The sequence below is a fragment of the Salvia miltiorrhiza genome, chromosome 1 (assembly GCF_028751815.1).
Source record: "Salvia miltiorrhiza cultivar Shanhuang (shh) chromosome 1, IMPLAD_Smil_shh, whole genome shotgun sequence".
In the NCBI taxonomy this organism is placed as follows: Eukaryota; Viridiplantae; Streptophyta; class Magnoliopsida; order Lamiales; family Lamiaceae; genus Salvia; species Salvia miltiorrhiza.
This window is the reverse complement of record NC_080387.1, coordinates 25,564,705-25,635,232: the sequence shown is the minus strand read 5'-3', so window position 1 is coordinate 25,635,232 and position 70,528 is coordinate 25,564,705. Positions and strand designations below refer to the sequence as shown.

The 70,528-nt window shown below is 38.8% G+C and overlaps 7 protein-coding genes, 1 long non-coding RNA gene and 1 other non-coding gene across 9 annotated transcripts; 2 read left to right on the top strand and 7 right to left on the bottom strand.

The window, feature by feature from the left end:
• Positions 1-642: 642 nt before the first annotated feature.
• Positions 643-1,671, bottom strand: LOC131016740 (uncharacterized). Its single transcript, XM_057945456.1, has 2 exons — positions 1,453-1,671; positions 643-1,354 (listed from the first exon to the last, which is right to left on the bottom strand). Exons 1-2 carry the CDS (start codon positions 1,503-1,505, stop codon positions 730-732), a joined length of 678 nt encoding a protein of 225 aa, XP_057801439.1. The 5' UTR covers positions 1,506-1,671; the 3' UTR covers positions 643-729.
• Positions 1,672-7,769: 6,098 nt separating this feature from the next.
• On the bottom strand, positions 7,770-8,414 carry LOC131005137 (uncharacterized mitochondrial protein AtMg00810-like). The gene has a single exon (XM_057931956.1). It carries the CDS (start codon positions 8,412-8,414, stop codon positions 7,770-7,772), a length of 645 nt encoding a protein of 214 aa, XP_057787939.1.
• A 4,604-nt stretch (positions 8,415-13,018) lies between these two features.
• Positions 13,019-13,125, bottom strand: LOC131007381 (small nucleolar RNA R71). The gene has a single exon (XR_009096083.1). It is a non-coding gene; the product is annotated as a small nucleolar RNA R71 (small nucleolar RNA).
• A 17,082-nt stretch (positions 13,126-30,207) lies between these two features.
• LOC131016732 (uncharacterized) lies at positions 30,208-31,383 on the bottom strand. The gene is made up of 2 exons (XM_057945443.1): positions 31,106-31,383; positions 30,208-30,957 (listed from the first exon to the last, which is right to left on the bottom strand). The coding sequence occupies exons 1-2, from the start codon at positions 31,159-31,161 to the stop codon at positions 30,354-30,356; spliced, it is 660 nt and encodes a 219-aa protein (XP_057801426.1). The 5' UTR covers positions 31,162-31,383; the 3' UTR covers positions 30,208-30,353.
• A 1,407-nt stretch (positions 31,384-32,790) lies between these two features.
• Positions 32,791-35,081, top strand: LOC131005117 (uncharacterized). Its single transcript, XM_057931935.1, has 5 exons — positions 32,791-32,930; positions 33,014-33,323; positions 33,417-33,642; positions 33,764-34,224; positions 34,764-35,081. The coding sequence occupies exons 1-4, from the start codon at positions 32,791-32,793 to the stop codon at positions 33,868-33,870; spliced, it is 783 nt and encodes a 260-aa protein (XP_057787918.1). The 3' UTR covers positions 33,871-34,224; positions 34,764-35,081.
• Positions 35,082-36,584: 1,503 nt separating this feature from the next.
• LOC131016726 (uncharacterized) lies at positions 36,585-38,452 on the bottom strand. The gene is made up of 3 exons (XM_057945433.1): positions 38,347-38,452; positions 37,481-37,809; positions 36,585-37,396 (listed from the first exon to the last, which is right to left on the bottom strand). The coding sequence occupies exons 1-3, from the start codon at positions 38,444-38,446 to the stop codon at positions 37,124-37,126; spliced, it is 702 nt and encodes a 233-aa protein (XP_057801416.1). The 5' UTR covers positions 38,447-38,452; the 3' UTR covers positions 36,585-37,123.
• Positions 38,453-42,098: 3,646 nt separating this feature from the next.
• LOC131016719 (uncharacterized) lies at positions 42,099-43,402 on the bottom strand. The gene is made up of 2 exons (XM_057945423.1): positions 43,182-43,402; positions 42,099-42,829 (listed from the first exon to the last, which is right to left on the bottom strand). Exons 1-2 carry the CDS (start codon positions 43,235-43,237, stop codon positions 42,232-42,234), a joined length of 654 nt encoding a protein of 217 aa, XP_057801406.1. The 5' UTR covers positions 43,238-43,402; the 3' UTR covers positions 42,099-42,231.
• A 5,241-nt stretch (positions 43,403-48,643) lies between these two features.
• LOC131016708 (origin of replication complex subunit 6-like) lies at positions 48,644-52,591 on the bottom strand. The gene is made up of 11 exons (XM_057945411.1): positions 52,228-52,591; positions 51,952-52,079; positions 50,147-50,269; positions 50,019-50,065; positions 49,844-49,948; positions 49,686-49,766; positions 49,478-49,589; positions 49,248-49,398; positions 49,099-49,169; positions 48,916-49,012; positions 48,644-48,809 (listed from the first exon to the last, which is right to left on the bottom strand). Exons 3-11 carry the CDS (start codon positions 50,264-50,266, stop codon positions 48,727-48,729), a joined length of 867 nt encoding a protein of 288 aa, XP_057801394.1. The 5' UTR covers positions 50,267-50,269; positions 51,952-52,079; positions 52,228-52,591; the 3' UTR covers positions 48,644-48,726.
• A 4,849-nt stretch (positions 52,592-57,440) lies between these two features.
• On the top strand, positions 57,441-58,115 carry LOC131016701 (uncharacterized). Its single transcript, XR_009099189.1, has 2 exons — positions 57,441-57,765; positions 57,885-58,115. It is a non-coding gene; the product is annotated as an uncharacterized LOC131016701 (long non-coding RNA).
• Positions 58,116-70,528: the final 12,413 nt, after the last annotated feature.

The window sequence follows — 70,528 nt, the reverse complement described above, 5'->3', positions numbered from 1 at the left end:
ACCAAAATAAATTATGATTGTGAATTAAATTCTGATTGTAAATTCGACTGGTTGTGAATTCACAACCAAAAAATTCTGGTTGTGAATTAAATTTTGGTTGTGACTTCCAACTTTAAAATTCAAATTCACAACTACTTTAATTCACAAGCAAAATAAATTCTGGTTGTGAATTAAATTATGATTGTGAATTCGATTGGTTGTGAATTCACAAACAAAAAATTCTGATTGTGAATTAAATTTTGGTTGTGAATTTGGCTGGTTGTAAATTCACAACCAAAAAATTCTAGTTGTGAATTAAATTTTTGGTTGTGAATTTGACTGGCTGTGAATTCACAACAAAAAAATTCTGATTGTGAATTAAATTCTATGTGTGAATTCGACTGGTTGTGAATTCAAAATAAAAAATTTCTGGTTGTGAATTCGATTGGTTGTGACAAATTCACAACCAATGTGAATTGCGGGATTTTTTAAAGGGGTGATGTTTAAATGGTAAAATGAAGTGGACATTTTTTTAATTTTTAATGTGAAGGATATTTTGGTAACACTGGCCATTTTTTAATATTTTTATCTTGATAGACAATTTTTAATTTTACATTATAAAAGTGGCCATTTTAAAAATCCACTAAAAAAAAATCCCCCAAATTAATAAAAGAGAAACGTCAATTTAATTTAATACCAATATACCATAAAAACTAAATATTATACTTAATTAATTAATACACATGGAAACTAGCTCTGCAAATTCTCTTCAACAGCAGCAGGAGGGGGGCCTTTTTGCACAACGAAAGCAGCACGAGCAGCAGTAATCACATAAACCAGCAGCCCCGAACCCACGAACACCAGCAGCGTCACCACCGCGTATACCGGCTCGCCGCCGCAAGACAGCGACCCCAATTTCACCCTAATGAAATCCACGATCGACAGCATCAGGAAGGTGCAGCCCAGGACCGATCCCACGGCGGAGCCCAAGAGGCAGTATTTGAGGTGGTCGATGCTGATGTCGGCCTTGTGAGGATCGCCGGCGTCCATGTTGTTGCGCAGGTTTATTTGAAGCTTTAAGCTCTGAGCCACGAGGGATGAGAATAGGAAGAAGCTGAAGGAGATGACTTCGAACACGATCAGTCGCCTCACCGTCTCCGCGCTGGTGGTGCACGCCGCGCTCGCCCCCGCGGTGGCGTTTTCCGGGACGGTCATGGAAAACCCTATGAATAACGACATCGTGAAGAGGGAGTTCACGTTCACTATGCCGTCAAGGGCCGTCACGTGGATGCTCGTCTGCCCGGCAGCGGGGGCGGCGGTTGCTGTCGGAGCTGCGGCGGCAGGGGCGGTACTTGTGTTGTCTTGCATTTCCAATCTGCATAAAGTTTAGGGTTAGGTTACTAATTTGCATAGAGATTTATTTATATAACATAGTCAGTATATATTTTTGGGAGCGAGAGGAGTTATAATTACCCGTTTAAAGTTGGAGAGGAAATGGGGAAGATGCTTGGACGCCTTCTGCTCATTATTTTGTTTGTTGAAATATGTATGTGATTTACTTTGCTGTTGTTGATGTAAATATCGTTAAAATTTGAAGTGTGTGTGTGTGTGAGTATTTATAGAAGGTTTGGTATTATGGACAAACATGCCACTTTCCTTTATAAATATACATTGTTAAGAGGAATCATTTGGGATTAATGACTTAGTCTTCCAAAGAAAAGTTAGAAATTCAACGTTAGTATTTGGCAGTCTACTGGTTTAATTAAATTTTTTTTTTTGATCGGTAAAATTAAAATTTTATTAAGATAAAAAGCAAGGCACCAGGGATGCCAATCAAACAAGAAGGAAAGATTGAAACCCTTTGAGCACCACATGGTGAAAGGGATTCTCAACTCCAAAACTTTATAGACCTCATTCCAACTCCAAAGTCTACCCTTGATCTGTAAAACAAGTCTCTCAATATCCCAAATCTTTCCTTGAAAACGACTCTCGTTTCTTTTTTCCCATAGATACTGGTTTAATTAAATAAATAATTTGTTAAGGTATGTGTAAACCCCTTTTCTCTATAAACCCGAGAAAAGTTAGGTACAGTATGTATATTGTTCACTGCATAATTAAACAGCTAGCATGTATATATATACATATCCCTGGATTTTAAAGTATAGTAGTATTTCAATGGAACTTTGTTCAAATTATGATTTTTACACATAGTATATTTTTAAGGTGTGTTTGCTTTGAGGTATAAGGGAGGGATACGCTATATTTATCACCTTATACTTCGTTTGCTTTGATGTATAAAAAAATTCGGGCAAGTTGTATAATTTTTCGGGCAGCCCCTTATTCCTTTTGGAAATGGATAATTTTATACCTAAGAGAGGGTGGTATAATTTTATACCACCTTATAAGGAGTGGATAAATATATTATCCTTCAAACTAAATAAGATAGTATAATAAATGTGGTCCCCATTTTAAATGATAAATTTATACCTCATTATATTATCCCTCTATTTAGAGAGATAAAAAGCAAACACACTCTTAGCTTATTTTGATTTTGCAATCGAAATCAATTTACCCCAAATAAACTAGGCTAGGGTTCATATATTTTAGGTCTTTTAGTGGGAAAATCTTCTAGCAAGGTTATTTAAATTTCAATTTTTGCCACATTTGTGTGTCTCGTTTACACATAACTATGCCACTATAATTAAGTCAATTCTAATTTGGTGATAAACAGATCTTAGTCACAAAATTAAAAGTGTAGGACCCAATTTATATGCAGAATATAGCTATTAGTGCTTCAAAAAAATTTATTTATAAGCTAATTATTATCCATATTCTTCTCTCTCTCTCTCTATGTTTAGAACGAATACACATCTTCTCAACTTAACTTAGAAGGTGTTTAGCTGAGCTTGTAAGCTCTTTAAAACAGCCTATAACATGTTTAGGAGCATATAAGTTCTTCAAAGTGTTTGGCAAAACAAGTTTCTGAAGAGTTTATAAGCTGTAAAAATAAGCTCTAAAAGCTTATATGCTCCCAAAAAATAAGTTCCTCTATCAAATTTATTTTTTTATTATTTTATAAACAACACTCATTCTCTAAAAATAACTCAACTATGATTTTTTTATTTCGATCCTATATCATTATAATTTCACCTCTTTTCGTTTTTTTTTTCTCTCTCTAACTTATAAGCTCAATTATCCAAACATTTTGACAACTTATAAATTTTTAAAAATTTACTACATATAAGCTCTTTAAAATAAGCTTAGCCAAACACCCTCTTGATTTGTGTTATAATTAGTTATTAGTATTCTTCTTATCTAATATATATTGATTTTAATATGTATACAAAAGACATCCGTACCAATTTTATTAGAGCTTGTGGAATATCTCAATGTGAAGTTCTCAAACCGGTCACCAACTGATCACATAATAAGCAAGTCCAAACCTGTTCCCTCCCTTTAATTTCCTTTTTTTTTTTTTTTTCTTCTTTCTTTCTTTCTTTTAAAAATTATTTTCAACTTTAAATTATTGAAAGGCATAAGTCAAATTTTCGTTTTGTACTTTTATGAAACAAAGGTGTGAAGCATCCTGAAGGAAAATAATGAGCATGTTGCAGTTAAGAAATAATTAAATGGGTACTAAAGATAAACTTATGGAACATATACATAGTAGGCACGTGTGTACATATAATTATGAATTTAAATGAACTTTCGTACAAAAATGACTAGAAATTGTTTTGATATTGCAGAATATAATATATGCCCGAATTTCAACTCTTCACTTATAATTAGGTAGATGTTAGTGGATTAGGTACGTTCAATTTTATGAACTAAATTTGTAAAAAATTCCAAGTTGAGGGTAATTTTAAGAGCAGCCAAGTCTGACGACGCGCACATATTATAGTTGTTAGACAATATTACTAAATTACAGTATTAATTAGAATTGATGTTAAAATCTTGTGTCTCTTAGAATATTATAATCATAGTTATTCTTAGAATAAATTGACACATCGGGCTAGTTTCATCATTTACCAATAATGGCTGGATTAAATAATTTGACGCATATGTCTTATTAGCTAGTTTAAAGAGTGGTGAATTATCTATTATTTGAACATGAAGTCGAGGTTCGTAACACATGCTCTCCTTGTCCATAAAAAAATTAGGGTTAAGTACCAAATACTCCCCCAACGTTGGGGCCCCTATCGCGTATCGGACCCTATAGTCAGGGTAAGCGCTGTTTACTACCTCAACGTGGCTAAACCTAAGCAAATCCCCCTACCCCCCCCTCCCCCCATTTTTTACAGTGTTTAACACCGTTAATTTTTTAATTTTTTTAAAATCTAATTAGAGTGAGCCCCTCTTCCCTCCCTCGTCGGCACCGACCGCCCCGCCTGCTCCCTTCTCATCTCCTCCGCTGCCTACTCCTCCCTCTCTGCCGCCTCCTCCGGCTCCGCCAACGTCTCCATCTGCCAGTGGCTCTACGACACCTAGATTCACGTCGGCGATGACGTCGTTTCCTGGCCTCCGCCAACGTCTCCCCCCGTCTTCCACGTCACCAAGATTCACGTCGGCGACGACGTCATTTCCCCGCCGTGTAAATCTTCTGCGAGAATCTCCCTCTCTCTCCTCAAACTGCCCTACCTCCGAACTCTCTTTCTCATCAAGTGCTTCACCGATTCACCCGTTTCTCTGAACAGACTCCTCTTCCAATCTCTCTCCTCATTGGAGCACTTGACTCTCGACTCCAATCCCGCCCTAATCGTAGAGATTGCTTCCACAATCTCGAACCTCGCATCTCTGATAACGTTGTGCCTGTCGCAGAACAATCTCAGCGGCCAAATCCCTAAGTAAATTGGGGATCTCGTTAACCTGCAGTAGCTTGTTCTCAGCCACAACAACTTCACCGGTCCGATTCCTCGAGAAATCGGAGCCATGGAGAAGCTCACGATCCTCTATCTCAGCTTGAATTCCTTGCAGGAAACGCTGTCGAGCTCGATCGGAGGACGGCCTCGAAGTCGGAGAGGTAGGTGTCGTAGAGTCACTGGCAGAGGGAGACGTTGGTGGAGCCGGAGGAAGCGACAGAGAGGCCGCAGAGAGGGAGGAGTAGGCGGCGGAGGAGATGAGAAGGGAGCAGGCGGTGCGGTCGGTGTCGACGAGGGAGAGAATTTGCTTAGGAAGGAGTAGGCGGCAGAGAGGCCGCAAAGAGGGAATTTTTAAAAAAAAAATTAAAAAACTAACGGTATTAAGTGCCGTTAAAACGCGGGGGGAGGGGGGGATTTGCTTAGGTTTAGCCATGTTGAGGTAGTAAACAACGCTTACCCTGACTATAGGGTCCTATACGCGATAGGGGCCCCAACGTTGGGGGGGTATTTGGTACTTAACCCAAAAAATTATCACAATTTTGTGATAATTTTTTTATGGTCTACTTACAAAAAATTTATCACTTTAATTTATAATAGTAGAGTCCATACAAACTCTATTCATATTTAAAGTGAAATTTTTACTCCACTAACAACTTCACTCGCATTTTATTAAAATTCGTGTTTTTCATAATATGATATAATATGATAATTTTTTATGGACAAGGGAGTAATATAATATCATAAAATAAAGAGCTAATTGCATGTAAATCCATAACATATTTTGATATTTAATTTTTGCACCAATTTTCAAAAACTGACTTTATAATTCATAACCCTTTTTTGTCTCAAATTTGTCCCCCGTGATTGGTCTTTTCTTACGCCAATGTCGAAAACGACACGGTGACCGCCGGAATTAACACTTGGACACATTTATAACATGTGAAAAAAAGAACAAAAAAATAAAAACCCCACTCATCGTCTTCCCCCTTCACCCACCCCCAAACCCTAATTTCACCCCCCCTCCCACCTGTCTCCGCCTGTCGCCATCACCGTCGGCGCCTGCAGCCAGCGTGGCTTCTACACCCACCCATCGACGCACACCAAAATCGAAACACACCAAAATCAAAATCGGTACAAACACACCAAAAATAGAGGCGCCTTGTCTTTGCCTGAATTTGGCGTGACTGCTTCGCGAAATCGCAGCCCATCGTCTGAAATCAGCGAGGGGTCGCCATTCCTGTATCCACCTCGTCCTTGTCTGCCTCTCTTCTCAATTTCTCTGAACCACGCATAATTGAGGTAAAAGGGCAAGGTAAGGGGCGGTGGCGGGTGGGGGAAGAAAAAAATTAAAGTTTGAGGGTGGGGATGGGGGAAAACGATGGGGTGCTCCAGCTCGAGCCTTGACTTGACTAAGACGACGAGGGATCAGGATTAGGGGGTGAGGGCATTGAGGTGGCGGTGGTAAGATGAGGAGAAGGCGCCGTCGTGGGTGTAGAAGTCGCGCTGACGTGTGGTGGTAGCAGGAGGCGGCGACGACAGTGTGGGAGGATGGGAAATTAGGGTTTGGGGGTGGGGGGGAAAGGGGAAGAAGATGATGGGTATGGAGGGGGAGGGTTTATATATATATATATATATATTCCACATGTTATAAATATGTCCATATTTCATTTCTAGCGGCCACCGTGTCATTTCTGATATCGGCATAAGAAAAAATCAATCACCGAATAAATTTGAGACGAAAAAAAAGGTTATGGATTTTAAAGTCAGTTTTTAAAAATTGGTGCAAAAATCAAATACCGAAATACGTTATGGATTTACGGGTAATTAGCCCTAAAATAAATGAAAATGTTTTGTTGCATTATTAAGCTTACTAAGTATAAATATTAAAAATCCGATACACTTTAGATAAATTAAAATAAAAAATCTTTATTGCTCTATTCTGGTTACATAAATTGTATGTCTGATGTACTTGGACTTTCACTACAAGGAATTGCATCAGATACCAATGGAATCGCCAACGATGACTATTCTGTCAATTATTTTCAACAAAATTTTGGTGGACAACCAACGTCTTGTTTGTGTTATGTGTTGTAAATTAAGCAATTATATATGGAGAAATAATTTATTGGAGGAAAATATTTGTGAATGCACAATTATTTGAAGTAGCAAAGTGCGCGTGTACTGTTTATAATATGGGGAAAGGCTTTGATTTTGATGATTCAAATAATTCTACTACTCATTAATCTCAATAGAGTTCAGTACATATTTATAGTTATACTATGTAGGTAATTTCTAAACATCCGACTTAAATTTGTGGTTCTAACTAATTCTTCTAGATTAATTTTCTACTTTTTTACTTTGCAATTACTCACGTGAGTTTAGCTAGGAGATTCTAGGATGTTCCAACTATTTTTGCTTATTACATATTCTATTTCTTTCGTTTATAATTTTTTACAAAAAATATCTCCTTCTAAATCAAGTTTATTATTTTGTATTCCAACACTCCCCCTTAAACTTAATTTTTCATTCTGAGCAAACTCCGAAGCTCGATAAAATCTTCGTATTTGAGTGGCTTTGTGAAAATATCGGCAACTTGATCTTGTGATTTCACGTACTCCACTTGAACCTCCTTCTTTGCGATGCATTCTCTAAATACTGGAAGCGGGTGTCAATGAGCTTGCTCCGATTATAGAACACTAGATTTTTCGAGAGCGCGATTGCCGACTTGTTATCCACGCAAATAGTTGTTGGCTTCTTTTGTGGCCGCCCAAGCTCTTCTAATAAATTTCCTAGCCAAACTTCATGGCAAACACTGGATGTGGTAGCCACATATACAGCTTCACACGTTGACAGTGTGACTATGGGTTGCTTTTTCGACATCCAGGTAAAAGTGGTGTTTCCCATGAAGAACACGAACCCACACGTACTCTTTCAATCATCATTATCTCCAGCCCAATCGTTATCACTATAGCCAACAAGCTTATAATCATCAGTATTTGAATAGAATAGGCCATAGCCGATCGTACCTTTTAGATATCGTAGTATTCTCTTTGCTGCCTTGAAATGGATACTGGTTGGATTCTCCATATATCGACTTACGAGCCCTGTGGCATAAAGTATGTATGGCTTTGTACAAGTTAAATATCGTAGACTTTCAACCAAGCTCTTGAATAATGTCGGATCCACTTTCTCTTTTCCATCGTTCTTGGATAATTTGATCCCGCATTCTACTAGCGTGTTGATTGCTTTGCAGTCCTCCATCTTGAACTTCTTGAGAATTTCCTTGACATAACCTTCTTGTGTGATGAAGATCCCATTTTTGAGTTGTTTGACTTCCACACCTAGGTAATATGTCATCAGCCCAATGTCTGTCATTTCGAATTCCTTTGTCATTACCTTCTTGAATTCCTCGAACATACTTAGATTATTTCCTGTGAAGATGAGATCATCCACATACAAGCACACTATTAAAATATTTCCTCCCTTACTTTTAACGTAGAGCGCATGTTCATGTGGACATTTGATGAAGCCATTATCTTCTAAATAGTACTTGCCAATCCTGCTATTCCACGCCATTGGTACTTGCTTTAGTCTGTATATGGCCTTCTTTAACTTCAAGACTTTATCTTCTTGCCCTTTCACCTAGTAGCCAATTGGTTGCTTTATATAGACTTCTTTATCTATATATACATTCAAGAAGGCTGACTTGACATCCATTTGATAAATCTTCCATCTATTTTGGGCTACAAGATAGAGTATTAGTCTAATAGTCTCTAAGCAAGCGACAAAAGCATATGTCCTATCGTAATCAATTCCAGCTCTCTGCTATATCCTTTCACGACGAGCCTTGCTTTATATCTTTCAACTTCACCCTTGGAAATTTTCTTAACTTTATACATCCACTTGACTCCAATGAATTTATGCCCTTTCGGTAGTGTTACGAGCTCCCACGTATAATTCTTCCTTGCGGCTTTAATCTCTTCGTCCATCGCGGCTCGCCAATATTCACTATTTGCTGCTTCTTCAAAGCTAATAGGTTCACAATCAACAAATAGGCAGAATAAGGTAAGATCTTCTAACCTTTCAGTTTCTTCATATATCTCGTTCAAACTCCTTGGTCGTGGTGTGGCTCTTTCATTTAAGAAAGATGGTGGCGAGTCTTCAGTAACTGATACAGGTGAAGCTGGTGGAGTCAATGTTTTAAAAAACAAAAAAAAACGGCGCTTAAACGGAGTTTTGAAGCGGTGTGGTAATATACCGCATGTAACTTGCCGTTTATAGCCCTCCCCCTAGACCGTGCACCTCCACCTCGCCGATGCGGAGCGAGGCGGTATTTCATAGCGAAAGACAATTTCTTCAAACACTTCAGGAAATTTATGGATTTTTAAAGAAATTTCATAAATATGATATCCGAAAATTTATGGGCTTCATTAGTAATAGCCCTAATTTGCATGGGCTTGTTTAATTTGTGAGTAATTAGTGTTTTAATTAGAGTAGGAGACTAATTTCTAAGAGATTATAAATATTAAAAAAAAACCTAGAATTGTGTACACTCAAGCACGCAGTCAGCAAAGCCTCATCTCTCTCGTCTCGTCTCCATTGTTGGCAGCAGCACATACTCGTCAGTCGTCTCCTTAATCTCTTGGCAGCAGACTATTATCAAGTTTGAAGAGTTTACATGTAAGTAGTTTATGATTGTTGCGGCTGTTGCTTTACTTTATAGTCTTTGGTATTAAATTATTAATTCATGGCCACTACATTACTTTAAGTCTAGCAAAAGTAGCAAGATCATGGCATCTATATGCTAAAGCTTATTTAATAATTTATGAAAGAATGCATGCTGTTAACAAGTCACAAAGTGGCGCACTCACTGACTCATGTTTATTTTATTATTTAAGATCAGCGTTCAACAATATTATGTTTATTTTATTTTAAAATTGAGATAGTTCTTTTTTTTTGTTATGAAATTAAAATTGAAAAGTTGTGTTAATTTATTCTATTATTTTTTTAACATCGCAGATAGACAATGACTGACAATAACAACATAACAGACCCCGCTTGGAAATACGCTGATGAAATCGATGCACCTGCTAATAAACCAGTGAAGTACAAATACTTTAGATGCCGATTTTGCAGCAAGGAAATATCGGGAGTTGTAAAACGGGTGCAGGATCACCTTGCATGCAATCATCAAGATGTGGTGATATGTCAGAAGGTACCTCATGATGTGAAGAAAGAGATACAACTGTACTTGAGGGCCTTCACTGACAGCAAGAACAAGAAGCAAAGAAATCATAAAGAGATGACCACCGTGGAGCATATAACCAAGGTGGCAATGCTCCTATTATAGGTGGTGGGCCTGGTTGCAGTGGCACTGGCACTGACAATGCTCGGTAAGCGGTACTATTTCTACTAGAGGAGTAAGAGGTCCCATGGATCGGTATATGGCGAGCGACAAAGATGGACAAATACCTCCAGCAAAGCCCAAAGAGCACCAAAATCAAGTTTGCTTAGACATTGTAAGATTCTTTTATGAGAATGCCATCCCATTCCATGCTGCAACAAGTGCATCATTCGTGAGTATGGTACAATCAATTGGAAATTATGGTCGAGGACTAAAGCCTCCATCTATGCATGAGCTCAGGAATTGGATACTAGATGAAGAGAAGAAGACGACCGAGAAAACAGTGGATGAGATTAAAGAAACTTGGAAGAAGACTGGTGTTTCCATATTATCTGATGGTTGGTCGGATATGAGAAATAGAAGTCTAATCAACTTCTTGGTGAACAATCAATATGGCACTGTTTTTCTCAGAACAGTTGATGCATTAGAATGTGTGAAGGATGCTCAAAAACATTTTGAGTTGCTTGATGCTGTTGTGGAGGAAGTTGGTCAAGAGCATGTCATCCAACTTGTGACTGACAATGCAGCCAATTATAAAGCAGCTGGAAAGAAGTTGATGGAGAAGCGGACTGACAAACATGGTTTTCGTACCTCAATTCCACATGTTTTGTTGTCATTTCCCTTCATGTTTTGCTTGTGAATGCTTGTTTGTGCCCGAATATTTAGTATTTATGAAGTTTTGATTGCTTGGTATAGTTTTTGAGTATTTTCAGGGCAAATAAAGAGTTGATTGGAGAATTGTGAGAGCATAGGATTGAAGTACGTCTCGAGAGGAATCCATGAGCGTGAACGGCGCCCGAATCGGAGCTCGGACGAGGGAGAACGGGGCCGACAAAGTCAGCCGCGCACAGAGGCCGCGGCCGCGGGCACGCGTCGTGGGGAAGGTATCGCCCGCGGTCACCACCCGCGGCCGCGGGGTGGGACCGCGGGCTAAGTGCTCAATTCCAGGGATGTCCCGCGGTCACCACCCGCGGCCGCGGGGCGGGACCGCGGGTCCCCCCACGGTCACCACCCGCGGCCGCGGGGCGGGACCGCGGGTTTCCTGAGTTTCGCCCACGTTTGAGCACCACGGGCGCGGGCCGTGACCGCGGGAAAAGAGCGGAGTCGCGTTTTCCAGCCCTTAAACCCCATTTTCCCCCTTTTTCTCTCATTATTCTTCTTCCTCTCCATCACTCATCTTCCCCAACACTCCACACACTAAACCCTAGCCTCCAACAACACACCCATCTACCATTGAAGACCATTGAAGAGAAGAGAAGGAAGAAGAAGCTCATAAATAGGATTTGTCATTTCTTACTCTCTCTTTCATTATGTACACCTTTAACTTTGATTTATTGTGTTTGAACATGTTAGGCTAAATTTCTCTTTGATTTGGGGATTAGGCTAGATGATTATTGTAATGGATTGATTATTTATGCTCAATATAAATCTTGTTTGTTCATTTGCACATTATCTTTTCAAACCCTTGATTTATTTCTTGTATGGATTGTTGGCCACATTCTATGCATTTCTAATTTGCACTTTGAATCGGGAGAGGATAATTGCAATAGATAAGGTGTTTGAAACATATCAATTCGATAACCGGGAGGTTGAGAGTTGGGTGAGAGTATGTCGATCTTTGCGTGCTTTTGGGAGTTATAGGTTAGAAGTTGACCGGGGACGGCAACTATGACCCGTAATCTACCGTTTTAGTCGTCCGGGAGGGGGCTAAAACCAGTTGGGAGATCACTCTAGATAATTAGGTTCGTCAAGATTAGTATTGAGTTATAATTGAAGTCCTTTTCTTAATCATCGATGCCTAGTCCCTAAATCGCCTTAATCATCTTATTAATCCACTTGCTTATTTGGTTTTATTTGTCTTTGCACTTGTTAAGTAATTAGTAGATAATCAAACCAATCACTCCATCGTTTAGTCTAAATAGCTATAGCATAATGACTTAAGGTAATCACTAGAATTTGACTACTAATCCTTGTGGAATACGACCTTGCTTCCCTATGTTGCAACTACACCGTATACTTGCGGCGTGGTGAAAATAATAGCGAACAAGTTTTTGGCGCCGTTGCCGGGGATTAGTTTAGTTTCTTTGCTTGTGATATTTTGCTTCATTGTGCTTAACTACTTTAGACATTTTACTTGCTTTAATTTTTATTTTCTATTTTAAGATTGTGTTTTGACTTCTTGTTCTTGTTGGTTGATAGGTAGTGTATGAACACAAGATCTAAGGGTGCACCTCTTATACCTATAAACCTTGAGGTTGAAGCTTTTTGTCGACACAACAAAGCAAGAACAAGAAGAGATAGAGAGTTGGAGGAAGCTATGGCGGAAAATCACGACTTAATCCGTCAACTTCAAATGCAATTAGAAGCCATGCAAGGGAAAATCAATGAGCAAGAAGCTCTAAGAAATACACCTCCACCACCACCTATTAGCAATATGTTCCAACCCATTGTCCAACAAGGAGGAGTGAATGCCCCGAGAATCAACGCCACAAATTTTGAGCTCAAGCCGGCACTCATAAATATGGTACAACAAAACCAATTCGCCGGTCTTTCCCAAGATGACCCGAATGGACATCTTGGAAACTTCTTGGAGATATGCGGCACCATCAAGATGAATGGAGTCCCGGAGGATGCCATTCGACTTCGACTCTTCCCCTTTTCGCTAAGGGGCATGGCCAAGACATGGTACCAATCTTTAGAGGGTGGTTCTATCACTACATGGGAGAACATGGCTCAAAAGTTTCTCAACAAGTTCTACCCTCCGGGTAGAACCATGAAGATGAAGAAGGACATAGTCCAATTTCACCAATTTGATGGAGAATCCTTCTACGAAGCTTGGGAGAGATTCAAAGAGATGCTAAGGAAGTGCCCTAACCATGGTTTAGATCAAAACACAATCATTTGTGTATTCTACACCGGGTGTAGTGGTGAGATGCAAAGAGACATGAATGCATCGGCCAATGGAGCATTGTTGGAGAAAAGCCACGCGGAGGCCGCTCACATCATAGAGAACTTGGCCACCAATTGCCATCAATTCCCAACGGAGAGGATCATCTTGAAGAAGGTGGCGGCTACAACAAGCTCGGATCCAATAGCTCTTTTGACGGCTCAATTGAACGCCATGAATAGCAAGATTGATGCTATATCAATGTCAAGGGTAGAGCCCGTGGTTGAAGAACAAACTAGCTTCGAGGATGTGAACTACATCAACAACAACAACAACCGAGGCTATGCGAACTTCCGGCCCCAACAACAAGGTGGCTACCAAGGGCAAGGGCAATACACTCAAGGATTCCAACCTAACCGCCACCCTAACCTCTCCTATAGCAATCCAAACAATTTCTTGCAACCACCGCCCGGATTTGCGGTGAGCCATGGCATGATCAAGGAAGAGAAGAAGCTCAACCTTGAAGAAATATTGATGAAGTTCATGACCACGACTCAAGCTCACATGACAAGAACGGATGAGAAGTTAGAGGCTCAAGCCAAGCAATTGAAAATGCTTGAGATACAAGTGGGACAAATTGCCGAGTCTATAAACAATCAACACCAACAAGGGCAATTCCCAAGCAACACAATCGTGAATCCCAAGGAGCATTGCAAGGCCATTGCTCTAAGGAGTGGGACAACATATGAAGAACCCAAGATGCCCGACGAAGAAGATAGAAGTGGTGTTGTGGTTGAAGTTGGAGATGGCAACCCTTCAAAGGAACAAGGAGATAGAGGAAAGAAGAAGGAGGTGTACGTGGCTCCACCACCTTATTGCCCACCAATCCCTTTTCCTCAAAGACATCAAAAGAAGAATGTGGAGAATGAATTCTCCAAGTTTCTTGAGATTTTTCGAAAGGTGCACATCAACATTCCACTTATTGAAGCTTTGAAACAAATGCCCTCCTATGCAAAGTTCCTAAAGGAGGTCATATCAAACAAGAGGAAGATGGGAGAGAATGAGACGGTCAATCTAACCGAAGAATGTAGTGCCGTTCTCCAAAGAAAAATCCCCACCAAAATCAAGGACCCCGGGAGCTTCACAATCCCTTGTGATATTGGGAATGATCGTTTTGGGAAAGCTTTGTGTGATTTGGGAGCAAGTATAAATTTGATGCCGCTCTCAATCTTCAACAAGCTAGAGATTGGCACCATCAAGCCAACCACAATTGCCCTTCAAATGGCGGATCGTTCCGTTTCTTATCCAAAGGGGATAGTAGAAGATGTCCTCGTGAAAGTCAACAATTTCATCTTCCCGGTGGACTTTGTTGTTTTGGACATGGTGGAAGACAAAGATGTACCTTTAATTCTTGGGCGCCCCTTCTTGGCAACGGGGAGAGCCCTCATTGATGTTGCTAAGGGCGAACTCACCCTTAGAGTGAATGACGAGAGCTTCACATTTTCAATCCACAAAGCTCTCAAGTACAAGGAGGAAGAAGAAAAGAGGGTTGGTGAATGCAAGATGATGCAAGTGATAGAGTCTTGCATCAACATGGAGGAGTACCACATCTACAACAATCCAATGGACACTTGCCTCCTAAACCCTCTATTCTCTTTTGTTGATAATGATGAGTTTAATGCTTCTAACTTATTTATTGAGGCTAATGAAATGAACTTTGTGCAGAAAATTTCACAAGGAGAGGCATGTTTCTTGGACTTGAGAAATGGAGAGCCGAAAGATGAAGGAGTGGAGAAGAAGACTCCAAGCTTGGAGTTAAAACCTCTCCCCGAACACTTGAAATACGCCTTCCTTGGTGAGGATGAGGCGTATCCGGTAATTGTATCATCCTACCTTTCTCCTCATGAGCTTGATCAATTGCTAAATGTTTTGAGGAAGTATAGGTCCGCTATAGGATGGTCAATTTCCGATTTAAAAGGGATTAGCCCATCCATTTGCATGCATAGGATTTTGATGGAAGATGATTTTAAACCTAGGAGGCAAGGCCAAAGACGGTTGAACCCTATTATGCAAGAAGTAGTAAGAAAAGAAGTTCTCAAATTACTAGATGCGGGAATTATTTTTGCTATTTCGGATAGTGAGTGGGTTAGTCCCACTCAAGTTGTTGCTAAAAAGGGGGGGATAACCGTCATAAAAGATGAGCATAATGAGCTAATTGCAACTAGGTTAGTAAATGGATGGAGGATGTGTATTGACTATAGGATGTTGAACACAGCTACTCGAAAAGATCACTTTCCTCTTCCTTTTATTGACCAAATGCTTGATAGGTTGGCAGGGTATGAATTTTATTGTTTTCTTGATGGGTACTCCGGGTATAATCAAATCATGATTGCCCCGGAGGACCAAGAAAAAACCGCTTTCACTTGTCCTTATGGCATTTTTGCTTATAGACGCATTCCATTTGGTCTTTGCAATGCCCCCGCTACTTTTCAACGATGCATGATGGCCATTTTCCATGATTTAATTGAAAATGTAATGGAAGTTTTTATGGATGACTTTTCTATCTTTGGCAATTCTTTTGATCATTGTCTCCATAATCTATCTATTGTGTTGCAAAGGTGTGAGGAAACTAACCTTGTATTGAATTGGGAAAAATGTCATTTTATGGTTAGGGATGGAATTGTGCTTGGACACAAGGTCTCCAAAGCCGGATTGGAGGTGGATCGAGCAAAGATAGTGGCCATTGAGAAGCTTCCACCACCATCCAATGAGAAAGCCGTGAGAAGTTTCCTTGGACATGCCGGGTTTTATCGAAGATTCATCCAAAATTTCTCAAAGATCACCAAACCCTTATGTCACCTTCTTGAAAAAGATGCAAAGTTCAACTTTGATGAAGATTGTTTGGTGGCCTTTGAGAAACTCAAAAAGGCTTTAGTGAGTGCTCCCATCTTGATCACACCGGATTGGTCACAACCGTTTGAGCTCATGTGTGACGCAAGCGACATCGCCGTCGGGGCCGTGTTGGGGCAAAAGAAAGACAAGCTATTTAGAGTCATCTACTACGCTAGTAGGACTCTAGATAAGGCTCAATCAAACTACACCGTCACTGAAAAGGAACTTTTGGCGGTTGTGTATGCCTTCGACAAATTCCGCTCCTACCTCATTGGCACAAAATCTATTGTTCACACCGACCATGCGGCCATCCGGTATTTATTTGAGAAGAAAGATGCCAAGCCGAGGTTGATAAGGTGGATCCTCCTCCTTCAAGAGTTTAATATTGAAATCCGAGATAGGAGAGGATGTGAAAATGTTGTGGCGGATCACCTTTCAAGACTTGAGAATCCCGTGGAAGGGGAAAATGCCGATGTGCCCATCAATGAGAATTTTCCCGATGAGCAAATCTTGCAAGTCAAGACCCACACCCCATGGTATGCGGACTACGTCAACTATCTTGCATCCGGCATTCATCCACCACCCGAGTTGAATCGTTACCAAAGAAAAAAATTCTTTCATGATGTGAAATTCTTCTTATGGGATGAGCCGTTCTTGTATCGACGATGTGCCGACACCATCATCCGGCGGTGTGTACCCGAAGAGGAATGGGGAGCTATTATGAGGGAGTGTCATTCTTCCCCTAGTGGAGGGCACTTTGGCACCAACCGAACCGCTTTTAAGGTGCTTCAAAGTGGCTTCTATTGGCCAACTATTTTCAAGGATTGCCACTCATTTATTTTGAGTTGTGATCAATGCCAAAGAATGGGAGGAATATCAAAGAAGCACGAGATGCCCCTTAACAATGTGATTGAAGTTGAGCTCTTTGACGTATGGGGCATAGATTTTATGGGCCCATTCCCAATGTCTTTCGGTTTCCAATACATTTTGTTGGCCGTGGAGTATGTTTCAAGATGGGTGGAAGCAATTCCTACTCAAACCAATGACTCCAAAGTGGTGATCAAGTTCCTTCAAAAGAATATTTTGACAAGGCATGGAATTCCAAGGGCCTTGATAAGCGATGGAGGATCCCACTTTTGCAACAAGTGGATGGAAGGACTTCTCAAAAAGTACGGGGTGAAGCATAGAGTGACAACGGCTTATCATCCCCAAGCCAATGGTCAAACCGAGTTGGCAAACCGGGAGATTAAACAAGTGCTAGAGAAGACGGTGAATGGGAGCCGGAAGGATTGGTCTCTCTTGCTTGATGACGCACTTTGGGCATATCGAACGGCGTACAAGACACCACTTGGCATGTCACCATACCAACTTGTATACGGGAAGTCATGTCATCTCCCCGTAGAGTTAGAGCACAGGGCATATTGGGCGGTCAAGAAGCTCAATTTTGATTTCAAGAAGGCCGGCCAAGCTAGAGTCTTTCAACTCAATGAGTTGGATGAATTTCGAAGTGAGGCATTTGCAAGCTCAAGCCTCTACAAAGAGAGGACCAAGAGGTTTCATGATAGGATGATCCACAAACGGGAATTTGCACCCGGGGATGAGGTCCTTCTCTTCAATTCCCGCCTTTCACTCTTTCCGGGAAAGCTCAAGTCCAAATGGTCGGGCCCATTCCTCATCAACAAGGTCTCCCCCAATGGAGCTATTGAATTGAAGGGCAACGATGGACGCACTTTTGTGGTGAATGGCCAACGCATTAAGGCATACTTTCGAGCCGAGCCACGAGAGAAAGTGTCCGTCATCATTCTCGCCGAACCAAAGACATGACACCATCATGAAGACGTCGAGCTCACGACGTTAAACTAAGCGCTAGTTGGGAGGCACCCCAACAAGGTATCTTTAATTTTTGCAAGTTCAATAAACACATATACATAGGTATTATATATTCATCTATGTATATTTTTTTATATGTGTGTGATTTCTTTTGTTTTTGAGTTTAATTCCCTTTATCTAAAAAAAAAAAAAAAAAAAAAAAAAAAAAAAAAACGCCAAAAATTGAATTTTTCAAAGGTGAAGACTCCCAGGGTGCCCGCGGTCACCACCCGCGGCCGCGGGGTGGGACCGCGGGCGAAACGCGCATTCCAGGGATGTCCCGCGGGCGGGACCGCGGGCCTCCTGGGCACGCGTTGACTTGCGTTGACTCGGGTTTTTAACCCATTTTTTTCACCCTTCTTCCTCACTTTTCACTCTCATTTCACACACCCACGAAAATTGCTTCATTCTCCTCTCATTTTGCACTTCCAAATCCAACTACAAGGTATGTTTACTTGCTCTCATTCCTTCATTTTTACATTCTAAGCATGATTTAGAAGATTTTTACCGATTATTTTGTGATGTTTTGCATTCTACATGTTTATATGCAATTAGGGCTCAAAAATTAGGATTTTTCCTACATTGTGCTACATTGTTGAATTGATGCATTTAATTGCTTCTATACATGTCTAGGATGATGGGTCTTTCATTTAATTGCAATTTAATCGGTGAATTTATGCTTAATTGACATTATTGCTTAAGAATTTGCTTGTGTTGGGTGTAGATAAATGTCTAAGTTTGGGGGGGAGATTTTGGTGATTGTGGGCTTAATATTGATGCTATGTGTTGTTGTGAGATGCATTGTGATAGTGTGATTAATTTATGTGCTTTTAGAATAAGAATTCGCCCGTTTCCCGGGCTAATTTGCTTAGTTAAGTTGTTTTCTAGTATCTTGTTGTTGTCATTGTTGTGTCAAATAAAGACTCACACTTGGTTTTGTAGGCACATTTTGCTATGGCACCACGTGTAACAAAGGGCAAAGGAAAGGGGAAGGCCAGTACCTCCCGTGCCGATGAGGTGACTATCACTCGGCACACTCCTCAATTCTATGGGATTCGACTTCCTACTCCGGACTCCCGCGAACGTTGGGAGCAACTTTGTGCCATTCCTCACCGGCAATGCCGGTATATTTGCTCGGAAACTATCGAGGCCATGGGAATAGCCGAAGACATTTGGTCTTTGGCGGATAGAGGCGGATGGCGGCGAGTAATCACTGGAGGATGGTTAGCATACCGAGGGCTCACTCTTGAGTTCCTCTCCACATTCCAGCTCATCAAGTCCAACGGAGCTCCATCACGAATCTCTTTCCAACTCGGGAATGAGCCCCGAGAGCTAACTATTGATGAGTTGGACGAGATTTTGGGTTGCCCCCAAGGAGGAGCATACGCCGGTGGGTTAGAGTTCAATCCCACCCGTATGTGGGAACGATGTCACTTTCGAGGCGTGGAGGAGATTGCAGGCTATGACTCCCGGCGATCAAAGGCGGCGTCATTGCGCAACCCGGTTATCCGCCTTACCCAACGGGCCTTCGGGTTCACTTTCCTTGGTCGGGAGAATGTGGGCTTTTGTCGGTCGAATGAGCTCTTACTCATTCAAGGCGCCCTCACCAACATCTCCTTATCTCTTGGGTGTCTTTTGGCCGACCAATTCGAATCTCAAGCTCACACAAGAGGGGGCAAAATATGCATTGGAGGCATGATCACCCCTATAGCGACACATCTTGGGGTGGCTATTCAAGAAGACCCCATCTCCCGTGACATCCTCCTCGACCGACGTTGCCTAGTGCAACAACATTTTCTCGCCTCCGGGAGACAGCTTTTGTGGATCCTCAAGGGCGACAACGGCAATGTGTACTTCCCATTGCCCAATCCGGCCCTTACCACCATCATGGGCCCCGGGGAGGCCGCTAACCTAGGCATGCGTCAGCCCGCCCACTTTGCCGCCACCATTGCTCACCTCCAAGACGCACATGCACAACAACACGCCCCCGAGGGCGAGGAGGAAGAGCCAGCATATGAACCAGGTGGTGAGATACCTCAACCACCCCCGGCGTATCCAGGAGGGGGTGTCGGATTTGAGGATAGGATGATGGGCCGCTTTGACTCCTTCCAAGCCGCAAACATGGCCCGCTTTGATGCAATCCAAGAAGAGCAAAGAAGGCAATATGAAGCCTTTATGCAATACCAAGAGGATGAGCGGCGCCGCTACGAAGAGCACATGCGCCACTTCCATGCCTTCCATGGCCCCTTCCCGCCACCGTAGTCGTGCCCGTACCATTGTGAGTCCGAGCCAACTTATCCTTCTCTTTTCCTCCAACCTTATTTCCACTTTGTGTAAAATAAGTTTGGGGGGGAGGGGGAAGATGGATTAGTTGTCTCGTTTATCTTGTGTTTTTGCATGTTTTGTTTTTGTTATGTTTTGAATAATTGAAAGACTTTTTGATGTTTTGATTTTGTTGGGATAATTGTAACAAATTTTGTGAGGATGATTTGTTTGTTATTGGGCTTATGATATGATTGTGTTTTTGAAAAGAAATTGTTATGTATCACTTGTTGATTTTGCATGAAGAGTTTGAACTTGTGATGATGAGCTAAATGTTGTACCTCCAAGAACTTGAAAAAGAAATGAGCTTGTGAGAATTGAGCCTTTGATTGTCATACATTTACAATCTCATTTTGTTCTTGAGTGTAAATCATTTGAGCATGTGTGTTGATCTCTAGAACTTGCCATGAGTCCTCTCTTGAAAATAAAAGTAGATGTGTTGTTAATATTGAAGTGATTTAAGGCCATCTTTGTTAGCCACTTAACTCAAATTGTGTCCAAATCTCATATGATCCTAGTTTACCCCTTTTGTGCCTTGTAGCCTTTCTTTGAATAACCAATAATAAAGGGGTAGAACCTAGAGTGTTGGTGGTTGCTTTGATGAAGAAAAGTTTGGGAAATGATTGAAAGTGCTTATCAAGCTTTGATTAAGTGAAAATCACTAGTCCCCTATGAGCTCAAAAAGAAAAAGAAATGAAAATGAATGTGAATAAAAGAGCATAAAGGGGAGTGATTTGCCTTTTGAATCATGGCCATGATAGATATCACTAAGGATGAAATGCAGGGATTGTGGTTTATGTTTGATAAGAGAAATAGTGAAGTCGATTTGTTCATTATGATTATTTGATCGTGGGATGAGTCACTTTGCCTAAAAATTACTCACCTTACCAAAGAACCCTCATTACAACCCAAGGAAAGCCCTTTTTGATCTTTATTTATAACACATTGAAGTATAAAGAGTTAGGATAAATGGCAAGCTTATGGTAGATTGCATGCATTGTTTCAAGTTGAGTGCAAACACGTCCATTCTAAACACTTGAGAGTTGAGTGCACCATTGAAACATCCACCTTTGTGAGGATTCAAGCTTGGAGGCTCTAATGTTGAACTCTTTGACACTTGTGATTTCTTGAAATGCACATCTACTTGTGATACTCATTTGAAAAAAATTGTTGAAGCCTTTGAAATGACACCAATTCATGCTTACATGTTTGTTTACTTTTATTTCTCTTCTCTTCGTCGTTTGGGGACAAACAACACTTTAAGTTTGGGGGGTTGACAAACATGGTTTTCGTACCTCAATTCCACATGTTTTGTTGTCATTTCCCTTCATGTTTTGCTTGTGAATGCTTGTTTGTGCCCGAATATTTAGTATTTATGAAGTTTTGATTGCTTGGTATAGTTTTTGAGTATTTTCAGGGCAAATAAAGAGTTGATTGGAGAATTGTGAGAGCATAGGATTGAAGTACGTCTCGAGAGGAATCCATGAGCGTGAACGGCGCCCGAATCGGAGCTCGGACGAGGGAGAACGGGGCCGACAAAGTCAGCCGCGCACAGAGGCCGCGGCCGCGGGCACGCGTCGTGGGGAAGGTATCGCCCGCGGTCACCACCCGCGGCCGCGGGGTGGGACCGCGGGCTAAGTGCTCAATTCCAGGGATGTCCCGCGGTCACCACCCGCGGCCGCGGGGCGGGACCGCGGGTCCCCCCACGGTCACCACCCGCGGCCGCGGGGCGGGACCGCGGGTTTCCTGAGTTTCGCCCACGTTTGAGCACCACGGGCGCGGGCCGTGACCGCGGGAAAAGAGCGGAGTCGCGTTTTCCAGCCCTTAAACCCCATTTTCCCCCTTTTTCTCTCATTATTCTTCTTCCTCTCCATCACTCATCTTCCCCAACACTCCACACACTAAACCCTAGCCTCCAACAACACACCCATCTACCATTGAAGACCATTGAAGAGAAGAGAAGGAAGAAGAAGCTCATAAATAGGATTTGTCATTTCTTACTCTCTCTTTCATTATGTACACCTTTAACTTTGATTTATTGTGTTTGAACATGTTAGGCTAAATTTCTCTTTGATTTGGGGATTAGGCTAGATGATTATTGTAATGGATTGATTATTTATGCTCAATATAAATCTTGTTTGTTCATTTGCACATTATCTTTTCAAACCCTTGATTTATTTCTTGTATGGATTGTTGGCCACATTCTATGCATTTCTAATTTGCACTTTGAATCGGGAGAGGATAATTGCAATAGATAAGGTGTTTGAAACATATCAATTCGATAACCGGGAGGTTGAGAGTTGGGTGAGAGTATGTCGATCTTTGCGTGCTTTTGGGAGTTATAGGTTAGAAGTTGACCGGGGACGGCAACTATGACCCGTAATCTACCGTTTTAGTCGTCCGGGAGGGGGCTAAAACCAGTTGGGAGATCACTCTAGATAATTAGGTTCGTCAAGATTAGTATTGAGTTATAATTGAAGTCCTTTTCTTAATCATCGATGCCTAGTCCCTAAATCGCCTTAATCATCTTATTAATCCACTTGCTTATTTGGTTTTATTTGTCTTTGCACTTGTTAAGTAATTAGTAGATAATCAAACCAATCACTCCATCGTTTAGTCTAAATAGCTATAGCATAATGACTTAAGGTAATCACTAGAATTTGACTACTAATCCTTGTGGAATACGACCTTGCTTCCCTATGTTGCAACTACACCGTATACTTGCGGCGTGGTGAAAATAATAGCGAACACGGACACAATTGTATTGGACTCCATGTGCAGCACATTGCATCGACTTGATGCTTGAGAAGATTGGTGAGTTGCCGCAACACAAAAATGCTTTACTCAAGGCGAAGAACATGATCGAGCAACTTCATATACAATCATCAATGGGTGCTAGCTCTTTTAGAAAGACGGCAGGAAAAGATTTGCTTCGACCCGCTGCAACACGATTAGCCACTGCCTACTTGACACTAGAGAGCATGCTTGCATTAAAGCAACCATTGCAAGCGATGTTTGTATCAAGAGAATGGCAAGAATGTGGTTGGGCAAAGAAAGCTGATGGAAAGGAAGTGAAGAAAGTTGCTATGAACGACAACACATTTTGGCCTAGTGTGATTTACTCCATTAAAACCACTAAGCCACTTGTAGATGTTCTGAGGATAGTTGATGGCGAGAGTATGCCGGCTATGGGTTTATTTATGGGGTTATGGATGAGGAAAAGGAGAAGATAGCCATGAACTTGGAGGGTAAAGTCTATTTGTACAAAGAAATTTGGGATATTATTGACGAGAAGTGGGATACTTAGTTGCACAGAGACTTGCATGCAATTGGATACTATCTCAATCATTGATATAGGTGGAGTCCAAATGTTTCCACACATTCAGAGATCAAGAGTGGTTTGTACAAGTGTTTAGATTGGCTAGTTCTGAATCAAAATACTTACTCCAAGATCGATACTCAACTCGATGAGTACAATTACAAGAAATGATTATTTGGCATTCAAGCATCTTTGTCATCGTACATGACACGTCCACCAGGTATTATTAAATGAGTTAGTCTTTTAATTTAATTTCTTATCATAAATAGTTAATACAAAGTTTTCTTCTATATTAGTTACATGGTAGGACAATTTTGGTGATGATGTTCCGGAGCTGAAAGCATTTGCAATTAGGGTCATTGGACTTACTTGTTCAGCCTTTGCATGTGAACACAATTGGAGTATGTTCAATTATGTGCACACAATGAAAAGAAATCGTCTAACCACGGCGAGGTTGAACGATTTAGTGTACATAATGTACAATAGGAAATTGAAGTACAAGCATATGATTATACAACAATGAAAGGATGATGTTGATGATCCATTGGTTGTTGAAGAACCGGCTTCCAATGATGAGTGGGTAGCCAACCCAATCCAAGTTGAGAAAAATGAATCGCCGCTAACAATTCAAGTGGAAAGCTCAAGTGGACAAAGGAAAAGAAAACAAAGAGGTGCTTTACTTGTACATTTTAGATTCTTAAATAAAGAAACTTGATAATATTCTAGAAGAACTTTAACATTTAGATTATATGATCATATAGGTAGGAACCTTGGACTGATTGATGAGGATGAAGAAGATGAATATGATGGAGATGGAGATGGATGGAGATGGAGATGGGGACACGGATGAGGATGATTCACACTTCTTGGACATTTGATGATTTTAATTTAAGATTTTAAAGACTTATTAGTAGTTTAGAACTTATGAGTTTTGGAATATTTGTTAGGTTTTTATGTGTTTTGCAATGTTTGCTATGTTTTTAAGTGTTTTATGATATTAGGTATAATTTATCTGTTTTTATATGATTTTTGATTTGTTTTACGCCTCACCCTGTTTCAAAACTTACGCTTCGTGAGGCGGACAAAAAATGTTTCGCCTCAGGAAACATACTTTTAAACATTGGGTGGAGTCACTGGCTCTTGTTGGACTTCTCCAATTTGCTCGACTGCCCTTTGTTCTTCAAATTGTGGGACGAAAGTGAAGTTACCGTTGGGGCTTAAATCCCATACTCCTTCTTCGTCGAACTCCATATCTCGGCTTATCACTGTTTCATGGTATTTGGATTATATATCTGGTAACCTTTAGAGTTAGAGTCGTACCCGATAAAGATGAATGCTTCAGTTTTGTCATCGAGCTTCTTCCTTCTCTCATCTGGTACATGCACATAGGCTTTACTCCCAAATACCTTTAGGTGGGAAATTCATGGCTTTCTCCCGCTCTAGTCTTCTTGTGGATTCTTTTCCAAAACGCTTCTTGTTGGAGATCGGTTGGACAGATACACCGCGCACGCCACTGCTTCCGCCCAGAACTCCTTAGGCAGATTCTTCATCTTTAGCATTCTCCTTGCCATCTCCATGATTGTCCTATTTTTTCTTTCCGCAACTCCATTCTGTTGGGGGGATCTCGGAATTGTCAGGGGCCATCGAATTTCATTTGCTTCACAAAATTCTAGAAACTCCTTGGATGTAAATTCTCCACCTCGATCGGATATCAGGGCTTTGATTTGTTGTCTGCTCTCCTTCTCGACAGCAACTTTGAATTATTTGAATGCTTCAAATACTTCTGATTTCTGCTTCAAGAAATATACCCACGTTTTTCTTGAAAAATCATTAATGAAGAGAAGAAAATAATTATTTTATCGAGGAAGCTTGGATTTATTGGCCCACACACGTCAGCATGAATCAACTCTAGTGGCTTTGAAACGATTGTAAGTTGGCCATTCCACATGTAGGAACTTGTGGCTCTTGATACCACTTTGTTGTAAATTAAGCAATTATATATGGAGAAATAATTTATTGGAGGAAAATATTTGTGAATGCACAATTATTTGGAGAAGCAAGGTGTGCGTATGTTTATGATATGGGAAAGGCTTTGATTTTGATGATTCAAATAATTCTACTACTCATTCATCTCAATAGAGTTCAATACATATTTATAGTTATACTATGTCGGTGATTTCTAAACAACCGACTTAAATTTGTGGTTCTAACTAATTCTTTTAGATTAATTTTCTACTTTTTACTTTGCAATTTCACACATGAGTTTAGCTAGGAGATTTTAGGATGTTCCAACTATTTTTGCTTATTACATATTCTATTTCTTTTGTTTATTATTTTTTACAAAAAATGTCTCCTTCTAAATCAAGTTTATTATTTTGTATTCCAACATTATGCTGGTGAAAAATCGACTTTGGTACCACTAAGATAAGTCGACGGCAGTTATTGTCGACAAATATAAAGAAAATTAACTAGCCGATGCAGGATAACCCCTTCATTCTTATTCTGCCCTAGTCGAACACAATGCCTCCGTCTGCTATCACTAGTTCTACCACCGCCGCTGCCATCGTCATCACTCTCTCCTCCTTCTATCTCTGCTCCCGCGACTCTATCTTCATCGCCACTTGGACACCCGCCGTCACCACTGTACTCTCTCTCTCTCTCTCTCTCTCTCTCTCTCTCTGCCTTTATCCTTCCTTTTTTTTACTTATTTTTTTAAAGGGTAATGGCCTGTAAATTCTCAAACTTTGCCCACCTTTTTATTTTGCACCCACACTTCAAAATCTGCGTATAAATACCTAAACTTTGTTATTTATCTTATTTTGCACCCGATGACGAATCACTCTCAAACCACATTTGACGTGGCAATATAATTTTTGACATGACACACACATGTCTTGAAATAGTTAAACGACGTCACTCTCAAATCTCTCTCAACATGGAAATCATCTAAAAAATGCTCAATTCGCACAATTACCGTTCGTCGATGACAACGATAGTATCATCGCCCCGAGTTCTTTTTCGGGTGGCACATTTTTACGTCTGTAGAGATTTCATACTTGCACAACCTGAGGAAAGAATAATTTCCATGTCAAGAAAGATTTGAGAGAGACATTGTTTAACTATTTCAAGACATGTGTGTGCTACATCAAATGTGGTTTGGGGCTGATTTGTCGTTGGGTGCAAAATCAGATAATCAACAACGTTTAGGTTTTATACACAAAATTTGAAGTATGGGTGAAAAATGAGAAAGTGGGTAAAGTTTGAGAATTTACATACCATTAGCTCATTTTTTTAATTTGGACAAAGCACCCTCCGTTGTCGGCTCGACTCTGCTCCAGTGCGCCACACAACCTTTGACACCCACCTTTAGGCCTTCGGCCTCTAACTTCAACAACAACCTGTATATCCCGCCTTCATTTTTTTGGTAACAACTAACTGAAATTGAAGAATGTATTTAGGGCTCACATTTTAGGGTGTTTAAGGCTCGAATTTAGGACATTCATGGCTAGAATTTTAGGGTAGATTATTATGAATAAGTAGTGACAAAGATAGATTTTAAAATTTGGTATGAATTTTAGGGTAGATTATTAAGAATTGTTGGGCTTGTAGTTGTACTCCTCTTGATTTTATAATTAATTTGACTTTGGTATGAATAAATAGCGGCAAAGATAAGGTTTTTTTTTCTTTTTCTTTTTTTGGAACGGGGGCAAAGATAGATTTTAAAGCTAATATGAACTTTAGTATGAATAATTGAATAGGGAGAGGATTGATTAGGTGGGTGGGGATTAGTACGTTGGGCAATTGATCTTTGGGGATTAGTAGGGCAATTGATCTTTATAGTTGAATATAAAAGCACTTAGTTCATAGTAGGGCAATTGATCTTTGTAGTTGAGTATAAAAGCACTTAGTTCATAGTCTGTAGATGAATCATAAGAATTATTGTTAGTTTGATAAAGAAAGATAATGTCACATAATTATTATCGTAAGAAAAAGTAAGCATTGATATGAAAAAGGGAAAAGGTGCGGATTGGCCCCCGAAGTAGTAGCCCCTATAGCGTATAACTTCTCTTACTCACTGTGTGTGCAACTAAACCCCTGAACTCTGAGAAAAGGGTGCAAATTCCCCCCTCTGACCTAACGCCGTTAAGTGTCCGTTAACGTTTGGGTTTAATTGCACCCTCCACTTCAGGGGTGGATCTGCACCTTAATTTTTTTATTTTTTTTTATAATTTCAGCAACCCACCTCCGGCATCAACTTAACCGCCCCCGTACTCATCGATTCTGACTTGCACCTTGTCAGCTCGCACGCGCCCAATCTCTTGGTTGTCGACTGCCCACCGCTTACATGCAGCAACGCCACCAGCTTCTTCACCGCCCGCACAACAGCATCTCCTCCAACAGCTTAACCTTTTAGGCTTATCTTATGATATTAATTGTGTATATATTTCTCTATATAATATATATTTAAATTTTATTTATTTATTTTTGAATAATTATTAAAACTCTAGATAATAATTATGATTTTATTTTTGGTTAATTTAATATTTGTAAATTTATTTTAAAAGAGAAAAAAGAATGGATCCGGGTCAGGACTCGAGACCCTGTGAATCTAATGGATCTGGACATGAATCTCATTTTTTTGGACCTAATGGATTTGGACTGGATCCTGACCTAAGTAGAGATGTCAAAATTGACCCGGTCCGATTGGGCCGGCCCAGTCTGCCCATGTTTAGGGCTGGGCTGGGCTGGGCTCTAAAAATTGAGGCCCATAAAAAATCGGGCCTAAAAAGCCCGCCCAGTGAACCCATCGGGCTGATCGGGCTTTTGGGCTAAAAAGCCCGAGGTTTTTGAGCTTTTGAGCCCGCCCAAAATTAATTAATTAATATTTAAATTATATATTTTAAAAATCATAAATAATAAAATTAAAATCTTAAAAGTTAAAATCCTAGTACCTTAATTGCTAATTTGAAATTTGACCACATTCCAGTTGTACATCCTTCCAAATTTCCTATCTGAACCATTGGCCCCTTCCAAATTTCCTATCTTGAAAATTATGGTTTGCAAAATAAGAAATCCGATTTAAAGATTATTGGCCTAAATGCACGAATTAACTATAGTCTATAGACATAACTTTAAATTTGTTTGAATTTTATCATGTGATCGAATTACTCAATATTACTATTGACATGAATGTCCGACTCTTCCCCAAACTACATCAATTAATTCATGTAAGCAGATTCTAAATTCCACGTTAGTTTTATTTCAGGAGAATTTCTAATTTAAAATTATTTTTCATTATTTTTAGAACAAAAAAAATTAAAAAATATGGGCGAGTTTAGCCCGACCGCCCGATGGCCCGATAGGGGCTGGGTTGGGCCTAGAAATTTACAACCCGATTTGATTTTGGGCCGACCCGACCCGACCCGATAAAAGGCAAAGCCCGATGGGTTTGGGTCGGGCTGGCCCGACCCGTACCGTTTGACACCTCTAGACCTAAGTAAAAAAATACGGATATGGATTTGGACCAAGCAGGATTCGATCCAGGTCCATATCTGGAGTTGGTGATGCTGCTGCATGTCGGCAATAAGCAGTCGACGACCAAAAGATTGGGCGCGTGCGAGCTCACAAGGTGCAAGTCAGAATCGATGAGTACGGGGGCGGTTAAGTTGATGCCGGAGGTGGGTTGCTGAAATTATAAAAAAAAAAAATTAAGGTGCAGATCCACCCCTGAAGTAGAGGGTGCAATTAAACCCAAACGTTAACGGACACTTAACGGCGTTAGGTCAGAGGGGGGAATTTGCACCCTTTTCTCGGAGTTCAGGGGTTTAGTTGCACACACAGTGAGTAAGAGGGGTTATACGCTATAGGGGCTACTACTTCAGAGGTCAATCTGCACCTTTTCCCTATGAAAAAAGATAATATTTAAAATATATATATATATATATTACCTTTTTCACGATAATTGTTATTTTTGTTCACGAGAACTTGTATATTTAGTTATTTGGCCAAATAATTATTGTCGCATAAAAGAAAAAGTTAATAGTGATATGAAGAAACGTAATATTTCAAAATTATTTCCTATTTCATGACAATTGTTATTTTTACTCACGAGAACTTGTACTTTTAGTTATTTGGTCAAGTAATTGTTGTCGTGAGAAAAAGTAACCATTGATATGAAGAAATATAATGTTTTTTAAATATAAAGAAAATCCAAAAAAAAATTTTAAAAAAATGCCAAAATTTAAATAAAATACAGAAAAATAATAAAAACATTGAAAATAAAGAAAAAAAATATAAATAAATAAATAAATAAAATACAGAAATAGCAAAAAAGAAAAAAAAAATTACATTGTGAAGGTTTTGAACACAATGTCATTGGGTTGAAAATGTGAAGCTTTTACCCACTGCACCAACACTACATCATCAACATATCTTATTCATGTTTTTCAACCAGTCTGTGACCCGCGATCCCCCTGAGCCCTGCCCCGACTTGCTCTGCCTCGCCCCGCCCCATGCCCAGCTCCGCCTCGACTCGCGCTCTTCCCGGCGCCCAACCCGTCTCTTGGTCTCACCAAGTTTTTGGGTGAAGTCATTGCTTGAAGAATTCTTTAGCGGTGAGTAGTTGTCATTTCATTTATATATATTGCAATCAACAACAACTCGGTCGTGTCAACTGTTGATAATAACGGGATAACAACGATTAACATAATTGCAAGGGGATTAGCCAATACATGAAAGTGGAAAGCCAATATAATACAATTAAAACTACACATTATTGGCTTAAAAAACCCCTAAATATTGCAGAAAGAAATAGTCAACTAGCTAGGTCTGCAGATTCTGCTGAGAATCAGCAGCAGCAGCCGGGGGTTGAATTTGCACAAAGAAAGCAGCACGAGCAGCAGTGATCACATAAATCAGCAGCCCCGACCCCACAAAAATAACCAGCGTCACCACCGCGTAAACCGGCTCGCCGCCGCACGACAGCGACCCCAATTTCACCCTTATAAAATCCACGACCGACATTGTGAGGAACGTGCAGCCCAGCACCGATCCGACGGCGGAGGCGAAGAGGCAGTATTTGAGGTGGTCGACGTTGATGTCGGCTCTGTGAGGATCGGTGGGGTCCATGTTGTTGCGGAGGTTGATCTGAAGCTTCAAGCTCTGAGCCACGAGGGATGAGAAGAGGAAGAAGCTGAAGGAGAGGACTTCGAAGACGATGAGCCGCCTCACCGTCTCGGCGCTGGTGGTGCACGCTGCGCTTGACGCGGTGGTGGAGTTCTGTGGGACGGTCATGGAAAACCCGATGAACGTCGCCATGGTGAAGAGTGAGTTGACGTTCACTATGCCGTCGAGGGCCGTCACGTGGATGCTCGTGTTCTTCCCGCTGTCCGCCGAGCTGGCGGCGCCGGCGGCTTGCATTTCCATTCTGCACGCAACGTATGCATGGTGTTAATTATAGGTTTATGTTACTAATTTACATAATGATTTATATTTAAATTTATAATATGGGCACATGTGATGTGATGTGACATAAAATAGCATGGATTAAACAGAGAGATACGAATTATAATTACCCGTGTAAAGTTGGAGAGGAGACGGGGACGATGGTGTGACGCCTGCTGTTCATCATTTTGTTTCTGATTAAATATATGTTAACTCAGGTTGATGTAATTTGGCTATACTTATGAGTTTTGAAGTGTGAGAGTGTGACCACTATTTATATACAAGGTTTGGTTAACTACTAGACGAAAATGTCATTTTCCCTCATTGCTTCGCGGAATCATTAGATGTTAATCAGCAGTCTTGGTCTTTTAATTTAGACAAATGCTATAACTTCAACTTAGTTTTTGGCAGTATACTGTATTGATTAACCAAATTATTTTTCAAGGCATCTGTAAACATTATTTTTTCAACTACCAGTTAGGTTCAAGAATAGAGGCTCATTGACTGCGCGTTATTTATCAACTAGCTACAGACAACTAGCATACACGTTCCTTCGTTCATTTTTAAATTTATACGCTCTTCGTCTAATAAATAAGTATTCATTTGAACGTGACACAAGTTTTAAGAAATTTGATTAAATTAATGCGTATGAGTGAAATATGAGTTCTATTTTTATTATGAATGAATCTTGTGGATTACACTTGCTAAAAAGAAAATTGATACTCATTTTAATTTATAGACCGACTGAAAGATAAATATGAGTGTTCATTGGCAATCTAACATATCCGATCTTATAATAAGTCTTCCTTGGTTGTTGAACTTTTTCTAAAGCATTCTTCTTAAATAAATATACTGTTTAGATACGTACACATTTGTTGAATTGGTGCATACTAATTTTTTAAAGCTATTGTACACTAATAAAGAACCCGCCTTTAACTACTCAAATCATTATAAATATTACTCATTCTGTCAAATAAATCTCTTCCGTCCAACAATTCGTGTCCTAAAAAAAGGGAGTACAATTTAAAATATATATATATATATTGTTTATTTGTTAAGTTGAGAAGGGGACCCACAATTAGTAAGTATAGTTGACTAATGATATTTTTTAAGATTAAAAGTGGTGGGTCCCTGTAAATTAGTGTAAAATATAAGGGCATGTTTGGTGCAGTGTATAGTGGTAGTATATACTAGTTATCCAGTGTAATATAGGTGTTTGGTGCAGATTTAAATCATCCAAGGAAGCCCAGTAAAATTGCAAGGCCCGGTCCAGATCTACTGTTCCATCTGCAATACACAGCCAGCCCCCCCCTCCGATTAATTTGATTTCCTTCATCGAAATTTGAGCCGTGTCTTTTTTGCCCCCCAAATTTTTCATTTCAAATTTTTTGCTCCGAAATTCCCATGGTTTTGCTTTGTCGATCTCCTGCTAGGGTTGAGACTATCTGATTTTTTTTTGTCAAAGTTTTTACGGCTATTCCAAAAATTTCAAGCGATGCGCCAATCATCTTATGCATTTTCTCTATATATTTGGTACAGATCTGGTTGCAATCGGGCCGCCATTGTTTGTTGCCGAAAAAACGAGGTATGCAATTCTATCGGTGTGGGTGTTATTGATCTGTGTTTGCCCATCATCGATTTTTGTTGGCTGTCGTTTGGTTGGACTAATGAATTAAATTGTGCTTGTGTTGGCAGAGGTATATTATAGGTTTATGTAAGCATTTTGTAGTACTTAGGCAACTCATTTTATCTTTTGTTAAGTTTTGCCTGAATGCATTGCAGATTTGTTGGATTCTCTGTGGTTATTTGATCTGTAATGTCTGGGGGGGAGCGTATTCGTGATTCTGATATCGTGTATTTGCTGTTGCAAGAAGTGCTGAGACACCATTTGATTCAAATATCTATAGTCATTGCATATGTTGGTAAACTAACTTCAAACAAGAGAAAGTGTATTAGGTCAGATTCTAGATATCGCATGATCCCACGCATACCTGATCAGGTTAGGCACTTAGGTAGGCTAATCAGTGAAAATGATGTAGATTGTGTCGCAAACCTTCGTATGGATCGAAATGCCTTCGGCCGGCTGTGTCGTATTCTAAGGGATATGGGGGGGGGTTAGTAGATGGGAATTACGTTGTCGTCGAAGAACAGGTAGCTATATTTGTCTCGGTCCTAGCCCATCACAAAAAGAATCGAGTAGTAGGCTTTGATTTTAGGTGGAGTGGCCAAACAATATCACATTATGTGCACGCGGTGTTGGGTGCTGTTTTGCGATTGCACGATATATTTTTAGCTAAGCCTGAGGCTGTTAGCGATGACTGTACAGACGGAAGGTGGCAATGGTTTAAGGTAACTAATAATTACTATCATATCAGCAACGTTTTTTAATGCATCATTTTCTGTACAGTTAATGATCATTGAGTTGATTTAAATTTTGTATAGGGTTGTTTAGGAGCTTTGGACGGAACCTATGCCAATGTCTTGGTTAGTAAAACAGACACACCGAGATATAGGACAAGGAAGGGTGAAATTTCTACAAATGTCTTGGCTGTTTGTGATCGGGACCTGCAATTTGTTTATGCTTTGTCTGGGTGGGAAGGCTCGGCGTCTGACAGTAGAATATTGCGCGATTCTTTAGCCAGGCCACACGGCCTTAAAGTGCCCAAGGGTATAATAATTCTTCCACTTCAACAAATTAATGATTTATACATCTATGTTTATGTTGCCACCACCTAGTTAAATAAATTTACTAATTTTAGCCTTCTTTGTGTTGATTGGGGTATTGGTAGGAAAATATTATTTGTGTGACAATGGTTACGCAAATAGCGAGGGATTTCTTACCCCCTTTAAAGGGCTTCGATATCATCTGAAGGAGTGGGGTCCCACGGCTGCCTGACCTCAAAATAAAGAAGAGCTCTTCAATCTCAGACATAGCAAGGCACGAAATGTAATTGAGAGGGCTTTCGGTATTTTGAAGATGCGTTGGGGAATTTTACGATCAACGACGTTCTATCCTATAAAAATACAAAATAGATTAATAATGTCGTGTTTTTTATTGAATAATTTCATTCGTAAGGAGATGACGACTGATCCAATGGAGCAACAATTTGACTCGATGCGCGGGGTGAATGATAGTGGAGTCCCTGATCACTATGAATTTGTAGAATCGATTGAGGCTTCACCTCAATGGAATGCCAAGAGACAAGAATTAGCCGATGAAATGTGGCTGCAATACCTAAATTCGCACTAGGTAAATTATCTGTTGAGTGAATATGTACATGCTGCCTGACCCAACATCGCTTACAGTTTCCTTTTGTGCGGCTATACTGAGGTTTTGACTTGCATCTGCTGATTTGAGGCTGTGTTTAGTTGCTGTGCTGAGGTTTTAACTTATATTTGCTGAATTGATGCTTTGTTGAAATGCAGCTGTAGAACTTTTTAAATATCAATGGTGAATTGGATTATTATTTCATCTTTGTGTTGAATTGCTATGTTGAAGGGGGAATTTATAGAGGCTGAATTCTTGCTATGTTGAGTTGCTATGTTGGGGTTTTAACTTATATATGTTGAATTGATGATTTGTTGAAATGCAGCTGTAGAAGTTTTTAAATATCAGTGGTGAATTGGATTATTATTTCATATTTGTGTTGAATTGCTATGTTGAAGGGGGAATTTATATAGGCTGAATTCTTGCTATGTTGAATTGCTATGCTTGGGTTCTTGTTTAGTGGTTGCGAATTTGCAGAAAATGGGTTTTAATTGAATGTGGAACTGCAATGATTTTGACAGGATGGCTTCTAGCTCAACAGTATCAACAAACACACCTATTTGCACCTGCGGCCAATATCGGATGCGTCTATCGTATGCTAGAGTTTCACTTTATAATTCTGTTCATGTCTCTTGCTATTTTGGTGGGTGGTATTTTCATTGGGAAACTTATGTAGGATGCCGTTGGGTGTAATTTGAGGATTATGCTTCCATTTTGGGTAAGAAATACTTGTCAATGCATGAATTTGAGCTACGTACTCTATGGATTATGTATCCGTTGTGTAATTTGATGAAATATGATTTTAACTCTTTGTGTAATTTGATGAAGACCGAAAAAATATATTATTTTATTCATGGAGGCTTTCAGAAGCTAATTCTGAATTTACAATAAATTAGGAAATGATTTTTAACCTCCACTATCAAATCCCCCATCCACCACATTTACTTCACCATTAATTCAGCTTAACCACCACTACTTCTCTATAAAATGTTGGTAATAAGAATCTCATTATCAACATGAGCTCAAATTGTGAGGAATTACTATAATCTTCAGCTACAAAGAATGTCTTTCTCTCACGTTGCATCCCAAAAATCCTTCCTCTACACAAACATATGGGATTCAAAAAAAGACAATTTACTTATCATCAGTTTGCTCGCCAAGAAAGAGGTCTGCAAGCCACTGCTCCCAACTGAATCACCTCACGCTATAATCCACACCATGGACGCATTGAACAACACTTACAAGGCTGGTTTCCGCGTACACGACATCGTCAATCGCATAGAATTTCTTCGGAAGCGCTAAGAAACGTTCAAAGAGCTGACAAACAGGGTCGAGACGGACTGGGAGCTGCCGAAGAACGTCGTCCACACCGACGACGCGGTGTGGTTGCAGCTCTTCGAGGTGAACTCTATACTTTGTTTAGCTCTTGTGTAATATGTCTTGTAATTTTCTAGTACTGTTTATGACACTGTTATACTTTGATTTTAAAGGAAAAGAGCTTCTACCAAGCCTATTATCGCAAAGGTGAACCCGAGTACTTCCAACTCGCTAGAATATTTGGCACAGACGATGTCAAAGAGGAAACATCCCGCACCGTCATCATAATTGAAGATTCATCAACCGGAGTGAAGGAAATCAGCCATTTCACCATCTCAGACACATCATCGGAAGACGACGTCACCTACCCGGTACCGAGCGTGAGGGTGTCGCGCAAGCTCTTCGCCGACGATGCTTCCTCCAGCGTATCTCCCATTGTCTCTGACTATCCGACTCATGCCCTTGCACATCCACCTTCAAGCAACTTACCTCCGAGAAATGCGTTCCCCCCTAAGCCTAAAGAAAACGAACAAACTCCGGACTCGAAGCCGGGAGCTAGCTCTTGTGCATCCTCATCTCCTTTCAAGTGATACCGCATCCAACAAGCCACCACTTACTTTTGTATGATGTAACTCCCTCATTAGCTATGCGACACCTCCCACATTTGAATATTTTGCTGCTGCTATATATAACTATTTGGGATAACTAGATGAAGTCACTTTACAAAGTGACTTGAAATTGAGGAGGATGTTAGTGTTATAACTATTTTGTATATATAAGTGGCTGGCCATTCTGTTGTTTCGTTCTAATGTTCCTGGTTTGTCATTGTTTAGCTTCACCATTAACTAGATCAACAATTGTCAGTAAGCATGATGCTCTCATGACAAACATAGCAGTTAGACAAAATAGATGAATATATTATGAATTATAACTAGATCAACAAAAAAAAAAGTAACTTCAAGATCACTAATTTGACACAGAAGATATAGATATATTGTCATATAGAAAACATTTTCATGACTGCATTAAGCACGAAGCTTTAGATTAGATTAAGACAAAATGAAAGCAGCTACTACATACATAAACATAGTGCCTAGGATATAATTAATGGCGTTCGGCGTCACATACAAATGATTAGTACTAGAGTCATCACAAAAGCACTGAGTTAAAGATAAGTTTAGGACATGTCATTAGAGATTCAGTAGATACTAGCTAATAAGTAGGCTTCTTCACAGCGAGCTTAAACGGCGTGGACGACGACACTTCAAACTTTGTACTTTTCTTCGAGCAAGTGTCTGACATATTCTAGTTTTGCTTCATGAGGCAGTGACGTGAAGATGTCCAGGCGTTCTGTCTCCTTAGCGAGGAAATCGCACACTTCAAAGACTGCCTTTTGAGATAATCCGGGAATAGCACTAAGCTCTGCATATACCGCCTTCCTTGCTGCAGCTACATCAACATCGTGTCCAATCCTTGATGATATTGTGTCCAACTTACCGCCCGTTTCGCGACTTAATTCTACCAGCGCATTACACAGGATCCCGAAGCCGTCATTGGTCTTTCGCTACTTGTTGGTCACCCGCGATACTACCTCGGGCTGTTGTGTTTGACTCGTGCTTTCGTCCTTCTCAATATTGTGAAATATATCATCGAATGGTACATGGTATGCTCCATCGCCAAGGTCTCCGTTTAGGTCGATGTTACGATACATGTCGTGGGCTGCTTCCATAATGTCTTCAGCTTCATCTCCATTAGCTCGATCCTTCCCGAAGATCTCTCTCCAAGCGTCAAGATAAGGCCAGCTTTTAAAGCGCATATTACGCGCGTTTAAATCCTTCTGTTACACCACAGCAGACAACTATGAATCTAACTAATTCAAGGTAACAAAAAGGTTTGTATAAATATTGTAACAAAAGTTTACCTGTAGAATCCCTAGCCATTGCTCGTCGGTGCAATCTATCATATATGTTTTGTTTGCATTGAATCCGATGCCAGTATTCTTAAGTATGTCAATCAGTGAGTTATAAGCCCTCTTCCACGTTGTCGTCTTAGAATTGATGTGTGGCATACCCTTCAAATCCGTTGATGGAAATTCCTTCCGCATAGCTTCTTCGAGCTTCGTCAAGTACCCCGCGCGAAATTCATTGTCCGATTTCCTCCCATTCACCACTAACTCCTTCAATGCGGCCAATAGGACCTCCTCCTCGCGTGGTGTCCAGCTGCGACGACTCTTATCCAGCTTGTTTGCACCTGTCCCAAATTATTGCACATATGTTATTTGATAATAACATGTAGATCTCTCAAAGTGAAGTGTGCCATGGACAGAGGTACGGCTGCATTATGTCGCAAACCATTTGTTATACCTTTTTTTGCAAACCCAAGCAAAGAATCTGCCATTCACTAACAACCATCGACTATTTTATTCAATTCTCTCAAACTGTTGTGTCCATTAAATCATATTACCATATTGACACCAAAAACACAATGTTCCACATAAATTATTTTTAAGAATCACATTTCCATGTCAGAGTTTTCATGCAAAACGAATTCATGCTATTATTTATCATGTTCGACAACACGCTCTATCACACAACCACCGACAGAATAACCTTCACACAACACCATTCGCAAATAATATAAATCACATGCAGCCAAATATATATATAAAAAAAACATAGTGAATATAATTCAAATAACCAAGGTGTCCTGCAAAAAGAATCTCAATAATCCAAAAAATTCAAAAATCGTAACGGCGATGATAGTAGACGGCAATGCTAGTAGACGAACCTTGAGTCGACGAACTCATCTTTGCGGAGGTGCGAGAAGTGGAGGACGAATCTGTTTTGGCACGAGAAGTGGAGGACGAATGATCTCTCCAACCACCCATTCGTATTCCTTATATTTCTCTTTGCCAAATAGTAAGGACACGCTTGGAAAATATAAATTTAACTGGGGGTAATTTTGTAACTTCAGCAAGTAATCAATCCATTCCCACAATGTACCAAACATGAAACCATATTAGCTGGCCATCATATCAAACACACGGTCACCGATACTGTCTTGACATAATCTAGATTATTTATCTTAATATAAGCTATACAGCCTTATCCTAGTAAGGCACCAATTAAACATGCCCTAAGGGTAGTAATTAAGAAAATAGTTACTAAAAATAAGAAGGACACGAATTGGTGGACAGATCAAAATGATAAATTAGGACACGAATTGATGGACATATCAAAATGACAAATTAGGACGTATTCCTCAAATAAATATTCATGATTGTCTTCGTCTACATTCAACAGTAAAAGCAATTATATGTTATAGTATCAAAGTTTAAGGATGTCTTCGCCTTTCGAAATATGAGATTACCCCTGCCATTTTGGGAAAATATAGATCTACCTCAAGATATTCTTCTCCCCATCTAAATACCTTATTCATACTCATGCAAAAAGGTACACTTACTCAACTCACTTAATCTAAAACACTTAAATTAATCTTTCTCTAGTTTTCTCTATGAAAAATTAAACCCTCATCACAAAATCCTCAGTCATATTATTGACTTAAGCATCGCAGTCTCTCCTCAGAACCCTTCTGGTCTTGTTTTGCAGATTGTTGCGAGAAGTTTGAAGATCCTCAAAGATTGTTCATCAATTAATCATCTATCGTTCACTCAATTTGCATCTATATCTTCGAACTACTTCTTGGGAGGTAGCTTATTTTGAATCGTTGAGATTTTGACACAAATCATACAACTGGCTCTGTCAATGGGAAAGATGAATTGCTGATTTTACCAAGAACTAACATAATCAGTTGATCGTGCATGGATGAGATTTTAAGTGCTAATCACGTGCTATATTTGAAATACTAACTTGTGATTTCTTTTCACTTATTTTGAAGATATGACTGGAAAACATGCAATGACACCTTAATTCAATGAGAGGAATGAGCAAAACCCTCAATGTCAAGTCACCTTTCTTGGGTGGGAGGAAATTGTTTCGACTCAATTACACCTAAAGTTGTTCGCAATAGTACAAGGTTATTCTAGTGTGGCAAGTCAACTTAAGTCATACCTCTTAAGGAAGGCTAAACAGAGCGTTCACTCATGTTACATGCAAAAAGTAGCAAAATTATAAACACTTTTGGTTATGTCACTCTTCATCTAATTAAATATGAAAAAATTAACGAAACTGATTAAATTAACTAGACAATAAATAAAAAATGAATAAATTAAAACAGTAGATGAAAGCAAATAAAAATATGGTTCTAAACGTAGATTCCTAGATAGTAGTAAATCAAAACATGTAAATCCAATACAAAACAACGGAATAATCCAATAATAATAACCTTAATTCTACTCTTAAACCTAAGTGATAATTAAACCAATAAGCTAGAACTAAAGGAAGACAAATTTAAGACAAGAGCATAACAATAGAAATTACAACTAAATAAAATAAAAAATCAAATGAAATTAAAATAACTTACAGTATTTGAATGATTGCTATATGATACAAGAGTAAAATTGTTTAGAATTTGAATATGTATATAGTTCCACTAAATTGAAGGAAGGAATTAACCTATATGGAATGAACTAAACATTTGCTTGTCCTCGAGCAAAATTGAAACCACAGAAGCAAAGATGGGTTTAAAGCAAAATCTTTCTCAATCAAACCAGCCCAAGACATTTCATGCTCCTAATAATCCCCAATAAGTATGTTCTTGGAAAGATGTAAATTAAACCAAAATACAACATGCAATATATTCACAAGTGTAATCTTTCCGATCAGACCCAGTTCACCACTAGAAGTGAATTATCAAATGTGATTACCTTTATTACAAAATCCTCAATTTTTTCAAACAAATTTAGATGAGGATCATGTGAAACTCAAGGATCCTAACATGGTTTAGATGCCTTTCACTTGCTTCGCAAGAGAGTGGGACATATTTTCAAAACAACTCATCAAAATTTCTCAACCACAATAGACAAAGATAACTCAAGCATTGATCTTATCCTTACCTCGATAGTTATGCCATAATTCATGAGATCAAGACTTTTGAAATTCACCCAAAGTGTTTCACATGTGATTTCACACATTCATGGTTACATAACCTCAGATGAACAAAGACACAGAGCTACCAAGTTGACTCGGCCTTATATATACAATAAATTTATGCAACCACATTGTGGCCACCCACACACTAATATAATAAGGATAATCTTGATTTATTTAATTTATTTTTTTTAATAAAAATAGGATTTAGTTATTTTATTATATTCTCTACATTGTACTTATTTTTTTAATTTTTTTTTGCATTTTTTATTTTTTATTCATTTTTTAATAAAAATAAAAAGTTACCAAAAAATTGCAAAAAAATAACTATAATGTAGAGAATATGATAAAATAACTAAATCTTATTTTTATTTTAAAAAATAAGTTAAATAAATTAAATTATTTTCTACTTAAGTAAATTGTGGGTAGCCACAATGTGGCTGTTTAGCATTACTCTTATATATATCCCGAGTTAAATCATTTCAACAAAATAGAAAAAAAGCAGTAATTAAGTAATCACAATGATAACACATCCCTCTCTAGCATCTATTGAACAAATCATCACATTTGTCAAACTCTCATACATGATTTACCATACTCTAGTCAACTACATCAGTCAAACACCTACATTTTTTTTTATCGCGATTTAACTAGCCTAGCTATATGTACTAAGCTAGAATTGTCGAGCCGCGAAAGAAGGTGTGGCTAAAGGAAACAATGGGGGGGAAAACGTGGTGTAGCGCAAAACATACGTGGACTTACTTAACGTTTTTTACCCTAATTTATAATTATTTTGTAATTTTTTATCACACATACAACTTCGAACTATTAGAATGTCGTGAATCGTTTTAAAATCACAGCTATGAGAATATACTCTAAAGCCCAACCGGTGTCTATCAACGCATTTAAGAGAATAAACAAACATATGACTTCCTCGTTGTTCATCTCTTTTTTTCGAAAACATTGAAAACTACATCTGCATGCATGTGTGTTAAGCTAAGTCTTTGCTACAAGAATTCTATATATCTCACATTTAGGCTCCTCTCTATAAATTTGTACTCCCTCCGTCCACGAAATGAGTACCCATTTGTGGACGGCACGGGTTTTAAGAAATGTATGGAGTGTAGTGTGAATAGTTTAAGGGTCCCACTTTTTTAGTGTATTAATTAAAGAGATGTGTGGGGTACACTTGCCAAAAAGGGAAATGGGTACTCATTTCGTGGACGGACGAAAAAGGAAATATGGGTACTCATTTCGTGGACGGAGGGAGTATATATTTATATCAAAGGGGTTCGGATCTTTATTTGGTTCTTCTTTTAATTTATGGACGTGAGAGCAACGCGAAAGACCGAATTTAATTCAATCAACAATCTCATTTAAATCTCTGGCTGTGTTTTGACATATCTTTGACATAAATTAGACGCAATCAATTTCCAGAAAGACAATATTAAAATTCAGATATCAAAGGTGAATTGTCAACTGCTGATAACGGGATCACAACGATTAATATATATTATTGCAAGGGGATTAGCAAACATGAATTGAAACTAAACATTATTAATTAGTAAATAATGAAATAATCAACTAAATAAGTATTAGTATTAATCACTAATGAAATGATCAACTAGCTTTGCCGATTCAGCTGAACAGTAGAAGCAGGGGGTTGAATTTGGACAAAGAAAGCAGCACGAGCAGCAGTGATGACATAAACCAGCAGCCCCGACCCCACGAACACCAACAGCGTCACCACCGCGTAAACCGGCTCGCCGCCGCACGACAGCGACCCCAATTTCACCCTTATAAAATCCACGACCGACATTGTGAGGAACGTGCAGCCCAGCACCGATCCGACGGCGGAGGCGAAGAGGCAGTATTTGAGGTGGTCGACGTTGATGTCGGCTCTGTGAGGATCGGTGGGGTCCATGTTGTTGCGGAGGTTGATCTGAAGCTTCAAGCTCTGAGCCACGAGGGATGAGAAGAGGAAGAAGCTGAAGGAGAGGACTTCGAAGACGATGAGCCGCCTCACCGTCTCGGCGCTGGTGGTGCACGCTGCGCTTGACGCGGTGGTGGAGTTCTGTGGGACGGTCATGGAAAACCCGATGAACGTCGCCATGGTGAAGAGTGAGTTGACGTTCACTATGCCGTCGAGGGCCGTCACGTGGATGCTCGTGTTCTTCCCGCTGTCCGCCGAGCTGGCGGCGCCGGCGGCTTGCATTTCCATTCTGCACGCAACGTATGCATGGTGTTAATTATAGGTTTATGTTACTAATTTACATAATGATATTTATTTATATGTACATGTGATGAGATAAAATAACATATACTCCCTCCGTCCCACGAATTTTGACACGTTTTCCTTTTTGGGTCGTCCCACGAATCTTGACGCATTTCTAAATAAGATAGTAAGTAATGTTTACCTTCTCTCCTACTTTATCATTTTTATACTTTATTAACTACACACTTAAAACACAAATCTACAATTCCTTAATTTCCGTGCTGAAACCAAACGTGTCAAGATTCGTGGAACGGAGGGAGTATAGATTAAATGGAGAGATATATATGGATTATAATTACCCGTGTAAAGTTGGAGAGGAGACGGGGACGATGGGATGACGCCTGCTGCTCATCATTTTGTTTCTGATCAAATTAATATCAGATTTGTTGATGTAAACTTGAGTATACTTTTGAGTTTTGAAGTATATGTGAGAGTGTAACCATGTTTATATAGAAGGTTTAATTGGTTAACTACTTGACACAAATGTCTGTTTTCCTCATTGCTTCGTGGAATCATTTAGATCTTAATGACTTGGTCTTAGTCTTTCAAAGAAATGCTATAACAGCATACACGTTCCTTCATTTTTAAATTATACTGTATTTCATTAAATCACGAATTTAACATATTCAACCTTAGAACAAGTCTTCCTTGGTTGCTTAAATTTTTATTAAAGTGTTCTTCTTATATAAATATACTTTTTAGGGTATCGATGCATTTGTAGACTAATAGTTGGTGTAACATAATGCATATCTCCACGTCTATTTTAACCGGTCACCAACTCGCATTTAAACAAAAGTCCAACCTTTAATTTCCTTTCATTTTATTTTTTTACTTTTTTCCAATATTGAATCTTGTCAATGGCAGATCCATGAATTTCTATTTTGGGGTGTGAAGCGAACTGAAAACTGGAACAGTGGACGACAACGAGAAAACTGAAGTTTGAAGAATAGAAGTGGACGCCTATGTGGAGAACAAGAGTTAATTTTAAAATTCGTGAAGATAAACGGATCTATAGTTAAAAATGAGGTGTTAAGCAGATGGGATTCTCTGTCCCACTATTTTGTGTGTATTACCGTATATCACTCTTAATTTATCTATTTTATAGTAATTGTTATTTATAAAAATAAAAAATATTATTATATTATGAACTCTAATTAATATTTATCACTAAAAATTGAAATTTTAAAATATTATATACCCTAATTTTGAATTAATGAACCCAAATAATTAATTATTAATCCAAATAAATATAAAAAAATAATATTAAAGCATAATAAATTAAAATTAAAGAAAACATAATTAAAAAATATAATAAATTAAGAGTAGTACATAGTGGTACACACAAAACAGTGGGATAGAGGATCTCATCTGGGTGTTAATGGCGGCGGATTTTTTTTTTTACTTTTTTAAATTGAATTTCATCTTTAAATAACAATTTAATTTAAACTTTAATTTTATTTTTATTATTTCTATCGTTAATCTTTCGTTAAATAAAATTTTAATTTAAAATTAATATTAGTTTTATATTTCTGTTGTGAATCCGTTATTAAATAATAATTTCATTTAAAACTAATTTTATTTTTATTATTTTTGTCGTTAAATAAAAATTTAATTCAAAGTTGATTTTATTTTTATTATTTCCATCACTAATTAATACTTTAATTTAAAATTAATTTTATTTTTATATATTTTTATATGTATTTTTTCTTATTTTAAAATTAATCAGAATATATATCTTAACTTTGTTAATGATAATATTAACTTTTAATAAAAAAAATTACGATAATATTATTTTTTTAACCTTTTTATTATTTTAAAATCGATCATTATTTATGTTGTCACTCTTTCGTCGGCACCACAAGTCTTAGATATCATTTTTGATATATTTTAAGGATATGCATGAATGAAACTGTATATTGAAGAAGCGTTTCAATGAATTGATAGGTGTTAAATATATCAATAATACGCATCTTTTAACTTCAAGATTAATCATGTTTGACTTAGAGCACTTCCATGATGGATGACCCATTAGAAAGTTTACTAAGATGTATGCGATTGAGTACAAAATGCGTTAGAAAAATTAAAAATCAAATTATAAAATCCCTACAATTGAAATTAATAAAATAAAATAAGGTGTTAAGTATCAAATACACCCCTAACATAGAGACCCTTATCACGTCTGGTTCTTATACTCGACTTTGCTTCAGCTAAACCCCTAAAGTCTTAAATTTGATTCAATTACACCCTCTTCCCTAACGGTTGTTTAACACCGTTAACTATTTTAAAAAAAAAATCGGTCATGGTGGGACCCACACCTTCTTCTTCGCCAAGCTTGCCAGAAATACGCCGGAAATACACCTCTCTCACTCTCCTTCTCTCCCATCGACGCCCCCGTCTCATCAAAGCTAAGAACAGGAGTTTCTGGCTTCAAGGAGGTCTCGACGAGGTTGATTTTCTTGATGGTGGATTTTGAGGGATTTGTAGGAAGAGGTGCGGTAGATGAGCAGCGAGTAATGTGGGATCTGAATCTGACGAGATGCGACTACTTTGTGTATTTCAGAAACTCTTATTTTGAAACTCCTGTTCGGCAGATAACCGATCTGATCGGCAGAGTGAGGGTGAGCGGCCACTGAAACGCGGTGGCGTGCACCGGGTCGCGCGTCATACTCTTTGACCTACAAAATCAAGGTGTGGCGGTGCATGAAGAAGAGCTCAGAAGGGGAATAATAGTGGGGTGCTTCGACGCCAACAGCGAGGCGACACTCATAACCGACGGCCGCGGCACGGCCAGTCTGCGGCGGCTGGTGGATCTCGTGGAGATGTGCAGGTTTAGGGTGAGAGGCCCAGCGCAGCAGCGATGGAGAGTTCTCGGCTGCATCAACGGCGGATACGGTAGGATCGTCAACGACAGGGGCGTCGATGGGAGAGAAGGAGAGTGAGAGATGTGCATTTCCGGCGAAGAAGAAAGCGTGGGTCCCACCACCAACGAAATACAAAAAATTAAAATAATTAAAGGTTTTAAAAAACCGTTAGGGCAGAGAGTATGATTGAACTAAATTTAAGACATTAGGGGTTTAGTTGAACCAAAGTCGAATATGGAGTGAGACGTGATAAAGGCCTCTATGTTAGGGGTGTATTTGATACTTAACCCATAAAATAATAATAAAAATGAACATCGAATTAACAACGGAAATTATTGTCGTTAATTTTAACGAAAAAAAAATTGTTAATTGTATTTGTCACGAAATGAATAACGACAAATTCGCTCGTTAACAACGAAAAATAGAGTTTTAACGATGAAAAGGATACATGTGTGACTCAAAAAGTATATAAAATATACATAGAGGGAATATATAAAGAATGTTAGGTCCGGAGGGTCTCGAATAAGTGTATGGAGGGGAGAAATACACCTATGGGCTATTTTTCTCGAAGGAAAACGAAACTTTAAACACAAACTCACTCAACCTGTTTACTGAAAAGAGTTTTGTCAAAACAGGGTTGGCGACTAATACTGAATACTCTTTAGTAAGGAGTTATTAGTTAAGTCAAAGACTTTAACGGATACACGTAAGGCTTCAGTCGAGTTTGATAAACAGAGATATGTTATGAATCTTACTGACTATCAAAAGATAGATCGGTTAGACTGATAACACACGCAGCGAAAAACTTTTGTTTCGAAATAGCCTGTGTAATTAAACACAGTGGATAATCTATATCTATTTTATTATCTAAAGTCAAGTGTTTACAGTTGTTGACACCACTTTATTCCCTATTTCTTCCCCTTTGCGTTTTTTGCTCCCTTTTGCGAGGGTTTTGATGTTTTTGAAGCATTGTTAAGAAAAAAAAATGAAAGCATGAGAAAAAAATGAGGAGACGTGCTACTGGGCAAGAATGCGTTGAGCAACGCTTCTGGGGCAGGGCTGTGCAGAGCAGCGTTTTCGGGGCAGGGCTGAGCAGGGCAGTGCTTCCGGGCAAAGCAGCGCTGAGCATCGCAGCTGGGGCAGGGCTGCGCTGAGCACTGGGCAGAGCTGCGTTGAGCAGCACTTCCAGTGCAGGGCTGCACTGAGCAGCGCAATGGGGCAAGGCTGCACAGAGCAGCGCTTCCGGGCCAGGGCTGTGCTGGGGCAGATTTGCGTTGAGCTCTGGGGCAGGGCTGCGCTGAGCAGCGCTTCCGGTGCAGGGCTGCACTAAGCAGTGCTATGGGGCAAGGCTGCGCAGAGCTGCGCTTCCGGGGCAGGGCTGCGCTGGGCTGACGAGAGCGCAGCGCTTCCGAGCTGGGCGCCTGTGCTGCGTGGACCTCACCCAATAGGTGGATGTATCATTTTGATGGTTGGATGCGCCATCTAGGTTCGAATCCTGGAGGGAGGGATTTTTTTTTTTTTTAATTTTTCCCAAATGCAGTTAATTGTACAACAAATGCATTAATTTTACATGCCAGTGCAGTGTTCTTAGTTCTCATTTTAAATTGCGGTTTTCACTACAACCAACCCCTATATATATATATATATATATATATATATATGTTTCCTAGAGTGGATAATTATGCTCACCCCTAGTTAAAATTTTCATATATTTTATAGAGTGAATAATTAACCGAACAAAATTTTAATTTGATTCGATTCAATTTTCAATTTTGGAGAATTACTAACCCTAGTTAAAATGGCCGATAATGATTGACGAGCTTCCTCAAAATATTTAGGGTAATTTTAAACATAGCGCCCAATTTTCTCACTATAACCACTTATTAAAAATAATAATAATTATAATTTTACTATTATACCCTTATAGCCCCAATTTCAAATTTATAATAAATTAATAAGTTTTTAAAAATTAATTTCAAAGAAGATTATGTATATAATCTAAAAATTTTTATAACCCCAACTTAAATATTTCTAAATGACTTTTTGTAGCCCCAACTCAAAGAACATCAATCGAGAAGAACATAAATATTTACTTTTCAGTGCCAATCGAACAGACTTGATTTCACCTCTTGCGCCGCTGCCGGCCCGCCCCCAACCCCACCGGCTGATTACCAAAATCCGCTTCTACCGGTGGAACAACGCCGAAGCATAGAAATTCATCCGGCGCGAGAGATCCCAGAAGAGATAGAAGAAATTCATGAGGACGCCGAAGGTGAAGCCAGTGAATTTGCGGGAGCCGTTGGTGTCCGCATTTGGCCCGAAACGATGGCGAAGCCGTGGCTGGGGCGGAGCGCTGCCGCCCAGCAAGAAGAAGCTGCCGCCGCCTCATACAAGAAGCACCACTCGTTGAATGAGCAGTTTTAGATGAGGTTTCGTGCCCCTCAGTTTCTCCGTTGTGCAGATATAAAAGAAGCGCCACTCCCATAATTTCTTAAGCACTGTATAACATCTGATCTTCAAAATTTGTGTAAGCCTTCATTTTAATGTCTAGATTTTGCTCGCCTTCTCGAACTACCTATGGTTGTTTCTGTTCAATTTTTGTAGAATCACTCGCTAGTTAGGTTTTCATATATAGTTGTTGGTGTAGAATGAATGTTTTAGTGTGCTGTTTTTTATGCAGGTGGTGATGCCCCATGTTATGCTTATTTTCTTGTGCATCCTGGTTAGTCCAGGGCATAGCAGGCTGATCTACGCAGTTCCTTGGAACTTTGCTGTCTGGATGCATCGGATTGTTCCACGTTGGATATATCATATCCAACATTTTCTTGAGCCAATTTCCTTTCAAGAAAAAGTTGTATCCAATTTTTTTTTCTCGTTGCCATTTACAGCATGAAATCTCCTAGCAAAAATGAAACAAAAATAAAAAATTAAATGGCTGTGCAACCAAAACATCATCTATGATTGAAGAATGCATAGAGATGGATCACAAGGCCTCTGCTACAGTTTCAGGAGTCCTCTTCAGAAAATCAAGTCTGCTCTGTCTGCTTTTCATTAGCTTTGCAGTAGCTACAGTATAATCAAAAAAATCACATTTGTCACTAAAAATGAAAACTAATTCTTCAAGTGTTGACAGCAAAAAAATGAAAGAGACTGAGTTTTTCTTCTTCACTACATTGAGCCTTGCCAAGTTTGTTAGACTTCAAAACAGCCGATTTCCACTCATCATGATCGCGTTTATCCATTTGCTTGCGCTTCTTGTAGGCTGGAGACTGCAAGAACATTAATTCATGCTCAGCACCATCCAAAAACTCATGCTAAATCACAACTCATTATACCAATGACGGATGATTATTACCTCTTCACTATCACCGGAAGAGTAGCCACCATCCTCTAGCCTTCTCTTTTCAGGTAATGCATCAATAAGCTCTGCAAATATGACTTCTTGAGTGAGCAAACTGATACAGCACAATCTTAATTGTGCAAGAACAATGATGATATGTTTACCTCGGTTGCCTTTGATTTTCCTGGCATCCTTCTTCTCCTTTGCTATCCCAAACACATCAAAGCATAGGTCTAACATCGAAGTAGATACACTAGAAAATTCAGATTCTGATGTGCCGGCAAGCTCAATCAGCTTGAATTTGTCTGCCTTTAGCTGCATTTCCCACAAAACAGTCACTAAAAACACCACTCTCAATAAGAGCGAAATGCAACCAAGAAAAAATTGTGTATACCTTGTGTCTCTTGGCACAAAGGTAGAATGCTACTGCAGTAAAAACCGGCCGATTAAAATCAGTACCACCCCTTCGAGAAGGAGGCAACGAAGCAAGAAACTGATCCTTATACCTAAAATTAAACTGAATCACAAGACAGCAAAATCAACAATTTGTCATTTTGAGCAATTGCTAAATCTTGAGGAACAATAAACTAGCAAATGCTTACAATGAGAGGCCCTTGTGCACAAAAGGGATGAGCCGTACACAGCCAAATTGAATGGTTAGTTCTCTTAAATCAAGTTTATTCCTACACAAAACAAGATCATCAAAAGGTAAGAAATTGTGGATACTTTAAAAGGGTTGAAATTGTGAAAAAATACTTACTTGACACCAATCCCATTCTGCATTGCGTTAAAGGATCGGTTGTAAGCCTTCTCGGACACACCACTCAGCTTTATCGCCGCATGTCGGTCAAACAAAACTTCCATTCTGATGCAAATTTAAATAGATCCCATCAAATATGTCAGTGAAGAAAATTGTATGACTAATAAGCAAATACCTAGATGCGGCAATCTCGAGGCAAATTACGGCCTTGCAAATCTCACCCTGAAAATCAAATTAACAAGTCAATTGAAATCACGGAAATGACAGCATAACATTGGGTTCAGATGGGCTAAGAAAACATACGACGCCGATTATGGAGGAATCGAACTGGATGTCGGCGAGGCGGCGGAGCTCGGCGGCCTTACGGACGACGTATTTGGATTGAGAGAGGCCTAATTTCGTAGCTATCTCTGACATATCCATTTTCTGAACAGATGAAACTTGTTGATCGGTTTTTTATGGGGAAAGATCCAATCTCAGTTGAAATCTATCTATCTATCTATCTATCTATCTATCTATACTAATATTAAAGCAAAGATTTCTAGGGGAATGTGTTTCCCGCCAATGCACACTTTCTTTTATCCACTGAATAACATGAAGAATTTTAGGTTGCAGTGCAGTTTTGGCTCCAATTTATGGAGCCCAAATTTGAATTTTGAATCTGTTAACTCAATTTTTACTATAAACTAGCATTTGCACCCCGTGCAATGCACGGAAAATATTTTATATTTTTATATTTATATAAAATTGATTCCTACTCAATTATCATATTTATAAATATAATAAAAACATATTTATAACTATTGAAAAATATAAAATAAAAATAAAGAAAGATTCACAATAATAAAACTTGATATTATGAAAAGAAAAATAAATAAGTAAAAAAGTAAAAAATTAAAATAAAAAGAATTGAAAATTTATTCAAAAAAAAAAAGATGAGTGGGGAGAGAGAATTTTTTTAAATTTTAATCTTTAAATAAATATAACTTTTTTATTTTAAATTAAATATTTATATAACATATATCAAATTAAAGCTCTTATCACGATCTTTAATTTGATATGCGTATTAAATATTTTATAATTAGTCAAATTTCACAATTTTTGAAAGAAATAAAAAAAATAAGAAGAAGATAAAGAAAAAGGAAATATAAAGAAAAATATAGTTTACAAATAAATCTTAAATTTTATTATGACTAAAATTTTTCACTCAATTTTAAAATCAATTTAAAATAAAATTTTTAGCTTTTTAATTTAATATGGACTTAAGAAAATAAATTAAAAATCTAATTTTTTTTTTTGCTGCACAAATCTATTTGCTATTTGCTTTCTTAAATTCAATTGCAGTTTCCCAATGCATTTGCACGTAAAAAGCAGTTTTTAGTGCAAACTCCATTTTTTGGGTGTGGGATTTGTAATTTGTAATTTAAATTTAATCTATTTTTTGTGTATATATAATAAGATATTATTTTTTAAAGAAATCACAAAATCGCCATTGAAATCAATTTGAAATTGATTTCAAATTAGAAACTCCTTTTTTAATATAGTATAGATAGTAGATATTTAGCTGCTAAATTTTCATTTCCTCTTCTTTTAGATTTGTATTATTATTCTATTAATTTTTTTCGAAAAATCTTCTGTTACTTTTGTTGAAGAAAGCTTTGTTCTTTTAAAAAAATATTCTTTCAAAAGTCTATTTTTAGATTGTTGTTGAAGTCTAAACTTTCTCTGCAGATGAGATTTGAATCTGTCAATGGAGGGCGAATCTCAGATTTGCAACAGCAACAAAAAAGAGCATGAATGAATCTCTCAAATGTATATTCATGATTTATAGGAAACATAGATTGTAGATGTATTTTTGTAATAAGTTGGCATCAAAGATTTTGTATTTTTGTATTTTTGCAGTATTTATCAACTGATTCTGTATTTCTGTTGTTTTTGTATTTAACTGATTCTGTAAATCATTTGCACAACAAAATAGTGCAAATGGGAAAGAACATAACTTAGAAACCTAAAATTTCTTGAAATAAAAGCAACAAAAAAAATGCAGAAAATAGAAACAAAATATGCAATTAGTACGAGAATTTCGAAAAGAGAACTCCTCCACACACCTTTTTTTCTTCTTTTCTTCGACAACAGGGGCGCACCTTCTTTTCTTCGACAGCAGGGGCAGTTGCAGCGGCACCTGTAGCACCGCCAGTAGGAGCGCAACTGCGACGAGAGCAGCAACTACAACGACCTGTGATTTTGAAGGTGCGAGGGGCGGCGAGATGGTGGTCACAGCAGCGACAATCAATTAGGGAGTGAAGGGAGTTTGGGTGTTAAGGATTTCAAGTTTTAGGTTTTTTAAATTAGCATTGTAATTGAACAAAATTGAGATAGCAAACCTCGGGTAGCAAAACGAGAGGTAGCAAGGCCGAAAATTACAGATGGAAGGCGTGGAGATGGTGACTGCGGCGGCGGCGTAGCGACGGAGGCGGCGCTGCATGTGCAGCCTCGCCGTGCGCGCTGAGTGATAGAAGGGGGTAGACAGGGAGCGAGAGGTGAGACGGAGGAGATGCCTGTGGCGTAGGTGGTCGAAGACGGCCCTTCGCTGGAGGAGGAAGCGGTGGGGGATGTGTGTGCGTATCTGTGAGATTGAGAGAGAGTGAGAGATACGAGGAGAGAGAGGAGACCGATTGTATATGAGAGAGAGAAAAGAGAGAGTTTTTTGTTTGGGCTTGATTTTGCTTATCAAAGTTGGGCCATTTTTTTTAATTTGAGACATGGTCTTTAAAAAAAAGAACAATGTTGAATTGTTGATGAAGAAAAAAAAAACAATGCAGTTGAAGAAATAAGAAGAGAGGAAGGAGCGACGGTGACTTATTGTTTATTTATTTTTGTTTGTAATCTAAAAGAGTTGTTTGTTAAATGTAATTAATTTTATAAAATATTGGATATTGGTTTTTGTAAGTTTGGGCTTCTTTTTTTTTTTAATAAATAGTTTGAACTTAATTTTTTTTTAATTACCAACAATAATTTACTCTTTCGACTCATTTAATCCAATTAAAGATTAAAAAATAATCATGTATGCTTACAAGTCATTAATCCAATTAAAGATTAAAAATTATCATGTCAAATATTGATTGTTGATTCCTAAAAAGAAAACAGATAAATATTAAATTAACCATTTTGCTTATTGATTATGAACACAAAAATAAAAATATAATAATTTTAGCCATTATTATTATTTAAAATTCCCTTTCATAAATATATCTATATATGTATATATATTTAATATTAACAAAAAAATCTAAAAGTTTGAAAGATTTTAAAAATCTAAAATTAGTCTTTAACAAAAGTTTAAAATTTGTTAAAACCAATGAAAACCCTAAAAAACCTCCCCGACCTTAAACTTTCGTCAATGTTATTGTACTGCTTCTCGCTCTCATCACCGCAGCTTCTTCAAGTTGAGTCACCGTCTTGGGCTATCACACCCGATCGCGATTCGCCGCTGCATAGCTCCTCACTCATGCCATAATCACCCTAGATTTGTTGTTTGCAATATGATTATTTTTGGGGTTATTGGTGTTTGTGTTCATTTTCTTTTTTAGTTTTGGAGAAGAATAAAAATAAATAGGAGCATGAAAAATTAAACAAACAAGAAGAAACTGATAGTAGTAGAAGAAGAAGAAACGGATGGAATATTTTCACTGAACCAAGTATTACTTTTAGATTTATGCGATTCTCTCCAGATTCACATATCCAATAATTCGATAATTATATTGGATTACAAATAAACATATTTAACTTAAAAATCCAATCAACTTTTTAGCAATCAAATCGTCAAACTTCATGTAACACAAAGCTCTTCCGGATAAAGGGGAAAAAACTTTAGAATTTCTTCAGCCTTTTTACTTGGTAGAAACAGATTGGGGAAGAAGAAGAAGAAACTGAACATGAAGAAAGAAAGAAGGGAAAAAATCGAACAAAAGCAAAAAAGAAATGAAAAAAATTGAACAGAAAAAAAAAATATGAATAGGATATAGTATTTTTTATATTTTAATTATGTTTTGCAATTTTATATATATAATTTGAAAATCAATACAAATTGGAAAATTAATTGGAAGGGTAGAATTGTCTCTTTTCAATAAAATTAAGTATAATTGGTATATTTTTATTCTTATGGCTAAACTTAACTTTTTGCTAAGTAAAATGGTTATTTAGAGGTATTAACATAAAAAGAATACGAGTTACTTAAAATTATGTATTAATCATATATTTCTATTAATTTTATTTCTTATTATATTATAGTTAATTTTATTTATTATAACTATGGTTTATTTCATAATAATAATAATAATAATAATAATAATAATAATAATAATAATAATAATAATATAAATTGCATACATTAAATTAAATTAAAAGGTTTTTTGTGTGCTAAGATGTAATTTAAAAAATATATAAAGATAATTGAAAAAATATGAAAGTTGTATAATAAGGAATATAGTGAGTATTTTTTAAAATGATGGATTATAATTGCAAATAAAATATACAAATTCCTTTATTAGTGAAGGTACAGATACCTATTAATAATATGTGGTTTGAGAAAGTAGTTTTGTTTTGTTTTTATTTTTATTTTTTATTTTTTTAGAGGGTTTTAAGAAAGTAGTAATGTAAATCAAAATTCATTTACTTAATCAATATATCAATTATTTTTGTACAAGATATCTGATGATTCATCTTCACTTACTTATAATAATATTAGTAAAATAAACAATTACAAAGATATAAACCATAGAAAAAAAAATGATTTGATTCAAAAAAGCAAACTATAAAATTTGAATTAAATAAAAAGGGTGCATGAATGATAATTTTTTTTATAGTTTTACAACTTAATTATTTATTAGTTAAAAAGGATTGGATTCCAATTTTAGAAATAAACAAACAATTCATGAGTTAACTAAATAATTTAATGAAAAAAATAATTCATGGTTTCAAATATTTAGAGAAACATGAGAGATGAGTACAGAAAATTTAGGGTGTTTAATAATGTGGTGGGTGTCCTTTCAAAAAAAAAAATATGGTGGGTGTTGCTGCAGAAAAATATGATTTTCTTCTAAAAATAAAGAGTTTTGTATTTGTTGTGTATAACTATTAGGCTGCGTTCTCTATGATTGTAAATTTATCATGAGAAAATGAGGGATAAACAAAATTTTACCCTTTAAATTCTTCTTTTCTTTTCCCTCATTTCCTACAAAATAGAATTTGACTCTTACTTATTCCTCATTTTCACTACAAATGAGGGATAATATTATCATATCAAAAATGGAAGAATAATACTCAATCCGTCCCACTGTATCTGAGACTCTTTCTATTTTAGGCGTCCCACTGTAAGTGAGACTCTTTCCTTTTTGGGTAAATTTTTTTCCCTTTAAACACCTTTTCACTTTTTCACCTACACACAAAATACACATTTCTTAATTTCTGTGCCCAAAAAAAAGGTCTCACTTACAGTGGGATGGAGGGAGTATTATCCCTCATTTGTAGTGAAAAGAAGGAATAAGTAATTGTCAAATTCTATTTTGTAAAGATGAAGAAAAAGAAAGGAAGAATTTAAATGGTGAAATTTTGTTTATCCCTCATTTTACCATGATTTGACCCTCATACAACCAAAGAAAACGCAGCCTTAGAGCATAACTCCTGTCAAGCCTCTGTCACCATGCAAACCGTGGCTTGGGGCGTCACCTTGATTTGACCCGCCGTTGCCTTGCCCCGCTCCGTCCAATTCATTTATATAATATAAATCACACTTAAACTAACAAAAAATAATGCTTTCATCAACAACAAATTATATTTTTATCAATAAAAGATGGCACTATGGATGGCAATCGGGTACGATGGGTACGGATAGTGACTATCCATACTCATACCCACGAACTAAATGGATAGTGATTTTTAACCATGAAACTATCCATGGATATTAAATGGTATCCAAACCCGCTACCCGCGGATACCCGCTATCTGTCGGGTATCCGCGAACCCACTATCCGGCGGGTATCCATCACCCGCTATCCGCCGAATACCCACTATCCGCCGGATACCCACCACCTACTATCCGCCGGATACCCACAAAACAAAATTTAAATATAAATTTACAGCAAATTTAATAGAAAAAAAAAATCAACACAAATAACATAGTTCAAATCCACATGTTGAAATCCACAAAGAACAATGTTTAAATTCAAATTCATCAACTAAAATATAAAATTCAACAAAATTCTATAATTGCTCAACAAAATTCGAATTTAAATTAGAGTTTTGGCTTTAGTTCAGTTTCTGTCTGGGCCTATTTTAAGATATAATATGCTAGCCCACAATCTCAAAATATATATTCAAAGCCTATATTTTATGAAATTTTTTGTGGATATTTGACGGGTAATTCACGGGTAATTGATGGATAATTGGCGGGTATTTTTCGTGGGTAAATGAGTTTCGCGGGTATGAATAGTAAGTATCCAAACTCATACCCACGAACTAAATGGATAGTGAATTACAACCACGAAACTATTCGTGGATATCAAATGGTATCCAAACCCACCCTAATAGGTTCGGGTTTTCACGGATATAGATTGCCATCCCTAGATGGCACCATATATTTAAAGCATAATGCAAAACGATACTTTTTTTCTTTTAGACAAAAATTACCACTTTTCTTAAATACAAACTATACTTTTTATAATAGCAAATGACACATTTTATGAAGTATAATTTGGTGTTATTTATAAAAATATCGTTTGTTGTTAGTAAAAGTGTCATTTACGTAATAGTGTCAATAAATTAATATGATATTCAAAATTATTTAAGTTCATATAGTGCATGATTAAAGTAGCACATTGTTGGATAAAATTTATCTAGCTGAGTTTTTAAATGAAATTAGGTCTTCAGATACACCTAATCATCAATTATTTTACAAAATTGAAACTCCTGTTATGTTATTAAAAAACTTATATTGTTGTAATGGAATCAAATGGATTATTATTGGTCTGCAAGTTCTCAATGAAATATTGTTGAGCAGACATAATGTTGGTATAGAATTTTAATACATCAATTATCGTTAACGCCATCAGATCTAATATTACCATTCAAGTTCCAATGTTGATCCAATTTTCATTAGTTATGTCTTATGTAATGATGATTAATAAAAGTTTTGGTCAATATGTATCATGGGTTACTAATTGTCGAGGTTTGAAAATTCTAATATATAGAGACGAGGATTAAAATTGTACGTATACTAAGAATGTTTTTAATAGGGAAGTCTTCCAACATGTTAGATGTAAGTATTTTAGATAAATTACAAAAAAAAACAAAAATCCAACCATTTAAAACTACAATTTTGATGGGTCCTTTTAGGGCTCGTAAACCGGTTCCGGTTATTCGGTTAAATCCGTAACCGAACCGAAAAAATCGGTTATCGATTAACCGATAACCGATTTTTACCGGTTCGGTTCGGTTATCGGTTATAGTTTTTTTCGTTAACCGGTTAAACCGAATTAACCGGTTTACTATTTAATTAATTAATTAATTAATATTTTGTTAGGTTAAAATTTAGAAAACAGCAAATATTATATTTTTCATTTTTCTCTCATACGCATCTCTCTCTCTGCATTCTCTCTCATTTTCTGCCCTCTACCGTCTCTCTCTCTCCCCATCCTTCTCCGGCGGACGTCGCCGCTTCTTGCCGCCTCTGGCGCGGCGAGCCGGCGCCTCTCCTTCCCCCTCCTTTCTATCTTCTATCTTTCCCCAATTTCTCAAATTAAAGCTACCTAGGGTTCTCTCTAAATTTCCCCCTTCAATTCCACTTCTCCGGTGAACTCTGCCGCCACCGCCGCCACTGCTACTGCAGCCGCCTGAACGTCTCCCTGTCATCCTCCCTGCCTCAGGTAAGGCCCTGCCTCTATCTCTCTTTTTCCATCTCTGCATGTCGATCTCTCTCTGTCTCTCAACCTTTCTCTGTCTATGTCTCTCTTTCTTTCTCTCTCTCATCTCCCTCTATTGGCAGCCACCGCGGACCGCCTTGGCGCGGGCCGCACCGGCGATCGCTGCCGTCGGACGGGCTGACGGGAAAGGCAGCGGCTGCTGCTGCTAAAAGGAAACAGCTGGAATTTTACCTACTTGTATCTATAATCATTTTACCTTATTGTTGGATAAAAGTTTTGATTTTGAATGTGGTGTTGATATGTGAATTTAATTTAATAGTTACGTAATTTGATTTTGAATGTGGTTTATGCAAGACTTTTTTGAAAGCTTGAGGCATGTACTGCTATTCGTGCCTTTGGCCCTTTGTCTTCAATTTCTTTAGTTGATGAAGTTTGATCTTCATTTTCGTGGATTAATTTGATGAATTTTTCTACTCCACCCGAATTCTTCTGCCATGTTAACCGGTTATTTCACTTAACCGATTAACTGGTCCGATTAATTGGTTAACCGAATTGAAAACCGGTTCGGTGTTCGGTTAGTATTTTTGGTGTTAATCAGTTCTGGTTAATCGGCAAACCGGTTCGGTTATAACCGAACCAGACTGATTCCCACCCCTAGGTCCTTTATCCGCTAAAATTATTAATTATTAAAACACATGTTTTCAAATTGCACTGTAATTTTCATGAATACAAAGAGTATTTTATTATATATATTTATATATATAATATGTTTTTTACATCATTATATATATATATATATATATATATATATACATAGGAATGAGATCATATAGATCACAATGCTTATAATAGATCCGTAGATCCAAATCTAGACCACACATTTATGACATGTGGCGCATCAAGATGCATAAAGGCATTTCAAGGCAAAATCTGGAGAGGGGTAAAATTGGAATGTAATTTTCGGATTTAATAATTAAAAAAAATATATATATTTTTTAGATTTTCTCAAAATATATATATTTTAGATGCATATAGTTTCCCACGAAGATGCATAAAGTTTTCACATGAAATGCATGACTTTGAACAGAAAAATGCATTTGATTTTTACAGTTTTGGTATTTTCACCACCCCACCCCGCACCACCCCCCAACCTACCCCACACCACCCCCCAACCCTCCCCATTACCACCCCCCAAAATAGTCATGTTTCACATGCATATAAAATCAAACAAAAGTGCATAAAGATTTTACATAAAAATGCATTAAATTAATCAAAAAATGCATTTCATTTTAATAAATCTGGTATTTTCGCCACCCCCACCCCCACCCCCACCCACCCCCCACCCAATTTTTTTTTTAAACTGATTTTCTGACCACTGACCCCCACCCACCCCCCACCCCCACCCCCCCCCCTCCCCCAATTTTTTTTTTTCAAAACTAATTTTCTGATTGTTGAGTCGCTGACCCCCCCCCCCCCCGGCACCCCCACCCACCCACCCCCAATTTTTTTTTTTAAAAAAAACTAATTTTCTGACCGCTAACCCCCCACCCACCCTCCAGCCAAAAAAAAATTATATTTTTTCAAAAGATGTAATGCATTTTTGTGTGAAAGTATATGCATTTTTGTGTGAAAGTATATGCACTTCTGTGCGAAAGTATATGCATGTAAAACATGTAATTTTTTTATGCATGTAAAAATTAGTTTTTCAAAAACAAATTTTTTTTTGGGGGGTGGGGTGGGGGGTGGGGGGTTAGTGGTCAGAAAATCAGTTTTTGAGAAAATTAAAAAAAAAAAAAATTGGCGGGGGGTGGGTGGGGGGTAGGGGTGGGTCAGTAAGAACTCAACTTTGTGAATAAGAAAATGGGTCGATATCCAACAAACATAGGCAGCATGAGAACAGGTCGGAAAAAGGGGTCGATATCCAATAAAATGGATGTTTTATTCCATTCACTGTCAATATTCACAACAAAACACTACTATTTAACACATCAACTTTGTTTTGTCTATTTTTCCATTCAATTTTAGAGGATCTCTCTCTCTCTCTCTCTCTCTCTTTTTCCCCCTTTATATATATCTCGCAATAATTTATTAAAACTTATGTCTCAAACGACACTGTGAATTTTTTATTTTGTTATCAAGGATTAATGGCATTGGCGGGATCCTGAGTTGAGTTGTCCAATTTTTTTTTTGATTTTTCGCGTGCGGGGGAAAAATCTACCGCATATTAATGCCAAGTTTTGGCCTACAAATTTTACCCGCCAACAATAGCTTTCTATAATCCAATGGGTATCTCAAAAGTTTTTATCTGCTGCATAATCTATATCTATTCTATTATCTAAAGCCAAAAGAGTTTTGGCAAAAAAAAAAAAAAAAAAAACGCAGTGGATAATCTATATCTATTTTATTATCTAAAGCCAAAGTGTTTACAGCTGTTGACACCACTTTATTCCCTATTTCTTCCCCTTTGCGTTTTTTGCTCCCTTTTGCGAGGGTTTTGATGTTTTTGAAGAATTGTTAAGAAAAAAAAAAATTAAAGCATGAGAAAGAAATGAGGAGACATGCTACTGGGCAAGAACGCGCTGAGCAACGCTTCCAGGGCAGGGCTGCGCTGAGCAGCACTTTCGGTGCAGGGCAGCGCTTCCGGGCAAAGCAGCGCTGAGCATCACAGCCGGGGCAGGGCTGTGTCTCAACCTAAAACACCTCTAGATTGACTTGCAATAGGACAAGGACACTCTAGCAGTGGTAAGTTAACCCAAAGTCGTCTCTCAAGGAAGATCTTAAAGGGCTTCTAATTGTATCACGAGAAAAAAACAGTAAAGAAGGAATTGAAAGCTAAAGCTTGGAATTAAACTTAACTAGAAACTTAAACTAGAGAATTATCTAGGCGGAAAAGGAATTAAACTAATGCTTGTAAATTAAATTTAACTAAAACTTAATCTTAAAATTAACTAAGCGGACCTAAAACACCTCTAGATTGACTTGCAATAGGACAAGGACACTCTAGCAGTGGTAAGTTAACCCAAAGTCGTCTCTCAAGGAAGATCTTAAAGGGCTTCTAATTGTATCACGAGAAAAAAATGGTAAAGAAGGAATTGAAAGCAGTAAAACTAAACTAAAGCTTGGAATTAAACTTAACTAGAAACTTAAACTAAAGAATTATCTAGGCGGAAAAGGAATTAAACTAATGCTTGTAAATTAAACTTAACTAAAACTTAATCTTAAAATTAACTAAGCGGAAAAGAATCATTATCTAGGCAGAAAAGAACAAACGTAAATACTTAAGCAGAATTAAACTATTAAACCTAGGCATGATTAAAAGCATAAAGTAAAAGAACTAACTAGGCAAGTTGAATTTAAATAACTTTAATTAAAAGCTTCTAATCTAATAGGCAGAAACGAAATTGCATAATTGAAAACAAAACATAATTTAAAACGAGACAAAGAAATTAACTTAAATACGAAATAGCATAAATCGTCTTGAGAAACAATCTGTCACTTGACTACAACTCTAAACGAAGAACTAACTAAAACTGGAGTTGAAATCTAACTAGAACGAAATTTGGAAAACTTAAAGAACTATGAAAGCAATAAAAACCGTAAAGTAATTTGGATGCCTAAGATTAACTAATTGCAGGAAGTAGAAAGATTGTCTAACTAAATGCCATAGCAGAAGAGTGTTTCATGATCATGCACATTCATCCCTTCTTATAGAGCCTTCATCAACCTTAAAATCCATCAAGAACGGCCCAGCCAAGCTGGGCCTAAGACATAGAATCGTGACTACAAAGGAAAGTCAGATTTGGAAGCGTGCTCTGCAAGTAACAATTCTGGAGACGTAGGCGGCTCTGGTGAGTCAGCTCTGGAGTTGTATCTCTGAAGAAGTAGGCGGCTCTGGAAAGTTAAAGCAGAGCTGGAAGTCAGCTCTGGAACAGTCTTGGCAGCTCTGGTGAGTCATGGCAGAGCTGGAAGTCAGCTCTGGAATTGTGTTGACTCTGGCCAGTGCTGGTGTAGGTAGCTCTGGATAGTGCTAGCATAGGTAGCTCTGGACAGTGCTGGCGTAGGTAGCTCTGGAACTTGAGCTCTGCACGAATGAATGGCAGCTCTATCGGCCTTGCTAGTTCTGGCGAGTGAAAGTCAGCTTAGTCGAGTTAGTCAGCTCTGTCGAAGTAGACAACTATGGAGATGGTCAGATCTAGACATGGTTAGCTCTGCAGAAGTCAGCTCTGCAAAAAGTCAGCTCTGCGCGACACTTTGAGTCCAAAAATGCGATTTTTGATCCAAAAACTCCAACTTAGCATTCTTCCTCCTGTTTTATCAAAAGCTCCTACAAAGCATCAACAAACTCATAAACGCACCAAATTCCATAACTTTTAACTTAGCACAATCAAACCCCCAAAATAAGAACAATTAGGCATAAATCAACCCCCCACACTTAGCCTTTTGCTTGTCCTCAAGCAAAATCAGTATGAATCTAAGGAAGAGAGCGTTCCACGATGATTATTTTCATCCAAACATTCAACAAGTCAATTCAAAATTTTCCAATCAACACATATCTCTCAGATCATGCAAGTAACTTAAAGTTTACGAAGCAACAAAACAGTAATGCAAATAATTTGATCAGACCCAATTCTCCACTAGAAGTGAATTCCCTAATGTGATCGCCTTTATAATCAATATCTCCATTTTTCACACTTTTTGTGCTTAATCACTTAAATTTCGACAGTTGAGCCATAATTCGTGAAATAAAACCATTTGGATGCAATCCAAAGTCTTCTCAGGTGGTTTCCCATGCTCATAGTTAAACTAGAGGAGTAGAGACTCAGAGCTGTCGTTTTCAGAGCTGGCAATTCGTCCAGCATTTAAAACATTTCACAGATAAGGATACGATCGTAGGCAATCACAATGACAACACTCCCTCTAGCATCTACCAGACAAATCACGTTTTACTTGCTTACCACAGTGTTGCAACAAAACTCATAATTCTTTGCACAATCAATAAATATATATCAAAAGCAAAACAAGAATAACCACCAAACAACACACTAACCCGAAAATCACATTAAAAACCATATTCTTTTCCACAAATTCATAACAATTAGCAAGTATCCAAGAGCAAGCTAAGAATAGAGGGACCAATCGCCCAATCGAAAGCATGCAACAAAACAAGACACCTCCTCCACACATAAAGTATGCCATGTCCTCAGGGCATAAAATGAAAAGAGTTAGAAGACGTCCCTGATCATTAGCGATGAAAAGCAGAAGCACGGTGAGAGGCGGCGAAAAGGAGGGTTCGCGGCGGAGTGGAAATGTCAGCGCTGGCGGCAGTGTCAGAGCTGGCGTAGGTAGCTCTGGACAGTGCTGGCGTAGGTAGCTCTGGAACTTGAGCTCTGCATGAATGAATGCCAGCTCTGTCGGCCTTGCTAGTTCTGGCTAGTGAAAGTCAGCTCAGTCGAGTTAGTCAGCTCTGTCAAAGTAGGCAGCTCTGGAGATGGTCAGATCTGGACATGGTCAGCTCTGTACAAGTCAGCTCTGCACATGTCAGCTCTGCGCAACACTTTGAGTCCAAAAACACGATTTTTGATCCAAAAACTCCAACTTAGCATTCTTCCTCTTGTTTTATCAAAAGCTCCTACAAAGCATCAAGAAACTTATAAACGCACCAAATTCAAGAACTTTTAACTTAAATTTAGCACAATCAAACCCCAAAAAAAAGAACAATTAGGCGTAAATCAGTCTGCACAGGGCATCGCTTCTGGGGCAGGGTTGCGCTGAGCAGCGCTTCCGGTGCAGGGCTGCACTGAGCAGCGCTATGGGGCAAGGCTGCGCAGAGTTGCGCTTCCGGGGCAGGGCTGCGCTGGGCTGACGAGAGCCCAGCGCTTCCGAGCTGAGCGCCTGTGCTCCGTGGAACTCACCCAACAGGAAGGCCAAGGACACAACGCCAAAAGAGTTTTGGCAAAAAAAATGCTGTGGATAATCTATATCTATTTTATTATCTAAAGTCAAAGTGTTTACAGCTGTTGACACCACTTTATTCCCTATTTCTTCCCCTTTGCGTTTTTTGCTCATTTTTGCGAGGGTTTTGATGTTTTTGAAGCATTGTTAAGAAAAAAAAATGAAAGCATGAGAAAGAAATGAGGAGACGTGCTACTGGCAAGAATGCGCTGAGCAACGCTTCTGGGACAGGGCTGCGCAGGGCAGTGCTTCCGTGGCAGGGCTGTGCAGAGCAACGCTTCCGGGGCAGGGCTGAGCAGGGCAGCACTTTCGGGCAAAGCAGCTCTGAGCATTGCAGCTGGGGCAGGGCTGCGCAGGGCAGCGCTTCTGGGGCAGGGCTGCGCTGAGCACTGGGCAGAGCTGCGCTGAGCAGCGCTTTCGATACATGGCTGCACTAAGCCGCGTAATGCGGCAAGGCTGCACGGAGCAACGCTTCCGGGCCAGGGCTGCACTGGGACAGAGCTGCGCTGAGCACTGGGGCAGGGTTGCGCTGAGCAGCGCTTCCGGTGTAGGGCAGCACTGAGCAGCACTATGGGGCAAGGCTGCGCAGAGCTGCGCTTCCGGGGCAGGGCTGCGCTAGGCTGACGAGAGCGCAGCGCTTCCGAGCTGGGCACCTGTGCTGCTTGGACCTCACCCAACAGGAAGGCCAAGGACACAAAGCCAAAAGAGTTTTGGCAAAAAAAATCGCAGTGGATAATCTATATCTATTTTATTATCTAAAGTCAAAGTGTTTACAGCTGTTGACACCACTTTATTCCCTGCTGAAATGGAAATTTTATTGAAAAAAGAAGTTTTGAAAAAACCTTGAAAACACAGGCGCAAACAAGGAGATGAGCCTAAAAAAATAGAGCCCAAGAAAACGGAAAAAAACATCAAAACCCTCGCAAAAGGGAGCAAAAAACGCGAAGGGAAAGCAGCAACCAAAACAACGCAGGGAAGGGCGGAGGCGGACTCCAAAACTCCGGGGCAGCGCTACTAGGCAAGAATGCGCTGAGCAACGCTTCCGGGGTAGGGTTGTGCAGGGCAGCGTTTCCGAGGCAGGGCTGCACAGAGCAGCGCTTTTGGGGGGCTGCGCTGAGCAGCGCTTTTGGTGCAGGGCTGCACAGGGCAGTGCTTCCAAGCAAAGCAGCGCTGAGCATCGCAGCCGTGGCAGGGCTGCGTAGGGCAGCGCTTCTGGGGCAGGGCTGAGCATTGGGCAAGGCTGTGGTGAGCACTGTGGCAGGGCTGCACTGAGCAGCGCTTCCGGTGCAGGGTTGCACTGAGCAGCGCAATGGGGCAAGGCTGCGCAGAGCAGCATTTCTGGGCCAGGGCTGCGCTGGGGCAGAGCTGCGCTGAGCACTGGGGCAGGGCTAAGCTGAGCAGTACTTCTGGTGCAGGGCTGCACTGAGCATCGCTACGGGGCAAGGCTGCGTAGAGCTGTGCTTCCGGGCCAGGGCTGTGCTGGCCAGCGCTTTGGGGCAGGGCTGCACCGAGCAGCGCTTCTGGGGCAGGGCTGCGCTGGGCTGACTAGCGCTTCCGACGAGCGCAGTGCTTCTGAGCTGGGCGCCTGTGTTGCGCGGACCTCACCCAACAGGAAGGCCAAGGACACAAGAACCTGAAAACCAAGGAAACATAGGAGAGAACAGGGCAAACAAACAAAGCAAAAAGACAGCAGAAACAACCACCACCCAGGACTGCCTACCAAGGGGAGACAACCCTTCTAACCAGGTCAAACAAACCCCATCACCACCTTCCGAAAAGCGAGGGAACCCAAGAGGCTCAACAACCAAACAGTCTCCAACCAGACCCAGGCCCTCAAGAACCACCATCCTCGAGGAATGTGCAGAGCTAAGGCATTGAGAAGCAACATCAAGATAATACAAATCAATCCGATCAGACCTAATTCTCTGCTAGCAGTGAAACTCCTAATGCAATTACTTTTATAATCAGCTCTCTTTTCTTATTTTAAAATGATAGCTTTGCTTTGAAGGCCATCTTCACGGGATGAAGTAATTGGAAGTAACCAAAGACTTCCCGCGAGGTTTCATTGGCATGGTTTTCACCAGCAATATGTGTTTGTAACGAGAATTATTGATTTTTTTTACTAAAACTTTGGGGGATTTAGCTATAATTTATACCGTTTGTTTTGATTTTTTGTCTTGCTTTGAATTTGCAGATTTTGTGGTTCGTTGGAATCGAATAATTATCTCATAACTCAACAAAGAATTATGAGCAACATTATTGGTATCTTTTCTTTTTCTTCTCATTATATCTTGTGTTCCATAGCCTTCAAACTCTGTATAGAGAATTACAATTTCTTTTTCGGTGAACTACTAGAATTTTCTATCTGGAATTTGTTGAGCACTTTTCCTTCTTATTTATTTTAAATATGTATGGATTTTACATAAGCATTTTATGGTGTCTGAAACTGAAAATTTGTATTTTTGAAGCTATCTGCGTCGAATGAGGCTATTTCTAGAAGTGTGAAGTCGGTGTTCAAAGCTTGGGAGCAACGGCTTAACTCTTCAGAGGTACTCCATGATTTGCTGAGTTTTGGTTATTGATATGTTTATCCTTGAATTGAAGATATGAGTTCATGTTTAAGTGGTGAAATATGTTTGGTTATTGATATGTTTTCCCCGTTTTTAGGGTTAGATGCAAATTGGATTTCTACTTCTTTTTAGAATTTCAAGAGGTAAAAAATATATACTATAAGTTTTTTCTTTTTATTTTCTTTTCTGGTGGTAGGTTATATGCCTACTCAAATATGCAGCTTTGCATTTTTCTTTTCTTTCTCTATTTTTTCTGCAACAACCAGATTCGAGGAAAGAATAAAATACAGGTATAATATATTATTAAATTTTCTTTGCATATGTATAGTAGTTGATTTTCTGAATTTAAATTAATTTTTAATCATGTGAGTTTCCTTAGCTTTGATGGCATTGAGGGTATTTGATTCAATTTTTTTGATTTGTTTGTGTGGATGCTGAATGGCAACCATTTTTTCCTTTATGCTATTTTGCTATAAGGGTGCTGACAACCAATAGTTTGTGAGCAGAAAAGCCTCGAGCAAGAGCTCCAGAGCATGAATTGCAGGCTGGAGGTAACGGAGAGAAGGCCCATTTTTGTTACTTTTTCTCATATATTTTCTTTTAGTTTTTTGCAGAATCTGTGAATGATCTTTAGAGAAGAACTGGAGAGATCTCCTAATCTATTCCAAGATAAAAGTTTTAATTTTTGTCTTTTTTAAGTGTTATTTGCTCTTATTTCGTGTATATGTCTGTTTGATCTAATATATGTATTTCATATTATGCAACTGTTAATTTGTCGACATAGCTTGAATATGATGGATGTGGTGTCACATTTTATTAGTTTGTACAAAGCTTACGTTTCACAATTCTTTCAGGTGAGGATATTTACATTCTTTGCATCATGCCCATATTCTAGGTTCCAAATTCAAGATATATTGTTTACTTCTTAAAAAATAGTAATACTCGTGTATTTTCTTAAGTTGGGTGAAAGGCTGTGACAGTAATTTGCTAGCTTAGGTTTAAGGCTCTTACCCAGTATATGTTGGTGACATGTAGGGCTGGAAAAATATACTGAAAACTCGGTATACCGGCCATACCATACCGTAAAATACCGGAAAATACCGAATTTAAGGTATACCAGTTTTTTTGGTAAGGTATGATACCGTACCGAAGATTTACGGTAAGGTAAAGGTATGGATTTTTCAGATATCGGGGTATACCGATGTATACCGATACCGCGGTATATACCGAAAAAATCAATAAATACGGTATTAAAAGTATATACCGAAACACGGTATGATACCGTATTACTGGTATACCGAATATTACTATATATACCGGTGATGCGGTATCATACCTTATTCTAGTATACCTTAATATTCGGTATATACCGGTAATAAGGTACAATACCTTATTCTGATATACCACAATTGTCCGTATATATTGGTATACCGAAAATCGCGGTATATATCGTATCAAAATCTATAGTTTTAAAATATATAATATATATTTTTATGTTTATATTTTGAAAAATATTTATAAATTTTATAAAATGATGTATATAATCTATATTATGTGAATATATACAATTGTACATGAATTTATAAATATCATCAAATGATACAAAAATAAATAAAATATAGTATATAGTATAAGTCATACAATAATATAAAATTATTTATTTTTAATCATGAACATGGTACTAGGATTTAAGGCTTTCAATAGTAATTTTTCTAAAAGTATTTTAAAAAAATATTTCTAAAAAATATTTTAAAAATAATAGATAAAATAATTGATTCAATGGTAATTTTTCTAAAAAAATAGGGTAAATATCACTTTTTGGCCTATCGTTTGAGCGTTTTCTCAAATATATCCCACCCTAAACATATTTACAAAACAATACCCATCGTTTCATTTGTTTCTTATTTGTGGCCCGCAAAAAATTTTCGACTACCGGTAAATGACGTGTTCCGGCCAAGTGCCATGTAGCTATTACACGTCAGCATTTAAAAAAAGAGAAAAAGAAAAGAAAATACATAGCCCAGCCAAGTGCCTCCTCAGCGCTGCTGTGCTCAGCTCAGCCCTGCCCCAGCGCAGCCCTGGCCCGACAACGTTTCCCGGTGCAGCTCTGGCCTATAGTGCTGCTCTGTGCAGCCCTGGCCCGGAAACGCAGCTCTGCGCATGCCAGCCCTGCGCAGCCCTGCACCTTTCTCCACGCAGCCATGCCCTTGAAGCGCTAAGCAGCCCCACACCATTAGCTCTGGCCAGCGCGCAGCTCTGTGCAGTTCTGCTTGTGCTGCCCCGCACCGTTAGCTCTGGCCAGCGCGCAGCTCTGTGCAGCTCTGCCTGCGCTGCCTGGCACAACTCTGCGCAGCACTGCCCCGAAGTGTTGTGCAGCCCTGCTCTGTACTGCGCAGCTCTGCCTGCGCTGCTCTGCCTTGCATAGCTCAGCCCTGGAAACGATGCTCAGCAAGGTCTCGCGCGGCGATGCTGCTCTGGTTTTTTTAGTTTGATGTGTATTTTCTTTTCTTTTTTTCTTTTTTTAAATGTTGACGTGTAATAGCTACATGACACTTGGCCGGAACAAGTCATTTACCGGTAGCCAAAAAATTTTTGCGGGCCACAAATAAGAAAAAAATGAAACGATGGGTATTGTTTTGTAAATATTCTTAGGGTGGGATATATTTAAGAAAACGCTCAAACGATGGGCCAAAAAGTGATATTAACCCTTTTTAAAATATTGTTTTGGGTAAATATCACTTTTTGGCCTATCGTTTGAGCATTTTCTCAAATATATACCACCCTAAGCATATTTACAAAATAATACCCTTCGTTTCATTTTTTTCTTATTTGTGGCCCGCAAATATTTTCCGACTACCGGTAAATGACGTGTTCCGGCCAAGTGCCATATAGCTATTACACGTCAGCATTTAAAAAAAAGAAAAAAAGAAAAGATGCTCAGTCCCGTCCCAGTGCTAAGCACTTCCCTGCCCCAGCGCTGTCCTGGCCTGGAAGCTGCAGCCCTGCACTGGAAGGCCTCCTCAGCACTGCTGTGCTCAGCTCAGCCCTGCCCCAGCGCAGCCCTGGCCCGACAGCGTTTCCCGGCGCAGCTCTGGCCCATAGTGCTGCTCTGCGCAGCCCTGGCCCGGAAACGCAGCTCTGCGCATGCCAGCCCTGTACCTTTGTCCGCGCAGCCATGCCCTTGAAGCGCTAAGCAGCCCCGCACCGTTAGCTCTGGCCAGCGCTCAGCTCTGTGCAGCTCTGCCTGTGCTTCCTGGCACAGCTCTGCGCAGCACTGCCCTGAAGCGTTGTGCAGCCTTGCTCTGTACTCTCTGGGCAGCTCTGCCTGCGCTGCTCTGCCTTGCGTAGCTCAGCCCTGGAAACGATGCTCAGCGAGGTCTTGCGTAACTCTGTACTTTCTTTTTTTTAAATGCTGACGTGTAATAGCTACATGGCACTTGGCCGGAACACGTCATTTATCGGTAGCCGAAAAATTTTGCGGGCCACAAATAAGAAAAAAATGAAACGATGGGTGTTGTTTTGTAAATATGCTTAGGGTGGGATATATTTGAGAAAACGCTAAAACGATGGGCCAAAAAGTGATATTTACCCAAAGCCTAAGTTTAGACTTCTATATCGCGTTGGGTTGATCTATTTAATTACGTTAGTTGCATTGATTTTGAAAACTTTTGTTTTTTGCTTTTGAGAAAAGGGGAAATTCATTAAAAAACATCAAGAGTTCACATCAATAGGAATAGCCCGAGCAAAAGAAAAAGGCGAAGAATTACATAAAGCAAACTTGGCTAAACTATCTGCCGTAGCGTTTCCTTATCTCGGAGTCCAACTGAAAGTAAACCGTGGAATAGAGGCGCATAACTCAAAAATCTGATTAAGGAGATCACTCAAATATGAAAAATCCTTCTCCCGCTTAATGAGTAACCACTAGAGAGATTGATTATCAGTTTCAAAGATAGCATCAGGAATGCCCCGTTCACAGCATAGACGAACACCTTCGAGGACCGCCAAAACCTCTCCTTCAATAGATGCAAAAGCACCAGCATGGAACCCAAATTTACAGCCGATGAGTGAATCTTCCTCGTCGCTCAACACCACACCCTCTCCTCGAATCCATCGCCGCGTCACACCTGAGTTTGACCTGACCCTCCCTAAAGCAATCCACCCTTACTGCTGGCCTATTCTGCACTCTTGAGATAAGAGAGCTTATCCATTTAGCACGAGCAACAATGTTAAGGCACTCCACATGT

Bases quoted from the DNA above. Each gene is read 5' to 3' on its own strand.
- LOC131016740 (XM_057945456.1), bottom strand. From the start codon at position 1,505: ATGAGCAGAAGGCGTCCAAGCATCTTCCCCATTTCCTCTCCAACTTTA. The intron at 1,355-1,452 runs GTAATTATAACT...AACTTTATGCAG, and splicing joins TCCTCTCCAACTTTAAACGG to ATTGGAAATGCAAGACAACA.
- LOC131005137 (XM_057931956.1), bottom strand. From the start codon at position 8,414: ATGGCGTGGAATAGCAGGATTGGCAAGTACTATTTAGAAGATAATGGC.
- LOC131016732 (XM_057945443.1), bottom strand. From the start codon at position 31,161: ATGATGAACAGCAGGCGTCACACCATCGTCCCCGTCTCCTCTCCAACT. The intron at 30,958-31,105 runs GTAATTATAATT...CGTTGCGTGCAG, and splicing joins TCCTCTCCAACTTTACACGG to AATGGAAATGCAAGCCGCCG.
- LOC131005117 (XM_057931935.1), top strand. From the start codon at position 32,791: ATGTCTGGGGGGGAGCGTATTCGTGATTCTGATATCGTGTATTTGCTG. The intron at 33,324-33,416 runs GTAACTAATAAT...AATTTTGTATAG, and splicing joins GAAGGTGGCAATGGTTTAAG to GGTTGTTTAGGAGCTTTGGA. The intron at 33,643-33,763 runs GTATAATAATTC...GGGTATTGGTAG, and splicing joins CGGCCTTAAAGTGCCCAAGG to GAAAATATTATTTGTGTGAC.
- LOC131016726 (XM_057945433.1), bottom strand. From the start codon at position 38,446: ATGGGTGGTTGGAGAGATCATTCGTCCTCCACTTCTCGTGCCAAAACA. The intron at 37,810-38,346 runs GTTCGTCTACTA...AATTTGGGACAG, and splicing joins GATGAGTTCGTCGACTCAAG to GTGCAAACAAGCTGGATAAG. The intron at 37,397-37,480 runs GTAAACTTTTGT...GTGGTGTAACAG, and splicing joins AATGGCTAGGGATTCTACAG to AAGGATTTAAACGCGCGTAA.
- LOC131016719 (XM_057945423.1), bottom strand. From the start codon at position 43,237: ATGATGAGCAGCAGGCGTCATCCCATCGTCCCCGTCTCCTCTCCAACT. The intron at 42,830-43,181 runs GTAATTATAATC...CGTTGCGTGCAG, and splicing joins TCCTCTCCAACTTTACACGG to AATGGAAATGCAAGCCGCCG.
- LOC131016708 (XM_057945411.1), bottom strand. From the start codon at position 50,266: ATGGATATGTCAGAGATAGCTACGAAATTAGGCCTCTCTCAATCCAAA. The intron at 50,066-50,146 runs GTATGTTTTCTT...TTTGATTTTCAG, and splicing joins ATTCCTCCATAATCGGCGTC to GGTGAGATTTGCAAGGCCGT. The intron at 49,170-49,247 runs GTAAACATATCA...TCATATTTGCAG, and splicing joins GAAAATCAAAGGCAACCGAG to AGCTTATTGATGCATTACCT.